At 37.8% G+C, this 72,089-nt stretch overlaps 2 pseudogenes; both read left to right on the top strand.

The window, feature by feature from the left end:
- Positions 1 to 23,844: 23,844 nt before the first annotated feature.
- Positions 23,845 to 25,091, top strand: LOC136322417 (histone-binding protein RBBP4 pseudogene; annotated as a pseudogene).
- Positions 25,092 to 30,331: 5,240 nt separating this feature from the next.
- Positions 30,332 to 57,660, top strand: LOC136322416 (T-complex protein 1 subunit delta pseudogene; annotated as a pseudogene).
- Positions 57,661 to 72,089: the final 14,429 nt, after the last annotated feature.

The raw sequence follows: 72,089 nt of genomic DNA, 5'->3' as shown, positions 1-72,089 counted from the left end.
TCCGAGACCACCAAGAGTCTTCTAGAGAATAGCTTGCTGAGCCTGCAGTACAGATCATGCCTCTTCTCTGTACCCCTGTTCTGTAACCAAACCAAAACATTACTCTAACAAAGTGGAATTTTCCAAATAATTTTTAAACTCAAATACAAACATAAGAATTCAAACACATGTTGTTAAAGCCTGTCCAGCAAGACAGCCCCAGAGGATTGCAACATATTTAAAACATATCAAAACTGTTTCCAATGGTCAGAACATGAAGCTTCTTTCCCTTTGCCAAGTGGAGTACATAAGGCCAAGAAGGTGAAGCTAAGAGGACCAGAAAAGAATGAGAAAAAATAATGAGTCACTTTTCTCCCTCTTCCAAGATCCCCAAACACTAGCAATCAGAGAGGAAGAAGGCAGACATTTCAGGTTTGATCAAAATAACTTTAGTCAGAAATGCTAGGAAAGCCAACAAGCTGGAAATCATTTTGATGGAGTCAGTAAAAAGAGTAGATTCCAAAACAGTTTTCTTTATAATATTTAATACAAGAAAATAACAAGACAAAGACTTAGATTAATTGCTTTTTTGGTGTAAAAGAGATCAAAGATGTCAGCCAGCAATGTGTAGGTACAACACGCTAATGAAACCTCATCCCCTGATTTGAAACTTTTCCTGATGTACATGAGATTCTTTCTCAATGTGCACAGTCACTAACTCACAGATGCAGCTCTGAGTTCTGGGTCAGGGGCCTGGAGCAGTTATGCACTTGTGTGTGTCCATGTGTGCATGTATGTAAAGATCTTTCTCTTGAGGCCCTGGCCGGTTGGCTCAGTGGTAGAGCATCGGCCTGGCGTGCGGAAGTCCCTGGTTTGATTCCGGCCAGGGCACACAGGAGAAGCGCCTATCTGCTTCTCCACCCCTCCCCTCTCCTTCCTCTCTGTCTCTCTCTTCCCCTCCCGCAGCTAAGGCTCCATTGGAGCAAAGATGGCCCGGGCGCTGGGGATGGCTCCTTGGCCTCTGCCTCAGGCACTAGACTGGCTCTGGTCTCGACAGAGCGACGCCCCAGATGGGCAGAGCATCACCCCCTGGTGGGCGTGCTGGGTGGATCCCAGTCAGGCACATGCAGGAGTCTGTCTGACTGCCTCCCCGTTTCCAGCTTCAGAAAAAGACAAAAAGAAAAAAAATAAAAGATCTTTCTCAGTCATCAACAGAATCACCTCAAAGCAAAAGGAAAATTAACCGTCATTGGGTTTCTTTGATCATTAAACACACTCAAACCAGACTTCCAGGCTCCAAACTGGATGCTTCTGGGATTCTTTATGAAGTTTTAGAAACACAATGATATAAATGATACAAAACAATGGTACAAAATTTGGTGGAACCCCAGGCTTTCTTTCTTGAACACATTGAATCTGAATGAAATAGCTTATTGCCTCATTATAACAGTTCCCCTCCACTGGAGGCTAAAGAACTGAGATTTAAGAAAAAACAACTTTTGGTTGTTGATCAATCTTTTTGACACCTAGGTTCAAGATGAGCTCAACATGATACTTTCTGCTGCTTCCTAATGAACAGTATTTAAAAAGTGTTCTATTTCATTTAGCTAAATATGATCCCTTAGTCCACAAAATGTCTTCATAGTAAATAACAGATTTTCAACAGGAAAACAAGCACTTTCTAAGTTCTTGTTATCACAAAATAATTGAATTTAAATGAACTTAATCACAATTGACATGCAAAGATAAATTTATCTTCAAAGCTTCAAAGTTACAGGTTTTCACTTAGAAACAATGGTGTTTTGAACCTTTACTTTGTTAATGTGATTCTGAATATAACCTGCTTTCAGTTAGGCATTTTATAAACATTTCTATTACAGAATTCCTCATTACCTACCACTTCCTAAACTTGTTTGCCCTGCTTACTCTGAATTCAGTAATAGTGTAAAAAATAAAAATAAAAAAAACATTTTCATACACTGGAGAAAAATGTTACATTTTCTTACTAAACTCGAGGAAAGAAAAAGGTGAGATTTAACATTTTGAACGATATAAATATGACCTAAAACAGATGTCTAAAATGTGCTTCCTAGATAAAAAGTTATGAAAGCTTGTTGCATTATGAAATATGTAAGTGGGATCTACGTGGTCTACGTGTGAATGTAAATCACTTCCAGTTAAGCACTTACTGAAATTGCTTTATATGATTTGGACTAAAAAATACTGCAAGTGACACAGACACAGGTTTAAAGTGAGCCAACCTCCATGTATATGTGGCCTTAAGGTTAGGTGCATGTATAAAATGAAGAGTGATAACTAGAGAACAAGCTTGATGTGGAAGCAGCACACATTCTCCTAATGGTAGAACTACATTTCTCCATTGTTTCACATTAGTACAATATTTCACATGGCATTATAGTTACTTAAGCTAAAAGGTTAACAGAAAAATTTCTAGAAGTGACACAATGCAATGTAATTCTCGGATATGAAGAACTATCTTCTGAGATATCAAATAACTATGGTGTGATTCCTTTTCATTATGAACGATCACAGAAATTTAAAGTAAAATTTTACAAAGAAACCTATATACCTAGCCTCAGGCACACTATTGTTCAATCAGAGATAATGTTATTGACCACTCAAGTAGTCCAACTAACTACAAGCAAATAAATATCTTTCAGATAAATCTGGGTAGCTAGCAAATTACTAGACCCATTCTGCAAGTCCTAAAAATCTTGGTTATGTTAACATTTCAATAAAATCAATTAGGTTTTGTTAGAAAGGTTAACAAAACTATAATATCATAATAGAAAAAGAGGAAGGAAGAAATACTCAATTATATTGAATAAATGTTGAATATATAATTTGGTAAAAGGCTAGCCTAATTAATAGCCATATGCAGAAAGCAATTTTTCATAAATTAGAATATTATTATTTAGAAACATCTCTGTAAATTATCTGGATACCCAAATAAATACACATTGATTAATAACAGCCAACCATTGTATAGCATTTAACAAGTTCTGAACACATATTTACATATTTTGCATATTTGAAATAATTTTATCTCAAATGATTTAAATATTTTAAATCATTTTATCTCAGAACAACACTACCAAGTAGAAGTTATTATTATTCCCATTTTATAGATAAAGAAACTGAGGCACACTGAGTTTAATATCTTGCTGAAAGTCAGTTAATATTTGGAGAAACAAAAATTCAAATTCAGGATATCTTTTTCCAGAATTCATGGCCTTAACCACAAAAATTTTAAAACAACAATTTATTTGCAATAGTACTCATTGACAGAAATAGATAAGATAATTCATCCCTCTGTATGAAAATTATTACTAGCCATAAAAATTAATATCATGAGACATTTCTATTTCTTATAATGTTGAGTATGGTAAATATATAGATATTGGAGAAATACTGGAGACTGGAGAAAAATAAGAGGGGCCAACTGACACAAACATTTCAGCTAAATATAGACATGGTTATGCATTCCCCCCCTTTTCTCAATATGTATGGAGTGCTTAAAAGTGCTTAATCCAGAGAATGTGCTCCTAGCACTTAGTGCTTTGACAAACATTGGATTTATGTAGCTATCAATTCATTTATAAAGTGTTTTCCCCTGGGATTTACTAGAAGTCAATCAATGCTAGCCACTGAAAAAGAACAAAAATATGGAAGGGGGAAATGGTTAATTAATTGGGCTGTCTGAGTTGCTGAATCTTCTGGCTTTTAGTGGAATCTTGACTACAACTCAAGAAGTTATGCTTCTTCTGTTCTGAAACACATCTATGCAAGGTATCTAAAACCTTAGTAATTTCTATATTTGAGTAACCCTAACATAGAAATGCATGAAGCACTTAAGTATTCTGCAACCATCAAATGCAGAGCAAATGCTGGTCAATCAGACAGCTCTGCTTACTGCATATTGACCCAGGCATTCATCCAGCTATTGTCTGCATATATTTGTCAGAAAACCGTATAACACCTGACAGTTCTCCTAGCAGATCTGCATACACGTTTCATAAGAAAAGACCATGTGAACACCGGGAAACTCCAGACTTGAAAATTCTTTGAATAGAATATAGATGGTGGAAAAGAGAACTCCAGGGGAAATGGCCACAAAAAGGCCTCACTGGAGATATGAACCAGGTAGATTTACCATAACCATGGTAAATTTGGTCACCAATCTCTCAAGGCCAGAAACTGGGACATGACACTATGACCAGAAATAACTGAGAAAATTACTTTAACCTCATTCTCACAAAATAGATGCATAATGAAGAATGCCAGCTTATTAATTCACAGTGGAGGGTGCCACTTCTTTTTTTTTTTTTTTTTTGTATTTTTCTGAAGCTGGAAACGGGGAGAGACAGTCAGACAGACTCCCGCATGCGCCCGACCGTCCGACTGGGATTCACCTGGCACGCCCACCAGGGGCGATGTTCTGCCCACCAGGGGGCGATGCTCTGCCGGGACCAGAGCCACTCTAGCACCTGGGGCAAAGGCCAAGGAGCCATCCCCAGCGCCCGGGCCATCTTTGCTCCAATGGAGCCTTGGCTGCAGGAGGGGAAGAGAGAGACAGAGAGGAAGGGGGGGGTGGAGAAGCAAATGGGCGCTTCTCCTATGTGCCCTGGCCGGAAATCGCACCCGGGTCCCCCCGCACGCCAGACCGACGCTCTACCGCTGAGCCAACCAGCCAGGGCCGGAGGGTGCCACTTCTAATGTCCACATTTGCTCTTATATTTACAGCCAGTCATTGAATCAGTAGGCTGATTGATGACAAAGAATTAAGGCAAAGCCCAAGGACTGACATAGGTCACACTAGACTCAAGCCATTATGAGGTCTAAAGAAATATTTCTGCCTACAGCAAAGAGCATACTTTGCTCATAAAAGAGATGAGTATCCCAAGGGATGAGTCATACCTTTCTTACTGGACAATTCTGGAGTGGAAAACCCAAATGTCTCTCTAAGAAGATATTCTCTGTACAGGCCGATTCATTTGTTCTTTAACTACATAAAAATGTAGTAAAATGTACATAAAAATGTAGACTAAGTAAGTCCACAAAATATGATTTCTATTCTCAATAGTTTTTGTTTTGTTTTAGTATCAAATGTGAATGTTTCTATTATCTCCAAGTTCTTTGGAGGCACCTTCTTAAAACCCTCATTGTTCATTCCCCCTTACATAATATGATTGGCATGGGAGGTTGGAGAAGTCAAGTTTTAAGTGAAGACAAGGTCAATTCACAGCAGATGAACACTTGGGCAACTACCATCAAAGTCTCCATGGAGGCTAGTCAGAGTCCATGTAGTTTTTTGAAATGCTTAACTCTCACCCTTAGTTTGTTTGTCTCTCTGGATTATATATGGGTTTGCAAAATAGGTTTATTGTTGTTCATATGGAAATACTACAAATAAATAATAATAGAAGAACAAACAACTGTAAACCTACTTTTGCCCACCCCTATATTTCTTCTGCTGATCTATAAAATCCATGAGTTTCCCCCACCATCATGTCACCATTTTCTTTTATCTTTCTCCTACTTTTTGGAGGATATGGAGATTTCCTCCAATAAAACTGCCACCACACCTGTAAAGATAATCTGTATTTCAAGCACTAACAGTTCACAGCATTTCAGAACAAGCTCTTCCGATAATTTAATGAGCTAGGGAAATATTGGCAAGCCACCAGCAAAATCAAACAGGAAATAATAGTATATTAGAAGGATTTATATATTTTCTAAGTATAAAATCCAAAGCATATAGAAAGGGCAGCAATCCTCAATTTACCACTGTCCCCTCTGAAGATTACAGGCCTTTTAAACTTGAGGGATTAATAAGTATACCACCCATTTAGTAAGAAAGTGATTGAAGTGTAAAGAGCGTAAGTCAGCCTGACCTGTGGTGGCTCAGTGGATAAAGCGTCAACCTGGAAACACTGAGGTTGCCGGTTCAAATCCCTGGCTTGCCTGGTCAAGGCACATATGGGAGTTGATGCTTCCTGCTCCTCCCCCTTCTCTCTCTCTCTCTCATCTCCCCCCTCCTCTCTAAAATGAATAAATAAATTAAAAAAAAAAAATTTTTTTAAGGCCTGACCTGTGGTGGCGCAGTGGATAAAGCGTCGATCTGGAAACGCTGAGGTCGCCGGTTCGAAACCCTGGGCTTGCCTGGTCAAGGCACATATGGGAGTTGATGCTTCCAGCTCCTCCCCCACTTCTCTCTCTCTGTCTCTCCTCTCTGTCTCTCCCTCTCCTCTCTAAAATGAATAAAAAAAAATAAAAAAATAAATAAAAATAAATTAAAAAAAAAAAAAAAAAAAGAGCGTAAGTCAATTGTCCAAAAGTCAAGAAGCTAATTACCCTTGCCTTCAAATGTTTCAAATCCTTTTAATCTTTGCATTTACCCTCAGATCCTAGAAGAGTGTTTTGAGACAGTGGATTCTAAAAAGATGCTCTCTTCCTAGAAATCTAGCTTTAAAAAAAAATAGTCTGGGAAATCAGAGGAAAAGGAGACATTTACTAACACTTTGTTCCTGTGAATTGAAGGGGCACAAGAGGGAACTGTGCATTGAGATAAGGAGCACAAAAGTGATTGGAACAAATAATTCAATTAAGATAACAGAGCCCTTTTTAGCACTATAATCCACGGGACATTTCCTCAGTTCTCCCAAGTTGTTAGAGTCATTAAGTACTGCTCCAATCATTAAATACTGCTCCAATTTCCTAGTCCTATCCCTACCTTTTTCTTTTCAATTCCAGACATTCACATATTGGATTCTTTAAAAAGTAATTACCATATTTTTCTCTCCATAGGACACACTTTTTCCCCCCAAAAGTGAAGGGGAAATGCCCGTGCGTCTTATAGAGCAAAAAATACAGTATTCTATTAAATATTTTAACACACCATTTGGTTCAGAATATTTTTTTTATTTTCCTCCTTAAAACCCTAGGTGTGCCCTGGCCGGTTGGCTCAGTGGTAGAGCGTCGGCCTGGCGTGCAGAAGCCCCAGGTTCGATTCCCAGCCAGGGCACACAGGAGAAGCGCCCATCTGCTTCTCTGCCCTTCCCTCTCTCCTTCCTCTCTGTCTCTCTCTTCCCCTCCGCAGCGAGGCTCCATTGGAGCAAAGATGGCCCAGGCGCTGGGGATGGCTCCTTGGCCTTTGCCCCAGGCGCTAGAGTGGCTCTGGTCGCAACAGAGCGATGCCCCAGAGGGGCAGAGCATCGCCTCCTGGTGGGCAGAGCGTCGCCCCCTGGTGGGCATGCCAGGTGGATCCCGGTCGGGCACATGCGGGAGTCTGTCTATCTCTCCCTGTTTCCAGCTTCAGAAAAATACAAACAAACAAATAAACAAACAAACAAAAAACCCTAGGTGTGTCTTATGGTCAGGTGTATCTTATGGAGCAAAAAATATGATAATAAACATCATTAAGAGAAAAAATACTACATATTACATAGAGCAAGAATTAAACTTAAAGCCTAAAATAGACATTGAAATTTCTTAGATGTTTTCAGCTACAAAACTTATTACCTTTATCTGCAATCACTGATGTTTTCTAAATGGGTTGATAAAATCTCAAGGTACCGGAATTTAGCTCCCAAGTTTCTTAGGATTCCATTGCACACAGCAAATCTTGGATGCAGCCAGGAGCTCATGGTCAGCTCTGTCTGGGATGAGCCATTAGATATCATATAGCCATTCCATTGGCTCTGGTTCTGCTCCCAGATTACTTGGGCTATGAACTTTCATGCCTCAAATTCCAATAATAAATTTCATACCACAAAACTCCACAACATTACCACCAAAGTAAAGGGAACTATATTGCTTTCACTAATAATTACCTTTTTTCTCATTTTCTTTTTTTAATCTTGTTTTTATTAATTTTAATGCAGTGACATTGATAAATCAGGGTACATATGCTCTGAGAAAACATCTCCAGATTATTTTGACATTTGATTATGCTGCATACCCCTAACCCAAAGTCAATTGTCTTCTGTCACCTTCTATCTGGTTTTTTTTTTCCTTTTCTTTTTGGCCATAGCATCAACTTCTTCTCCTGTAGGTTCTCCAATGGCCCTTCACCCTCCTCAGTCAGCCCTTTGTGGTTGACTCTCTTTATATTCTTTCCCCACATCCCAGCCTCACCATGCTTGTATTCTCCAGAGTATAGAAATTCCCACGTACACAATTGAACATCAGATGCAACTATGTTTATATAGTCATGCACAACAGAACAACAGAAATGCATTCTGAGAAATGTGTTGTTTGGCAATTTGGTCATTGTGTCAACATCATAGACTGCAGTTACACAAATCTAGATGTTACAACCCTCTACACACCTATATTATCTGTTACAGCCTATTGCTCTTATACTACAAGCCTGTATAGCATGTTACTGTACTGAATACTGAAGGAAATTTTAACACAATGGTAAGTATTTGTGTACCTAAATATATCCAAACACAGAAAGGTTTCAATAAAAATCTAGTATGAAGATAAAAATCGCACACCTCTATAGGGCAGTTACCATGAACGGAGCTTGTAAGACTAGAGTGGTCCTGGGTGAGTTAGTGAGTGAGCGGTGAATAAATGTGAAGGCCACAATATGACTGTACATTACTATAGACTTTATACACACTGTGCACTTAAATGACACTAAATTTATGGAACAACATGAGATTAAGTCAAGTGCAAGAGATGCAGCAAACAGGAGATGCATGAGGTTGCTGCCGGCATAAAATGGCATACTGAGTTTTCTTTCTTTATTTTTTTTACTTTTATTTTAAAAAAATTGTAATTGAATTTATTGGGGTGACATTGGTTAATATAAAATTATATATGTTTCAAGTGTAAAACTCTATACTATATCATCTGTATATGATATCGTGTGTTCACCACCCCAAGTCACATCTCTTTCCATCATTTTTTATCTTCCCCACAGCATACTGTTTTGCAGTAAACCTTTTTCATGAGTAGGAACAGTACACTGCAAAATAATGATAAAGAGTACCATATAGTAAAAACATAAATCAGGAACATAGTTGTTTATTAACAAATACCATGTGCTGCTGTACATATTTGTTTATACTGTACTTTTATACAAGTGGTAGCATAGCAGGTTTATGTACACCAGTGTCACCACAAACACAAATAATGTATTGCACTACATACAATACAAAAGCTACAACATCACTAAGTGACAGGAACTTTTCAGCTTCCTTATCATCATATATAGAACCACTATTGTATAAATAGTCTGTCCTTGACCAAAACATCACTATATGGCGCATGACTGTGGAGAGATAACTGTCAAATGACTGTTACAGTTTTATCTGGGCAAAAACACACACACAAATATACATACACAAATTCACATATTTACATGTAGGCTTGCAAACATGAGTGTGCACACGCGAGTGTGCACACACACACACACACACACTAGCTAAGATGTAGCATTATCTTCCATGAAACGTTAAAGGAAATACAATAAAATATTACTGAAACTATTTGTTAGCTTTTTCATTTCTACTACAGCTACATTTAAGTCCATTTTTGCCTATATCTGCAATTGAGAGTCCTGCTTAAAGAAATGAGGCATCAGCTCCTATTGATATATTCCTAGGTCTTGACTGAGAGCATTTCATCAGAGATGAGCTGCACCTAATGCAATCACCAGAATTAAAGCAGTTAAGAGAATGAAGCCTCCTGCCAAGAAAAATCAGCTGTATTGTGCTCTTGTTCACTTGCTATTCCAGAAAGTATATAACTAGTACTAATAAGTCACTGGCTGCAGTTCCAGAAAGAGCAGCAGGAGCAAAAATGCTGACCTCGGTACATTTGTCCTCACTTTACAATCCATGAAATTCTCACTGATTGATCTACAAGACAACACATCCATCCATTCCATTATGGTCCTTTGCAAGAGCCTTTTAGGGACTTGCAAAATCAATATAATTCTGTAAATAAAATGAATCTCCATCAATATGACTATAAATATGATAAAAGAAAAAGTTGTCATATTTTAACTGATAGTTATTTAAACCAAAATACATGGACGAGAGGGAAAGCGGATGAGAAATTCTATTATGATTCAATCTTACTTCAGGAAAATAATGTAATTATTATAAAAATAATAAGCTAAGGTATTATATTAATTAAAGTTTATTTAAAGCTCTTTAGGTTTCCATATTTTAAATTTAAGATGCATCAAATTATTTCTTTAAATTGGGTTTATATGAGACCAATTTCCATATACATACACACACAAAATAAATTAAATTAATGAGTACTTACCAGTATAAAAATGGAATAAGGGACACTTGTTTCAATTGATTATAATTCTGGAACTATTGTATAAATTTAAAAAGTTTTAAAAAGTGCACCTACACAGTATACAATTCTTTCTAAGTCATTTTTATACTGACGCTCAACTATTTTGGTCAAAGCACTGCAACTGTCCACAAAATCAAAGCTAATTACTCATTAATAACAGGAGTGAAATGCCAGATCTGTGGTGGCACAGTGGCTAGAGCATAGACCTGGAATGCTGAGGCTGCCCGTTCAAAACCCTAGGCTTATCCAGTCAAGGCACAGATAAGTAGCAATTATGAGTTGATCTTTCCCACCACTCCCTGCCATCTCTCTCTTCCTCTCTCTGTCTTCTCTCCAAAATAAAAAAATAAAATCTTTAAAAAAAATTAAAAAGAATAGGAGTGAATCCTAATTCCAAACCAAAATACTTTAATATTTTTATTCCTCTTCTCCCATGATGTTGGAGAATTGAGAGTTGGTTGTATTTGTGGATTAAAGCTAACCCACAAAGGAGATATGCTTTAAGGCAAAAATGGTAGTTTAGAAAGCCTTATTCATCCACTAATTTGTTTAACAAATATCCTTACTGAACGCCTGCTCTTTCTTGGGTGCTATACAAGGCCCCAGGAAGACAAAGTGAATGAGTTCTGCCTAGACTCACACAGTGTCTGCTCCTGTGTCAGTGAGAAATGACCTGCTCTAGCATAGCAGCATGATGTGCTATGACAGATGTCGGCAAGGCTGCTGTGACATCTCAGAGAAGATGGCAGGTTAGAAAAGACTCCCAAGAATGAAAACCTTGATGTAAGGGAAGACGCTGACTGTTAAGGGGAGATAAAAGGACAGACCTCAATAGGAACGCGATAACCTGTGAACTGAGAACGGAGGAAGATAACTAGATAAAGTGCTGGGCACTTTTTGTTTCCACAAGAGCAACTCTGTTTTTATCTGCTTTTTAAGTTTCATCTAAGAGTTATTTGAGTGAAGCTGCATACAAATAAAGAAGATCGAGAGCTTACAGTAAGGAGGAGCTTTAGGAGTCTGAAATAGCTGGAACTTGAGAGGGCATGTATAAAAATGGCAGAAAATTAAATTAACAGGGTTGTCAAAGGACAAACTGTAAACTTGACTAAATGGGAACCTAAGTGCAATAGGATGAAATGGAACTTTTAGAAAAGAATGAAAGACTAATCAGAACTGGCACCAACACATCTCAATAGAAAAAAATGAGACAGAGAGAAACATTCACTTACAATATGTATGGCTTCTCATAATGTAAGCATGGTTTGTGTGGGTCAAGAAAAAGCAAAATTTTCCTTAATCACAATAATGGTAAATCTATTGCTCCAAACAGAACAAAATCAAAGCCAGGCTAATTAAAAAAACAAACAAACACATATCTTTCTTATTTTAATTTTTTTTATTTGAATTTTCATCTTTATGTGGTATGTGTGCATCTTACATAATCTGATAAAGACTAATGCTCTGTAGTGGCAGACAGACCTGGAATTAAAGTCACTTTCCATTTCCTATAGACTGAATGTTTGTGTCCCCCCAAATTCATGAAATCTTAACCTTCAGTGTGATGTTATTATAAGGGAGTTATTGGGAGGTGATTAGGCCATGAGGGCAGAGCCTCATTAATGGGATTAGTGCTGTTATGACAGACACTTGAGTGTTCCCTTGTCCCTTCTAACATGTGAGGACACTGCAAAAAGATAGACATCCACAAGCCAGGAAGCAGGCCTTCACCGTACACCAAATCTGAGGGTGTTTGATCTTTGACTCCTCAGTCTCCATAACTATAAAGAATAAATTTCTGTTGTTTATAAGCCGCTCAATCTTGGGTATTTTTGATATAACAACTTGGAAGGACTAAGACACCATGCTACACCATTTATGGCTTGATCAGAGGAAAGGTCTATTAGCATTTGGCTGGATCTTAAAGTGTCATCTATATCTATAAGATTTATTACTTAATCTCCTCTTCTTGTGAGAGAACTAAAGAATCTTAAGGGAGGTTATAAGACTCCCAACAAGATGGATTTAAATAAATATCTGAAAAGAAAAGAATAAGTAAAAGACACTATATATCTCAGTCTGAAAAGGTTTTACTTTCATAATACAGAAGGCTACTAAGTCTATCCCATGTCTACCTTTGTTTCTTAGCTCATGTACTAATATTCTGAGAGTATTGTGGCCATTTACTTGCAGGGTCTGTATATTCTACATTGCAGTCCAGTGTGTTCAGTCTGAAGAAAATTTAAAAGGCAGGCTGGCCCAAGGAAGTGATGACAGACTTAGAAGCACAACGACAGAAGTGGGTGTCAGCTTCACCAAACTACCTCTATCTTTCTCTGGGTGGGGTATAGAATGAAGTCACCACTATTTATCAATAGCAGCCAAGAGATCAATATGCTAGAAGTGACAAGAATAGATCATCCAAGTATTAAAAAAAAGAAGTAAGTTCAGGAGAAGAAACACATGTACATCTGTATTACCAATAACACAAGTAACCTCATTGTGAAGGTGCTAGAGAACTACTGACAGATTTATGCAGCAGAACACAGATATGTATACATGTGAGTATCATATGTCCTCTCCCTTCCTATGAAATGTAGATCTTGCTTAGAAAGTTTATTCCCATTGCCAAAGCCAATTACTCAGTTGTATTTCTAGGTATAAATAGATTGATAGATGCACAGATAATTGACATCAATGATATAGTAGTAGATATAGATACATTCAAGAGCTATGAAGAGTCTGGGATTTTAACCTCCTGGTAAATGAATATATTCTGACACAGTGTCATTAATGCCTGAAGAAGACATCAGACTCTTGACTCAGAGACAGAAAACTTTATCACCCACAGCAGAGGAGGCAGTTTCCATTGGTGCAATGCCTAGTGAATGCTACACACAGAGCAGAAGAGTCATGAGCTCCTCCAATCTTGTAAACCTCCAATAGTATAAAGAAGACTGTAAGCAAAGTTGCCAAGTATTTGTATTGAAAGGCCATATATCTTCATTTTTCTGAACAGCAAATTTACCTATTATCAACCCAAGGAGACACTGGTTGCTACACAAACTTCCTATAAAGATTCTCTAGAATAAAAGCTAATGCAAAGTACACAGCAATAAATAAAGACATGTTGTGAATTATATATGTGTGCATGCATGTGTGTATGTGAATTTTCTCTGAATTACTTTGTAATTTTGAATGTTTAGTTCTTTAATTCACATGGATTTTAATTTTCTGTAATGTCTCATAAGACATTTTCTGTTACAAATAGTCAAAGCATCCTAAATGAAACAGAGCAGTGCACTATTCAAGTTATATAATTATGCATCTGTGTACACACAGGCATGAAAGGAGGCCAGAAACAATGAACTTGAAGTGGTTGGCAGTGGATGCCCACAGAAAGAGGAATAAGAAAGAATACATGATAAGGATTTTCATATTTTGCTTCAGTTGTCTTTATTGTTTGCCTTCTACACAAATAAAACTTTCATAGATCATTTAGGCATGTATTAGTCTGTTTTCCCTAGCTGATGCTGAGTTTACAAAGAATCCCAAATTTTCGGTACGTAACAACAATAAACTACTATCTCTAATCCAGTTGGGCAGGTTTATTATAGTTCTGTTCTACATTCCAGAATATAAGCTGAAAAATGTATAAGCTACCTATAGTATATGGTCCTCATGGCAAAGAAAAAAAAATCAGAAAACCAAAAACAGACCTTACATTTTCTGCATAACCCTGGCCTACATCCCTTTCTCATTCATACATGTCATTGGCCAAAGCGATGACCAGAAATAAAACCAGAGAGACAAAGTTGTGTACTCTATCTTCAGGGATGGTAAGAAACACAATTAGGAACAATAATAAAATAAAACCACATGTAACTTTTAAGAAACACAAAAGGTAATTCTTTTTTTAAATGATGGAAGAATAAAATAAAGAAAGAAGGGAATGAAGAAAAAGGGAAGGGAATGAGGGAAGGAGATTTGGCTGCTATGTTGGTACTAAGCTGCAGATGGACCAGAGACAGCGGCTACAACACGTCTGCTTGCTGCTGCCTACATAGTAAGTGACAAGAGACTGCTAAGAGGCATGTCCAGTCATGAGGTAGGGCCTGTGTTGCATTAGTTATTAGTAAAGAAACAACACCTAATATAATTTTAAAGGAAGATTAAATATTAAATATTTAAATTAAAGGATGGAAGTAACTAGCAAAATTGTTATTGAAGGTAAATTTTTCCCTGTGTAAAACTTAAATGTCTTTTTTCTTTTTTTGTGACAGAGACAGAGAGAGAAAGAGACAGAGAGAGGGATAGTTACAGACAGACAGACAGGAAGGGAGAGAGACACGAAGCATCAATTCTTCACTGCACCACCTAAGTTGTGCATTGACTGCTTTCTCATATGTTCCTTGATGGCAGGGCTACATCTGAGCCAATGACCCCTTGCTCAAGTCAATAACCTGGGGCTTAAGCCAGCAACCTTGGGCTTTAAGCCAGCGACCTTTGGACTCAAGCCAGTGACAGTGGGGTCATGTCTATGATCTCATGCTCAAGCCAGCAACTCCTTGCTCAAGGTGGTGAGCCCACACTCAAGCCTGAGACCTCAGGGTTTCGAACCTGGGTCCTCCGTGTCCCAGTCAATGCTCTATCCACTGCACCACTGCCTGGTCATGTGACACTTAAACTGTTTTCAAGTTTAACTTAAACAAGTCAGTAGAGTAGCACTCTCAACACTGTTATTTATAGTTACATAAATAAAAAAGGTTACACATTATAATGCATAACAAAGTTATAGGGATAAACTTATAGTGGAATGTTTCCAATTACTTGTGGTATTGTCTATCCAAGAAACAAATGTTTCTATCTCATTATATTAAGGTAATGGTGCAGAATGAATATCTGTGTCTGGAAAAAAATAATAAATTGAAGTCCCTGTCCCCAGCATGTTAATATTTGGAGATGGGGCCTTTGAAAGGTAGTTTTAAGTCAAAAGAGCAGGGCCCTGGACAGATGAGATTAGAACCCTTTCAAGAAGAGACTCAGAGAGCTTGCTCCATCACCTGAAAACACAACAAAGCAGGTGTGTGCAAGCCAAGAAAAGAGCTTGGACCATGCTGGCACTCCAATCAAATATTAACCTCAGAACTGTGGAAAATAAATTTTTTGTGTAAGCCACTCAGTCTCTGATATTTTGTTATGGCAGCTAGGGTTAACTAAGACAGATTTGTTAACAAAATAAATACAAGGCATACCAAAAAAAAAAAAAAAAAAAGCCCAACAACTTCAAAGTGTTTCAGTATTTGAAAGGATTCAGTAAGTGTGGAAATAGTTGCGATAAATAACACTCTTCTTTCGGAACCAAGCCATATTTGTCTATCCCAAAGAATTGAAAAAGCATTTGCAAAGCTGGAGTGTTTGAAAAATGTCATATATCTTTTTATAATTTGATCTTGTGCTTCCTTCAGTTAAATTGAAAACTAGATTTTTTTTTCAAACACATTGGTTAATGCATGGTATTATGGCTAATTCATTATGGCTCCTCATGCTACTGACCATTGAATAAATGAAAAATTGCATTTTGACTTGAATGTTGGCTGTTCAGTGCTCAAGAATCAGGCTTGTCAGCCCTCAGTCCCTGGACTTTCTATAATGATTTTCATTCTCATATACCCAGTCTATAACCTATTTAAAGTACAGAAACATGTCAGGCTATTATAATATCAATTTTACTAGTTAAGAACTGTTCTAGTTATAAACAAAGAGGGAGAGAAGATGGGATCAGTTTTACCAGCCACTATGTCATCCAGACTGTAAGTACTAATAATAATAATGAAAACAGTTACTAACATTTTTTAGCACTTTTATGTGCCAGAAATGGTAATAAGTATTTTATATAATTATCTAATCATTAAAATAACCCTCTGACACAATAGTGATTACTATCACTTTACAAATGAGGGAACTGAAGTTAAAATAAGAGGAGGAAACACTAAGGTACAAATACCAATTTACTCTCTATTCCATCTCTACTATAGTGAAAACCATTGAGCAGAAAGAAACTTCTTTGATTTCCAACATATGTTTGTTTAAGAATATCTCTGTCCTAGAGATATAGGCTCTATCAGGATTATGTGTGTATATGTGCACAAGTGCACACACAGAGAAAATATAGGGTTGCATTTATTATTTTTTGCTCTGCAACTGCCAGGCATTCATCAGCCACACTCCAGGAACATCACACCATTTCTGTACTATCGGAAACTTATCCCCATATGATTCCCCCAAGGAAAAGAATCCCATAAGGAGCATTTGATGAATGTCCTCCTACAGAGACTTTTAAATGGATTTTTACTTCTGCCTAAGCTGCTTCAGTTGAGGCAATGTTGAAGGAGGAGTAATGCCAGATGACCTGTTAGGGGCCCTTCCAAGTCTCAAGCTCTATTACAGAAATGCTAATATTCTGCAGAACACAAGAACCTTCAACATCTATTATTCAAATTCATGGAATTTCCTCTGGTGCTGTTGCATAACATTTCCCTTTTTAATCCATTAAATTATGCAATTTCCTTCCATTTTTTCCAGCCCACCCCACACCCCCCTTCTAATATGATGCATTTGGAATATATGCTGCCAGAATGAATAATTTTGAAAACTAATAAGGCTTGTCATAGAAAGTTTCAGCTTAGTATTTGAATAATAGAGCAATAAACCAGAGCATCATTCTATAAAGTAATAATGCAAAACTGAAAAAGAGTATATCTGTCCTCTGTCAGGTTTCTGGTGAGTGTTAATAAGAGATCTAGTCTTGAGATAAAATTATTTTTCTTACTGTGTTTTATAAGGTAGAATTTTATTCAAATAAACCCCTGTTGTTTTCTCTTGTTATCATTAAAACCTTTTTCATGAAAATTATTGCTGTGGAATATAGAGCATCTGATGTGAAGAAAATACAATCTGATACAAAACTAATTTGTTTATTAAATATATTTCGACTATCTTAGTACATATATCTTATGTGGCTAACCCTCCTCTAGGTGCACACTTCTCTACTATTAAAATCAACCCTGTGTTTTTAAAGTGTGTAATTAGGCCCCTTCAAAAATGGTAGACCCTGAGATCCCCTTGGTTTATCTGCACGCCATGGTCGACAAGGAACCAGCCTTTAATGACACAGTAGAAGGGACCTGAAGATGTCAGTGGAGTAGGCAGAGAGGCACAGACTCCCAGCTCAAACCACCAAACTGGATTACAAATTAATTTAGAAACAATCAGTGTGAAAAACCAACTCTGGACTACAAGAACAGTTATCAAAAACCAAGGAACAAAGGAGAAGACACACTGAGCCTAGTAGGGAGCACAGAGTAGTGGTAACTCTCTCCTGCTTATGGGAACAAAGGGGTTATGAGGCTGAGAGCCCAGAAGGTCTATTGTTCCAAGGAAAAGAATAGTAAATATCACTCACAGCCACTTGTCTGGGGACCCGGGAACGAGGTGTGTTGAAAGGGCTGGTTTATCTTCCAAAAGGAAAGAGGGGAGAGAGAGACAGTGACTGGCAGAGGAATGCATGGGATGACCTGAGAAGCTGACTCACCCATTGCTGGAGGTGGCCACAGCTGGGGGAGGAGTTGATCCTTCCACATAACACAAGACAAGTGGTTCCAGGTCACCCATCTCAAGATATCTCTCCAGCTCCAATCACCTCAAGAAGACACAGCTGAAAACAAGAAGTGGGGAGGTGGGGCAGTAACTCAGGTCTCCATGGAGATCCCTAATGAAGTGGAGACAGCACTCCACCCCCAGAGAGAGTAACTGGCAGATCAGGCCTTCAGAATCTCAGGTTACACCCACCACATTCCTGGATACAGTTTCAAATAAGCCCCCTGCTGAGATCAGTAAACAAGACTACCACCAAGATAATTCAGAAGGAAACAAACAAATCAAGACTTCAAAGTGGCTCTACTAGAAAAGCCAAATCTGACAGTGGATTACAAACAACAGCTGATGCCAACCCAAAAAGAACTAGAAATAACAAAACTGAAAATTGGGGGCAGACAACACCAAAATAGACTCAACCAGTCCTACAAACAACACACCCAAACACACAGACATAATGAAAAGACTGAGAAGTTCAATCCAAATCTCCAGAAAAGGAACTGAGTGATATGAAAATAACCAAACTGCCAGACACAGAGTTTAGAATAATGATTGTTAGGATTCTTAGGGATCTTAGAACATCAATTGATGATCATTACAAACACCTAAATAAAAAGATAGCAAGTATAAAAAAGGACATTGAGACATTAAAAAAGATTCCGTTGGAAGTGACAAATACAATATCAGAAATGAAGACCACAATCAAAAAAATTCAAAGTAGGATGGATAGAGCTGAGGATCGAATCAGCAAGTTGGAGAACAAGATGAACAAAGGCACAGAAGCAGGGCAGAAAAAAGAAAAGAGACTCAAAAAGTCTGAGGAAACTCTGAGAGAGCTCCGTGACAACATGAAGAGAAATAACATCTGCATCATAGGAGTTCCTGAAGAAGAAGAGAAAGAACAATGAATAGAAACTTTATTTAATCAAATCATAGCTGAAAACTTCCCTAAATTGATGCAAGGAAGGGTCTCACAAATTCAAGAAGCAAGGAGAACTCCATTAAAGAGAAACCCAAAAAACCTACACCAAGACACATCATAATTAAAATATCAAAGCTAAGCAATAAAGAGAAAATATTAAAAGCTACTAGAGAAAAGAAGGCTATCACCTACAAAGGAGCCCACATAAAGATGACATTTGACTTCTCAATGAAAACACTTGAGGCCAGAAGGGAATGGCAAGAAATATTGAAAGTAATGCAAAACAAGAGCCTACAACCAAGACTACTTTATCCAGCAAGCTATCATTTAAAATCAAAGAAAAAATAAAAAGCTTCCCAGACAATTAAAAGCTCAAGGAATCTATTACAACCAAACCAATGCTATAGGAAATGTTAAGGGGCCTGTTGTAAACAGATCAAAGTGGGAAAAGAATATAGTAAAAGAGAAATACAGCTTTAAAGAATAAAATGGCAATAAACAATTACATATCAATAATAACCTTAAATGTAAATGGTTAAATGATCCAATCAAAAGACATAGGATAGCTGCCTAGATAAGAATACAGGACCCGTACATATGCTGTCTACAAGAGACACACCTTAGAACAAAAGATGCACATAGCCTGAAGGTAAAAAGATGGAAAAAAATATTTCATGAAAATGGAAATGAAAAAAAAAGCTGGGGTAGCAATACTTATATCAGACAAAATGGAATTTAAAACAAAGGCTATAGTAAGATATAAAGAAGGTCACTATATAATGATAAAGGGAGCAATACAACAGAAAGATATAACCAACATAAATATCTACGCACCTAATATAGAAGCACCTAAATATAGAAAGCAGACTTTGATGGATATAAAGGGCACAATCCACAGCATTTCAATACCCCAGTAACATCACTAGATAGATCCTCAAGACAGAAAATTAACAGCCCTGGCTGGTTGGCTCAGCGGTAGAGCGTCGGCCTAGCGTGCGGAGGACCCGGGTTCGATTCCCGGCCAGGGCAGAGGAGAAGCGCCCATTTGCTTCTCCACCCCTCCGCCGCGCTTTCCTCTCTGTCTCTCTCTTCCCCTCCCGCAGCCAAGGCTCCATTGGAGCAAAGATGGCCTGGGCGCTGGGGATGGCTCTATGGCCTCTGCCTCAGGCACTAGAATGGCTCTGGTCACAACATGGCGACGCCCAGGATGGGCAGAGCACCCCCCCCTGGTGGGCAGAGCGTCTCCCCTGGTGGGCGTGCCGGGTGGATCCTGGTCGGGCGCATGCAGGAGTCTGTCTGACTGTCTCTCCCTGTTTCCAGCTTCAGAAAGATGAAAAAAAAAAAAAGACAGAAAATTAACAAAGAAACAGCAGATTTAAAGGACAAACTAGATCAACTTGATTTAATAGATATCTTTAGAACCTTTTACTCTAAGACAGCAGAATATACATTCTTTTCAAGTGCTTATGGTACATTCTATAAGATAGACCACTTATTAGACACAAAAGCAGTCTCAACAAATTTAAGAAAATATGAAATCATATCGAGCATTTTCTCTGATCCAATGGTATGAAACTAGAAATCAACCACAACAGAAAAACTGAAAAATACTCAAACACATGAAAACTAAATAGCACATTATTAAATAATGAATGGGTTAACAATGAAATCAAAGAAGAAATAAAAAATTCCTAGAAATAAATGATAATGAGCATACAACAACTCAAAATTTATAGGACACAGCAAAAGCAGTCCTGGGATGGAAGTTCACAGCACTTCATGCATCCCTTAAGAATCTTGAAAAAGCTCAAGTAAACAATTTAACCTTTCATCTAAAAAAACTAGAAAAAGAACAGCAAGCAAGGCCCAGAGGTAGTAGAAGGAAGGAAATAATAAAGATCATAGTGGAAATAAATGACATAGAAGCTAAAGAAACAATACGGAGGATCAATGAAACCAAGAACTGGTTCTTTGAAAGGGTAAACAAGATCGATGAACCTTTAACAAGACACACCAAGAAAAGAAGAGAGAGGACTTAAATAAAATTAGAAATGAGAGTGGAGAAATAAAAACTGACACAACAGAAATAAAATATATTGTAAGAAAATACTATAAAGAACTGTATGCCAAAAAATTAAACAACCTAGGTAAAATGGACAAATTCCTTGAAACATATAATCTTTTAAAAAGTCAATCTGGAAGAATCAGAAAACCTAAACAGACCAATTACAACAAAAGAAATTGAAATAGTTATTAAAAAGCTCCCAAAAAACAAAACTCCTGTGCCCAATGGCCTCACTGGTGAATTCTACCAAATATTCAAAGAAGAACTAACTCCTATCCTTCTCAAGCTATTTCAAAAAATTCAGGAAGAAGGAACACTTCCAAGTTCCATTTATGAGGCGAGCATAAATCTGATTCCAAAACCAGGCAAAGACAACACAAAGAAAGAAAATTATAGGCCAATATTCCTGATGAATTTAGATGCTAAAATCCTCAACAAAATATTAACACACCGGATCCAGTTATACATGACAAAAATCATTACCATCATGATCAAATGGGATTTATTCTGGGGAGTCAAGGATGTTACGACATTCGTAAATCAATTAATGTGATATACCACATAAACAAAAGGAAGGAGAAAAACCACATGATATTTCAATAGATGCAGAAAAAGCATTTGATAAAATCCAGCACCCATTTATGATCAGAACTCTGAGCAAAGTGGGAATACAGGGAACATACCTCAACATGATAAAGGCCATCTATGACAAACCCAAAGCCAACATCATACTCAATGGACAAAAATTAAAAGCAATTCCCCTAAAATAAGGAACAAGGCAGGGGTGCCCCCTTCCACCACTCTTATTCAACATAGTTCGGACGTCCTAGCTATAGCAATCAGACAAAAAGAAGAAATAAAAGGCATCCTAATTGGGAAAGAAGACGTAAAACTATCATTATTTGCAAGATGATATGATACCGTACATAGAAAACCCTAAAGTCTCAGTCAAAAAACTACTGGACCTAATAAACAAATTCAGCAAGGTGGCAGGATATAAAATTAATACACAGAAATCAGAGGCATTTTTATACACTAACAATGAACTGTCAGAAAGAGAAACTAAGGAAACAATCCCCTTCACTATTGCAACAACAACAAAAAAGTACTTAGGAGTAAATTTAACCAAGGAAGTTAAAGACTTGTACTCAGAAAATTATAAAACATTGATAAAAGAAATCAAGGAAGACACAAAAAAGTGGAAGCATATACCGTGCTCATGGGTAGGAAGAATAAATATCATTAAAATGTCTATACTACCCAAAGCGATTTATAAATTCAATGCAATACCAATTAAAATACCAATTGCATACTTCAAAGATATAGAACACATATTCCAAAAATTTATATGGAACCAAAAAATAACACGAATAGCCTCAGCAATTTTGAAAAAGAAGAATAAAGTGGGAGGTATCACACTTTCTGATATCAAGTTATACTACATGGCCGTTGTATTCAAAACAGCCTGGTATTGGCATAAGAACAGGCATATAGATCAATCAACAGAACAGAGAACACAGAAATAAACCCACATCTTTATGGACAATTGATACTTGACAAAGGAGATAAGAGCATACAGTGGAGTAAGACAGCCTCTTTAACAAATGGTGTTGGGAAAACTGGACAGCTACCTGCAAAAAAATGAAACTAGACCACCAACTTACATAATGCACAAAAATAAACTCAAAATGGATAAAGAACTTAAATGTAAATTGTGAAAACATAAGTATCCTAGGAGAAAACTTAGGCAGTAAGCTCACCGACATCTATCGCAGCAATATCTTTGCTGAATTATCTCCACAGGCAAATGAAATAAAAGACAGGATAAACAAATGGGACTATATCAAACTAAAAAGCTTTTGCACAGCTAAAGACAATAATAACAGAATAAAAAGACAAACCATACAATGGGAGAACATGTTTGACAATACATCTGATAAGGGATTAATAACCAAAATTTATAAAGAACTTGTAAAACTCAACACCAGGGAGACAAACAATCTAATCAAAAAATGGGCACAAGAAATGAATAGACACTTCTCCAAAGAGGACATACAGATGGCCAATAGACAAATGAAAAAATGTTCAATATCACTAATCATTAGAGAAATGCAAATTAAAACCACAGTGAGATACCACCTCACACCAGTCAGAATGGTGCTCATTAACAAAACAACACACAATAGGATAGGTGCTGGCAAGGATGTGGAGAAACAGGAACCCTCCTGCACGTTGGTGGGAATACAGACTGGTGTAACCACTGTGCAAAACAGTATGGAGATTCCTCAAAAATTTGAAATAGAACTGCCCTTTGACCCAGCCATCCCACTTATAGGAATATATCCCAAGGACATCATATCACCGACTGAAAAAGAGAATTGTACCTTCATATTTATGGCAGCATTGTTCACAATAGTGAAGATCTGGAAACAGCCCACGTGTCCGTCAGTTGATGAGTGGATTAAAAAGCTTTGGTACATATATACAATGGAATACTATAGGGCTATGAAAAACAAGGAAATATTACCTTTTGAAACAGTATGGAGGGACCTGGAAACTATTATGTTGAGTGAAATAAGCCAGGCAGAGAAAAAAATATATCATATGACCTCACTCATTTGAGGAATCCAAGGAATAATGAAAATTGAGGAATGGAATTGAGACAGAGGAGGGATCAAAGGGACCAGAGGAAAAGAGGACAGAGGGAAAGGGGATGATAGGATGGGATAAACCTGAAGGGAAGGGGGGAGGGCATTGTCGGGAGGAGGGCAAGGGCGATGTTAAGGGGAATAGGGGGAAGAGGGGATGCATTCGTGGTTACCTAGAATCTATGTAAACACAATTAATTAAATAAAAAAATAAAGGAAAAAATGACACAGTAGAAGAACAAGTGATCAATGAAGAGTACAAAATATGAAAAAAGAACACCCCTTTTCTTTATGATTTGGTGATGACCAGTTCTTTGGAGTGGCCCAGCTTACCTGCACAGTGGCTTCCAGATGTAACCAGACCAGAAGGGAAAGACTTCAACATTCATTGACTTGTCCTGGGTACAGACATGTTGGATATACAAAACCACCTTGTGATAGCCAGCATGCAGCTCCCTAAGATGATGCTCAGTTTGGTACTTCACACTACAACAGCGAAAAAGGAGAATTTGGAGATTTTGGCTCTGCTAGTGGAAAAAATGAAATAGAACTCAAGATCAATCACGAAAGAAAAGTAAACAAGGCACGTTATATGTACAGAACCCTTACATCATTGCAACAAAAACTCTATCCAGAGATGTTCTTGTTTTTGACTACGTAGAACATCCTGCTAAACCAGATCCTTCTGAGGAATGCATCCCAGACTTGCATCTCCATGGACATCAAAAGGAAGGCTATGAGATTTCTTGGAAACCAAATCTCAGTAGGCACTTAGTGTTTTAGATGACCATGCTATCTGCCTATGGGTCATTAGAGCTTTTCCAAAGGAAGGAAGGGTTGTGGATTCAAAGACCATCCTTACAGGGCGTATAGCAGTAGTAGAGAAAGTTTCCGGCTATCTACTCCATGAATCTCTGGGTCAGTTGATGAGGATCAGAAACATGATCTGGGATACCCATTCAAATAATACTTTCAAACCAAGCCATTCGGTTGATGCTCACACTGCTGATGTGAACTGACTTTCTCTCAGTCTTTATAGGAGTTCATTCTTGCCACAGGATCAGCTGAAAACACTTGTCTTGTGGGATCTGAGAGATATGAAGCTTAACTTTAACCCTTTGAATTACATAAAGACCAAATTTTTCAGGTTCAGTGGTTGCCTCCCAACAGGACTATTTTGGCTTCCACTGGTACTGATCATAAACTGAATGACTGGAATTTAAGTGAAATTGGAGCAGAATAATCTCTGGGAGATGCAGAACACTGGCCACCAGAGTGGTTTATTTATGGTGGTCACACTGCCAATATATCTGATTTCTTCTGGAATCCCAGTGAATCTTGAGTGATCTGTTCTGTGCCAGAAGACAATACTGTGCAATTGTGGTAAATGGCAGAGAATATTTATAATGATGAAGACCCCAAAGGAAGTGTCCTGAAGGACAGGCGTCTTAGATATTCAGTGTACTTCCTGTGATTTCAGACTCCTTTTTTTCCCCTCTCAACCCTGATGTAGATTCAACATTGGTTTTAAAACAAACTTCGGTCAGCTATCTCTCTGTAATATGTACCATCAACAATGCTATTAGTGTGAACTGAGGGGTGTTTTCTAAATATTAAGTGGTGGACTGAATTCAGCTAAGCGACAGACTTACACTTAAATTTTCTTCAAGAATTTTCTAGTAACCAAGTAAACTAGCCATCAAAAGAGGAGTATTGTGCGGTTATTTTATTTTTCTTCTGATGTTATATCTTTATTTATTTATTTATTTTTTTTTGTATTTTTCTGAAGCTGGAAACGAGGAGAGACAGTCAGACAGACTCCCGCATACATCCAACCGGGATCCACCCGGCACGCCCACCAGGGGGCGATGCTCTGCCCCTCCGGGGCGTCACTCTGTTGTGACCAGAGCCACTCCAGAGCCTGGGGCAGAGGCAAAGGAGCCATCCCCAGTGCCCCGGCCATCTTTGCTCCAATGGAGCCTCGCTGTGGGAGGGGAAGAGAGAGACAGGGAGGAAGGAGAGGGGGAGGGGTGGAAAAGCAGATGGGCGCTTCTCCTGTGTGCCCTGGCCAGGAATCAAACCCGGGACTTCTGCACGCCAGGCTGATGCTCTACCACTGAGCCAACCGGCCAGGGCCTGATGTTATATCTTTAAGTTTTTCAGAATCATTTAAATAAAGGCTAGAAGTAAGCAAGGAATAGAAACAAGTGAGGGTGGGTGTCTGGGCCACGAAGTGTAAGTATTGAGAGATATCATTTTTATTCAGGAATTAGAAGAGACTCAGGTCATATAAATTCCTACTCTAACTTCTTCACACCTGGCTTTCCAAGATGCATGTTTTCCAGTCTCCTCTCAGTTCCTGAGTTAAATCAGAACTATGTGTTCCTTCTTCCCCATATATTGTTGCTTGTTAGTATATTTCTTGAGCTGTTTTCATATTACTTCTTTCCTTTCTATAAAATGTTTTTTTTTTAAAAAACTTGGGACCATCAAGTTGTAAAGATGTATGTTTTTACGTAACAACTATACCACAGGCAGATTACCCAATACAGTTAAGAAGAGTGAATAGACAGTTTGTACTTTTCATTAACATAATCACTGGAAGGCAGCTGCTCCAGGAACACTCACCAAGCACCTGCTAAAGGGCCTCCCACCTCTGCCATGGCCAGGCTCTCTCGCAGATGCTACTGGGAGACCCGTAGCCACCCCAATGACATTTAATCAAAGCAGACTTATCCCAGTTGGCCCTGCATTAATCATGTGATTAAGATTTAAAAGAGGGGCTAGCCTATTCATAATAGCATCTAAACCAATAAAATATCTAGGGACAAACTTGACTACGAAAGTGAAAGATTAGTACAATGAAAACTACAAGACTTTGTTTAAAGAAATTGCAGCAGACACAAACAAGTGGAAAAACATTCTGTGTTCATGAATTGGAAGAGTTTATATTGTCTAAATGTCCATGCTTCCCAAAGCCACGGATTCAATGCCATCCCTATCAAAATTTTAATGGCATTTTCCACAGAATTAAAATAAACAAATTTCTATAGAATCACACACACACACACACACATACACATACACACAAAAAAAAATAGCCTCACAATCATGAAAAAGGAAAACAAGATGAAGGCACCATACTTCCTGATTTAAAACTGTACTACAAAGCTATAGTAATTGAAACAGCATGTACTGGTATAAAAATAAACACATAGGCCTGATCTGTGGGGGCACAATGGATAGAGCATCAACTTAGAATGTGGAGGTCACCGGTTTTAAACCCCAGGTTTGACTGGTCAAGGCACATATGAGAGTGTTGCTTCCTGCTCCTCCCCCTGTTCTCTCTCTCTCTCTTTCTTTTTCTCCCCTCTCTCTAAAAATGAATTTTAAAAAATCTAAAAAAAAAAAAAAGACACATAGACCAATGGAACAGAAAGCCCAGAATTAAACCCTTGCATATGCAGTAAACTAATTTTGATAAGGGAGCCAAGAACCTCCATTGGGGAAAGGAAAGTCTCTTCAACAATTGTTGGGAAAATTAAATAACCTCATGCAGAAAAATAAAATTGCATTCCTATCTTATACCACTCACAAAATTAAACTCAGATCAAAGACTTAAACATAATACCTCATACTGTAAAACTTTTAGGGAAGAAGCTTCTTAACATCGATCTTGGCAACAGTTTATTGAATATGATACCAAAAGCACAAACAACAAAAGAAAAACATCAACCATTGCAACTACATCAAACTTAAAAGTTTCTGAATGCAAAAAAAAATTTTTAATAAAAAAGAAAGCCTATGAAACAGGAGAGAATATTTGCAAACCATGTATTAAATAAAGGGTTAAAATTCAAAATTTATAAAGAACTCATATAACTCAAAACAAAAACAAAAAATTAGATTAAAAGATAAGCAGAGAAATTAAATAGACAAGTTTCCAAATAAGACATTCAAATAGCCATGAGGTATATGAAAAAGTATTCAATATCACTAATCATCAGGAAAATAAAAATCAAAACCACAATGATATATCACTTCAAACCCATAAGGATGGCTAGCATCAAGAAGACAAAAGATAATAAGTGTTAGTGAAGAAGTGGAGAAAAGACAATCTTTGTACACTATTGGTGGAATTGTATACATCCAGCCACTTTGGAGAACAGTGTGTAGGCTCTTCAAAAAAATTAAATATAGAACTACCATATGATCCAGCAATTCCACTTCTGGGTATATACCCAAAGGAAATAACAAATAATTGAGGAGATAGATGCACTCCCATGTTCACTGCAGCGCTAATTTACAGTAGGCACTATATTGAAACAATCTAAGTGTCTGTCCATGGGCAAATGGATAAAGTAAATTAATTAAATAAATAAAACACCATAAAGTTTACTGCTCATAATGATATTCAACCTTTTTAAAAAATAAATGCACCTTGAATTATTATAAGCCTTTGGTTAATTTCCATATTCTGGAAAAGTAGGTTCTGAGCATTTATGTCAGAGTTCTCATCGCTTTTATGGAATATGGGATTTAAGGAGGTGTTAGTCCACCATTCATTCTAGAAGTGCTTCTCCCTGGCTTCTTTTTGAGAATGATATTTATAGAATAATATGGCGCTGGAAATGTGCATTGTCATTGCTCTTTGGTCTTTTTTTCTATATTCTCTCTATGTCTAGAGCTAAGATATAAAAATCAATACAAATACTTCATAAGTTTAATACATTTTCTTCACATTTCAAGTTTAGAACTACAGGATTTTTACTTAACCTTATCGCCTTTGACCTATATTTAGTTTCTTCCATGATGAAAACCCTAGGTCTCAACAAAATCAATAAAATTTTTGTCTGCATTTCATTGGGATAAACTCCCAGAAGTTTATCCTTGTATCACTGTGTCAGAGGGTAAACTATATGTGGTTTTGCTAGATATTGCCAACTCCCCCTTGATAGAGGTTGTCCCAGTTTGCATTCCTACTGCAGACAAGAGCATGTCTGTATCCCACTGCCATACTAATATAATAAGTTGTCAAACATTTGTATTTTGTCAAAGCAATGATTGAGAAACCATGTCATAGTGTAGTTTTAATTTGAAATTCTCTTATTTAAAAAAAGTGTAACATATTTTTGTTAGGTTGAAAGCTATTAGAATTTTTTTTGTGAACTATCTGTTTTAAGTGCTAATTTGTTTTTTAATGAGGCTACTGGTTTTTTCCTTCTTTCTAAAGTTCTTTACATAAGTTGCATTTTTTTTAATTCTGTTGTTTTTTATTTTATTTTTGGTGCTCTTTTTCATGTGTAAAACCATTTTTAAATCATCAATTCATCAATATTTTCCTTCTAGGTATTAAGACATAGAAAAGTTTTTGCCACTTTTAGATTATAGTACTCATTTATGTTTTCTGCTAGTTATTGCATGATTTTATATTTTATATTTGACTGATTCGCTTGTAAATTTAGTGAATGGAATAGGAAGTGGATGAGGCAGAGTTCTTTTGTGGTTTTTTTTGCACTGATAGATTCCAAATATCCAGAAGAGTAGCTAGCACATAACAGAGACTCCAAAAATACTCCCTGAATGTGTCACTAAGTGAATTAAAAAAAAAGGTTATGACTAAACATGAATTGAATGACTAAAACATCACAGGTACTTAGATTATGTGGGTAAATCCTTATAACAACTCTCTAAGGTGCTTTTTGTTCACTGGATTTTAATTATTAAAGAGGACACAAGAGAGATCAAGCAGCTGTTTTAAGACTACACCACTAGAAAATGGTAGGGATGCAAATCATGTGGCATGCTTGATTTGTGTGGCCCCCAACACATGCATGAGCATAAAAATTCACTGCAGGGCAGGGTGCTTTCCAAGATTCTAGACCTGGATTTAGACAGACTTAAAGCCTGTACCCATATCTTTACCATTATCTAGCCCTAGCCAACTTATTTAACTCTCTGTGCCTTGGGATTCTGTTTTGTTTTGTTTTGTTTTAAATCTGAGATCACTGCACAAAAACAAGTTCATTGTAAAAACTAAATGTGAAAGTCTTAGATCATAGTACATGTAAGAGTTTAATAAATCTTAGTCATATTATTTATTCAGAAGATTACTTACTTTCTGTTTTCTACATTTCTTCTCATGGTTTGATCATCAAGGAACCAAAACATCCTCAAAGGGTTTAGTTATGTGCAAAGCAGGACATTTCTTCCCATGTGTGCTTGCAAGGGCATCAATTTTACATTGACTGTCTTTTTGATACTGTACATTTAAAATTCTCCCACTAAAATTCTTAATATTCTTCAAAAATCAAGCCCACTAAAAAGTTATAACTAAGGTAGCTCTCTTGTAGAAATTCAGTTAAAATACATTTGTGCATATGGAATTAGATTAGTCTATACTACTAGCTAGATTCCTTGTTTGACCCTCAAAGATAGACACAAGAAGGGCGTATTTCCAAGTACAAGGTTAGCAGTGACATAGCAAGATGTCCAAGGATGTTGGAAAGCATGATATTTGAAAAAGGTCAAAGAGAACAATGGGGTGGGGTCAAGGGAGCATCATCACCTGTTCTGAGCACTTTCTATTCACCCTTTTTATGAGGGAGTCCTGCCTCAGAGTAACAGGGATGGCTGAACACGTGACACCTGACACTGGAGAGTTGAGATAAAGAGAAGTTTATTAGACACAGCTCAGAGGGAAGAGGACACCGCATGCCATGGAGAGTCACAGAAGACTACACTCAGGAACAGATTGAAAAACCAGGGGTTGTGGGAGGTAGGTTCTGGAGTATCAAAAAAGCATGGTGCTTCCAGTCCTGGTGCGAGGATGTGACTGGCTTGTTTAAATAATTCTACAGGTGGGCAGGGAGCTGATGCCTTACTCACTGATAAGCAGGAACTTTGCCTGGTTTCCTTAATGAGGATATTCGCCTGGCTAGAGAACTTCATCCAACAAGAGCAGTGTAAGGTGGGAACTTGGAGTTAGGCCAGATGAGCCTTCCTGATGTCACCAAAGTTCAAGGCAGTACATAATGTTGGGCTTTAAGTTTAGGTCTTGAATCACATTATCTAGTGAGGGTGGGTGCCTAGTGGGAAAAGGATCCTTGAAAAAGCCCTGATGGAGAGCTTTAACTCACCCTTCTGCATAAGTCTGCCCTGTCTGTGATTATAGACACAGTCTGTGCATGAAAGAGTTTGGGCTTGGCCCTGGCCGGTCGGCTCAGTGGCAAGGCCTGTCATATGGAAGTCCCGGGTTTGATTTCCAGCTAGGGCACACAGGAGAAGCGTCCATCTGCTTCTCTACCCTTTCCTGTCTCCTTTCTCTCTGTCCCTCTCTTCCCCTCCTGCAGCGAAGGCTCCATTGGAGCAAATTTGGCCCAGGTGCTGAGGATGGCTCCATGGCCTCCACCTCAGGCATTAGAATGGCTCCGCAGCAAATAAACACACCAAACAGGCAAAGCATCGCCCCCTGGGGGTTATGCCGGGTGGATTCCAGTTGAGCGTATGCAGGAGTCTGTCTCTCTGCCTCCCTGCTTCTCACTTCAGGAAAATACAAAAAAAAAAAAAAAAAAAAGAGAGAGAGAGAGTTTGGACTTTTCCTCTATTGCTTAGTCAGATATCAGAGGTGTGGAGCCCAATATCTTCATCATGGAAAACCAACTGCTTATCTCAATAATCTCGTACATGAACCAAAATCATCCAAATAGAATTGTGTAAATTCATATATACATGCAATGATGATTAAATGCATATCTAGCTATGGGAGAGAATAGGTTGCTTTATATCAAATGGTAAATATAAATTAATGAAACCACATTAAGTTGACAGACACCTTAAAGAAGTTGGTAAATGAATAAGCCTCTAATGGAAGCTTCATTATTAGTACATTTATTTGATGAATGCTTTTAGTAACTATATAGCCATTAGCTTTAACAGTGTTGTATTTCTAATCTACATGTATCATCTCTCATGCAAACCACTGTTATTCTTAGGTAAGGTTATTTTCAATGTTTTATTCTTTGATGATATTACTTCTACATCTACATTAATAGCAGATTTCTATGGCATTGACAAAGCCTGTTAAAATACAAAAAAAGAAAAAGAAAAAGAAAAAGCAGAACTGTGTTAGTGGGTTGTATTTTTCTGTTCTGTTTTGTTTTTTTGATAATTATTGAGTTGCTAAACTTTGGCACAGACTTTTAATTATCCATTTGAGCTCACAGAGAATTTCTTTCAGAAAATGGAAAAACAGTATGTTAACTTTCTGTTTAAACTGCTCAAATTAGTTATCCTTCTTCAGTAAAAAAAAAAACTCTATATTTTACAAGCATATAATGTGGTATGTGGACTTTGTCTAGAAACTGTAAAAAAGTGTAAAATATTAATATATTAAAAGATTTTAAAAGAAATGTATGGACATTAATAATTTTGAATGCATTTAATCTTACATCTAATATTTTGTTTGTAGTTTTTTCAACAAAACAAATCAATGAAAATTTATCATTTAAATTGAAATAGTTTAGAAATTTATAACTTCATATTCTTCTATGAATCATAAAATTAAACTCTTAATCAATAGAGATTAAAACAAAGTAATCATTTTAGAAAATTTAAGATGATAGTTGCTCCTTAAATGTTATAAATCACCTGGGTTAACACACCTTTCATTTAATTAATAGGGGTAGATGATACACTGACAGACACACAGACAGACATACAGATATAGCATTTAATAAGTCTCTTACATTGATGATAAATATCTACATCCATGAAACTGATATTTTAAAAGATGGGAGAAAGGAAAAGTCAATGAGAAAAAATATTAACTAGTGACCAGTACTATGCAATTATTAAAATTAGATAATGCTAAAGAGTTCTCCACTTTAGATTGAGTGATCAGGAAGAGCACTTTGTAAAGTAATATGTTTAGCTTAGATCTAAATATAAAAAAAAAAGCATACAGATCAGGAAGAAGAGCATCCTAGTATGATGACTCTAAGACAGAAATCGGTTAAAACAATTAAGTCTAACATGGTTGAAGTATGATGTCCAATAGGGAAAGCAGTATGAAATTAGTCAAAGGTGTAAAGAATAGGCAGGATCTAGGTAAGCTTGATAATTCAGGGTAAGGAATAAATTTTAACTAAAAGAGTTGAAAACAAGTGTGACATGACCACTCTGGATCAACAAGGAGAAAGGATGGCTTGCAGGGCAGCAAGAGTCAAGCCAAGAAGCTGTGTCCAAAGGACCAGATACTGATAATGAGAGAAACAAAGGAATAAAAAATACCTTGATTTTTTTTTTACTTAAGTTATTTAAGAGAGAGATACACTACAGTATTTACTGAAATGAGGAGCAGGTTTGAGGGAACAGGAAAGTAAGAGATGAGAGTTTGGGCCAGATCAGGTTTGAGACACCTCTTTGACATTAGGTGCAAATGTTAAGTAACTGGTTGGGTTATATCAGTCTGGAATTCTTAATACAGTAGAAACTGAAACAATCTTCTTAAAGATGGTATTTAAAAACACAGAGATGGATGAAATCACCAAGAGAATATATAGAGAGAAGAGATGGATAGGTCCTGGACAGGGACCTGGGAAACTTCCCAAAGGAATCCCCAAAGACAAAAAAGAACAGCCAATAAATTAGAATAAAAAAATAGAAGAATTTGGGAAACTTGGAAAAGTTTAATGTTTCATAAATGTAATCCTTGCCTTATAATGAAAGGTAACTGGAAGACAATTGGCGATTTATTGTGTCATCTTCCCTGGGCTGGAAAGAAAGGAGATTTTCACTTTGTTTCCTTGGTGATAACTGTACTGGAGTATGAGTACATGCAGGAAAACAAATGCAATTGGAATACAGAAGTTTAGTTTTTCCTATGTATAATAGGACTAAAATGGATGAAGAGTTAAGAAAGAAGACCATTAGAGTTATATTACAAGGATGTTCACAGAGGCCTTTCTAATATTGATCAGACCAAAGTAAATAAATGTAATTACCTATGGACAGGGTAGGAAAACATTTAAGTGTGTGTGTGTGTGTGTGTGTGTGTGTGTATGATAGATGATAGATAGATAGATAGATAGATAGATAGATAGATAGATAGATAGACAGACAGACGATGGATAGGCATAAAGACATACAAACACACATACATACCCAAATACACATATTTTTAAACAAGATGGCACAAATAGGTTCATTTGGGTTTCCAATAAATGTTTCATATGAGTCAGTCTGACGTACTGTGAGGAAAGAGGACAAATCTAACCTGATGCAGGACAGGTAAAAGAAGTAGAATTGGTCCCCTCTACAGTTTCAGTTTGGAGATTTGTGAGTCTGATTAGAAATGCAAAGAATGTGGAGGACAAACAGCCACAGGAAAAAATGAACACAGCCAGTATTATCATTACTTTATTTCTCCCCCCCTAACCCCCATCACACACAGTAAGTCTGTCTCTGACACAAATGAGAAAAGAACCTTATACTGGACACGGCTTCATAATTTATAGTTAATAATACAATCAGCACCATGTAAAACAATTCTTGTTCTCAAAGGCCTACAAACACATATTTTTTTCCTTGCTCCTGTGGTGTTAGGACAACACAGGAACCACTAGAAAATATTTTCACATAGTCACAAAGGAAAAAGAATCTGCAACCACCAACTCAAAACATTCAAATTCTCGATCTCACTGCCAATGACAGCAGTTAATTTTAGCAGACCCTGATATATTTACTCATTATCTATAGCAATACTAATTATTCAAGAAAAAAATTCCTCTTGACGAGGCGGTGGCGCAGTGGATAAAGTGTCGGACTGTTATGCGGAAGACCCAGGTTCGATTGAGACCCTGAGGTCACCAGCTTGAGCACAGGCTCATCTGGTTTAAGCAAAGCTCACCAGCTTGGATCCAAGGTCACTGGCTCAAGCAAGGGGTCACTCAGTCTGCTGAAGGCCCACAATCATGGCACATATGAAAAAGCAATCAATGAACAACTAAGGTGTTGCAATGAAAAACTGATGATTGATGCTTCTCATCACTCTCTGTTCCTGTCTGTCTGTCCCTATCTCTCCCTCTTTCTGACTCTTTCTCTGTCTCTGTAAAAAAGGGGAAAAAAATTAAAAAAGAAAAAGAAAAAAATTCCTATAACTTCCGAACCAGGAGGGTTGGATCCTAGCTCCAGGTCTACCACAAGTGAACTGGGCCACCCTGAGTCTCTCATTTTCATGACCAAGAGCCTAAACAGCAAGAGGATTCTTGAGGTGCCTTCCAATATTCAAATGTAATTTCACAAGCTGAATAATTATCTATTTCTTTTTTTAAATTTCTACTTATTTCCATCACTCCTTTATGTTCCCTTTCCCCCACTATTACGTAGCCCTTCATAAACCCTTACCGTAAACTTGTGGCAGCTTTCATTGGGCAACTTCTTAATATAAAACAACCCTGTGTCATGCCCCAAAGCTGAGATCTGTGCTCCTCCTACCTGACCTACACATTCAGAAATCATCCCACTACCCCTTCGTATAGCTCTTAAGTCAACATCACCTTCTTTCTTACAGTATATGCTTTGAATGGGATTCTTCTCTCATTTTTGCATCTCTCCGAATATTGTAAACAGAGCTTTGAAAGAGCCTATGCTCAATAAATATTTATTGAATGGGTTAGGATAAAAACTCTCTTATCCAAAACAATTCATGTAGTTTTTCAATTAATAAAAAGTGTCAATGAAAGCAAATATTAATGATTGTCAATCATAAGGAACTCCAATGAGGTCCCTTATATTTTCTGTACAATTATAAACCACCATAACACACATCATACAATCTCAGGTTTCAGTTTCCTTAACATGAAGTGAAAACTTCAAGATTCCTGTGAAGCTAGCCAACTACAGAATTAGAATTTTCCTTAACTTGTAAGGATTCTTGCTTAAAGCCAATTTAACTATGATTTTTTTAAAAATTTACCCTCATCATATTTTCCAAATTCAATTTAATTTATAATAACAATGCTCTCCCTTTTACAATTCATATTTCATTATTTTATTAGATATTTAATTTGTCACAATTATAACAACTCATGTGTTTATTGTCTCCCCACCAAAATATAAGTTACATGAAGACACAAAATTTAAGCTCTTTCTGGGTATGGGGATTTCATTCACTCATTTTTGTGTGAATGAGTAAAATATAACTGGCATAAGCAGGACTGGATACAGACACAACTGACTATATCATGTACATTAAGCCAGCAGTCATGGTGGTGGGAGGGGCCTCTGAGCTGTAGGCCTTTGGTTTGTATCAGGCATCAGTCAATACATAATGAAGAAGGAACCAAGCTGTCACTTCATCTACTAGATGGTTAGAGGTTCCTTAAATCATAAAACTTCCCAATATTTATCTCATCATAATGCTAAGGAAAATGATACTGCTAGAAATGTTAGGATACATGATCCAATGCAACAGCCCCAAGAGCTTCAGCTGCCCAAACCTGTGCCCAACCAGCCCAAGAGCTGAGGGATTCAAAAACCCATCAGTGAACACTTGCTGATGCTGGGAAGCTCTAAATCTAAGCTTCTACTGTTATGACTCAGTAGCATCACCTACAGCACCACTGCTTTGCAGTTGATAGTTGCTTTATTGACAACCTAATGATAGGCTTCATCTAGAGCCTGACCAGGTTTTCATTCCCTTTGGCTTCTAGTATCCTGCTGTCTAACCCCTTCAGGGAACCACTGTCAGTGCTGCTATTCACTGGAGCTCTGGCTGTTACACAAACAGGAGCCCCATGGAGGCACCCGCAGGGCTTCCCTTGGTACTCCACTTTCCATTCATTTCCTTGCTCATTCGACAGGAACAGAGTGACTCCGTAACGTGCAGAGAAGGATGCTCCTTCTCTCACCATCACTGGAGGCGTAAAAAAGGCACAGCTTTCGTCTCCTAATTCAAAGACTAGTGGGATATGGAAGGTGAAACAGCTTGTGTTTGAGAGACAGACAAAAGGAGTGTTCTCACTGTAGAATCAGCCTTCTGCTGGTACAACAGAAGAAATATTCAATGAAGAACCAGGACCTGTCTGCTGGGGTGCCAGAATCCCTTCCACCACCAGCTCGCATGTGTTCTGGCAACTAGAGATTCTTGGACTCAAAAGCTGGGGACCCTGCCAGGCCTGAGGTGGCAGCCCTGTGCCAATGACCTGACTGCAGTGATGGCAGCCTCTCCAATTCTGGCCACCCCGAGTCCCCACTGGGGCCTGCCATGTGATTCCTACAGTGGGGCAGAGAAGCTAGAGGATGTCAAAATGCCCAAAATCACAAAAAAAAACCCACCTTCATGAAGGTAAGTTTTGCCTCACAAAGACAGGCATAACCTGGCACCAGGCTCAACCAGTGTGTCCCTAGTGAAGCAGGTGCCGCCTTGTGCCAAACACCAGGAAGCAAGGCCTTGCTAGACAGCTTGTGTTGCTTCCATTACTGTGAGGCTATTTCTGAGTTAGCTTATCAGTTCAACAAGGAGGAAGAGAGATTTATGAAGCAGATGCCTCAGAAAAGCCCAGCCTCAAGCAGATAATCCCTGGCTTACCCACTGTTACACGAGAAATAAAGGCATATGTTGTTTGTAGCCAGTCTAAGATGTGAAAGTCTCTTTCCACAAATGGAAATATTTTATGAGCTACTATTGAGAAACTCCAGAAACTCAGTTACGTCCTGTTACATCAATTCATTCACTTGGTATATATCTCACACGTGGAAAGCATAGGTGAGTGAAAGTCCAATATTGGCCCATAATTATACTTAAATACCCACCCAGCATAGCAGCTGTCCTAGCTTGAACCTAAACAAGATGCAGACCTTTGTTTCATGAGTGTGTCTGCAGAACTTGTGGGACAGAACAAGAGAACTTTATTCATAATATTATGGATGATCCTCTGGCTGAAAAACAAGTCCTGAAAGATGAAGGAGCCCAGCATAGTGAGTTCAATAAAGAAAAACTATGAAACTAAAACCCTTGGCCACTGGGAGAGGGAGAATCCTGAGCACACAGAGGTCCATTGCTTGAATGTGCTCCATGTCCAGTGTGCCACTACTCATGACTTAGACTTACAAAGTGAGAGATTTTAAGTTATTCTAAATACTGGTGAGCAAATAACAGAGTTTTCCTCACCTCCATTTTAAAGTATGTTACAAGAAAAACACCTTGTTTTATAGTTCTTGTGTTAGGAAGCCCCAGTCTTGAGTGATGTTTCCTGGCACAGCTCAGCTCTCACTATTGGCTGGGATTAGTGGGAGAGCTGGGTCCCACTCTCTCCAAATGACTTTTTCGAAGCACAACAGCTGGGTCCCAAAAAGAAGTATTCCAAGAGATAAAAGCAGAAATTGTAGATCTCTTTATGTCCAGCCTCAGACACTATACCACATCACTTCTGCTGCATTCTGGTGTTGAAAACAAGTCACAGAGCCAACTCAGAATCAAGGAGAAGAGGAAAAGAGAGCCTCTCAGTGGAAAACGTGCCAAAGAGTTTACGTTCATCTTCACTTTACCACAATGGGAGACACTCCCAGACGCATTTGATAATACTTCAAGAGAATTTTATATAAGGTCAATGCTTTACCTTAGTAAAATAAAGCAAAAGTCAGTGGAATTAGATTATCAGTATGATTGTAAACTTACCTATAACTAGTAAAGCCAGGGAAAATTGAAATAATAACAAAGCCACTTCCAATACACCTTAACTGTCTCTTGCTTTACCTAAATAAAGTATGCATAGCATCCCCAGTGCTATATCTTTGCCCATCCTCACAGCATACTCTCAGCCCAGAACCTGTCAAAACACATAGCACCTTACATTTTCCCCTTGCCAGCCTTGCAGATACCTAGGTTCTCTCCCTCCCACTTTTCATGCAGCACCTTAAGAAAGTATATTAACTCCAGCCTTCCCGGTCAAGTGAAAAAACTAACTTGTGTGTAAAATATGCTGTGTTCCTCTAGCCTTTTATTTCTTGGATTCAGAGTCCTTTCTAGTTATTGCACCTTTGCTTCCTAGAAAATAAATGCTCATTCACCTCTCTCCTTCCTGCCTTGCATGCAACAGAAGAGAAATAAAGCTCTTGCTGACTTAAACATAATTTTTTAATTATTTAAAGCATATGTTGCAACCCGGAACACCTAGAAAGATTTCCTGAACTTTAGAAAGGTGGTGGGGGGGAGACAGTAATGAAAGACATGAAACAGCAACCAGAACTGTAGCTGAAGTCATGTCAAAAAGAGAGTTTGGTGTAAACTTCATGCCAACTTGGACACCTCCTGCCATTCCTGGACCACTGTCACAGCTGCCCCTCAAAACTTGGTTTTGTTGCTACTGCTGCTACAGCTCATTGCTACCAAAATGGAGTCTTTATTGCCTTTGTATGCTTGAGTCATTAATTAATTACAGTCTCATGGTGACTATGTCACAGGTTCCCGTTCTAGCTGAAAGAAAGATTAGGACACCAAGTATCTGGTCCCTAGATTCTGTAAACAGAGGAAATGATCTCTGCCTTCTTCCATGACTCATGAGGTAGGCAATTCCCAAATATAAGAAAAAAGGGTTGGAGGGGCGGCGAGATGGCAAGGGAGTAGGCGGATGTACCAACTTCCACCTCCAAGAACCAAAGTGGATTACAACTTAATTTTAAGAACCATCATCTAAAAAAACCAACTTTGCATTAAACTAAGAGGACTCTTTAAACAAAGAACACTGAAGAAGCCACAATGAGACTAGTAGGGAAGGCAGAAATACGGAGAGAGCTGCCCAGCTCCCCGGAGCGAACAGTAGCCAGGAGGGACTTGCATGGCAGGAAGCAAGTTTAGTGGAGAGGGGAGGGTCCTGGGCCCCAGGAACAAAGCCCCAGCCTGCAGCCCCAGAGACTAGAAGAGGCATATGGACAGTATTTAGCTGTAAAACAAGTCAGGATACTGTTTGTGAGAAAGAGACAGATTTCTCAGACCCAAGATTTTTTTTAAAGAAACCATGCAGAAAACTTCTTTCACAACCACTTACCCGGGGCTCTGGTAGACAGAAAGAGATGAGAGGACTGGACTAGCAGAAAGAGAGTGTAATCTATGAGACACAGGGTGAAGCACTTTGAGAGACATCCACCCTAACTAACCCCTGGGCTGAGTCACTCCCCAAATATGAAGTGAATATTTCCCCTGGAATCCAGCAATACCAGCAAAGGGAAGCAGGACACCAGCAAAACAAGCTCTCCCATGGCACTCAGAGCAGAGTTCCCTAGAAGGTGGGAGCCTTAAGGAAAACAGTATTGAGTGCTAGGGTCTGAGCTGCGACACCACCACCCACACTGCTGAGGGTTCACCAGAGGGCGGGAGGCAGCAGGATGCCAAAGTGTGATCCTGTTAGTGGGGGAAGAAGCTGGGCTAGCCATGACAGAAGCCCGGCATGAGCTCAGTTTCGCCTGGTGGGGGCAGAAAGGGTACACAAAAGCGGTCTGGCCAGTGGAGGGCCTGCCTGCGGTCCTCCCTGCAGAGGAAAGGTGAAAGCCTGGGAACTTCAGGGACCCATGGCTGAGCACCGGAACCCAGCCTCACCCAGCCTGCAGAGATGGGGCTTGTAGTCCAATGTGTGAGCAGAGCTCCACCCACGGGAGTGGGGCAAAAGCCCAAGAATAGATGCAGACCCACAGTTGAGCAAAGGTGCTCAACCCAGCCTGCCAAGGCAAGGCTTGTGGCCCTGGGCACATGAACACAGCCCCTCCAGTGAAGGAGAGGCAAAAACTGCAGCTACAGTTGGAGCCAGCTGGTGCCAGCAACACCCATACCTGAACACCCAAGGCAGTGGCAGAGGGAGGCGGGCATGCAGAAAGACCACACCTAGAGAACACACCCATTGGAATCCAGTGGCCACACCCTTCTTATACGCAGACAAAATGGGAAGGCAGAGAAAGGCAACACAAATAAATCAAGAGAAATCCCCAGAAAGAACCTGAATGAGTTAGATATAACCAAATTATTGAATGCAGAGTTTAAAATAATGATTTTTAGGATGCTCAATGATCACAGAACAACAATAGATGGTCATGATGAACAACTAAATAAAGAGATGGTAAGTATAAAAAAGGACATTGAAATAATAAAAAAGAATCAGTCAGAAATGACAAATACAATATTAGAAATGAAAACGACAATGGAAGGAATTAAAATCAGGAGGGTTGAGCTGAGGATCCAATCAGCGAGTTAGAGGACAAGATAAATGAAGGCATGGAATCAGAGCATCAAAAAGAAAAAAGAGTCATAAAGTCTGAGGAAACTCTAAGAGAGCTCTGTGACAACATGAAGAGAAATAACATCCACATCATAGGGGTTCCTGAAGGAGAAGAGAAAGAACAAGGGATAGAACTTTGTACAATCATATCATAGTAGCTGAAATCTTCCCTAAATTGATGCAGAAAAAAGTCACACAAGTTCAAGAAGCACAGAGAATTCCATTAAAGAGAAACCTAAAGAAATCTACACCAAGACACATATAATTAAAATATCAAACCTAAGTAATAAAGAGAAAATATTAAAAGCTGCTAGAGGCCTGACCTGTGGTGGTGCAGTGGATAAAGCATCGACCTGGAATGCTGAGGTTGCCAGTTAAAAACCTTGGGCTTGCCCAGTCAAGGCACATATGGGAGTTGAAGCTTCCTGCTTCTCTCTCTCTCTCTCTCTCTCTCTCTCTCTCCTCTAAAATGAATAAATAAATAAAAATAATTTTAAAAGCTGCTAGAGAAAAAAAAAGCTATCAATTACAAAGGAGACCCCATAAGAATGACATCCAACTTCTCAACAGAAACACTTGAGGCCAGAAGGGAATGACAAAAAATATTAAAAGTAATGCAGAACAAGAGCCTACAACCAAGACTACTTTATCCAGCAAGCTATCATTTAAAATCAAAGAAAAAATTTTAAAAAAGCTTCCCAGACAGAAAAAAAAAGTAATTCATTACAAACAAACCAATGCTGTAACAAACTATAGAAATGATCCCTGAAAGTATAGTCTTAACCAATGCTGTAAGAAATGTTAAGGGGCCTGTTGTAAACAGATCAAAAGGGGGAAATAATGTAGCAAAAGAGAAATACAGCTTTAAGAATAAAATGGGAATAAACAACTACATATCAATAATAACCTTAAATGTAAAAGGATTAAATGACCAAATCAAAAAAGATAGGGTAGCAGCATGGATAATAAAACAGGACCCATACATATGCTGTCTACAAGAGACACACCATGAAACAAAAGGCACATAAACTGAAGGTAAAAGGATGGAAAAAAATATTTCATGCAAATGGAAATGAAAAAAAAAGACGGGGTAGCAATACTTATATCAGACAAAATGGAATTTAAAACAAAGTGAAGAGATAAAGAAAGCCACTACATAATGATAAAGGGAGCAATCCAACAGGAAGATATAACCATTATATATATCTACACACCTAATATAGGAGAACCTAAATATATAAAGCAGACTTTGATAGATATAAAAGGGGGAGATCAACAGCAATACTGTAATAGTAGGGGATTTCAATACCCCACTAACATCACTAGATAGATCCTCAAGAAAGATAATTAACAAACAAACAGCAGACTTACAGGACACACTAGATCAACTCGATTTAATAGATATCTTCAGAACCTTTCAACATAAGGTAGCAGAATATACATTTTTTTTTCAGGTGCTCATGGTACATTCTCTAGGATAGACCACATGTTAGGGCACAAAAGCGGTATCATCAAATTTAAGAAGATTAAAACCATATTGAGCATTTTCTCTGATCACAATGGCATGATACTAGAAATCAACCACAACAGAAAAACTGAAAAATACTAAAACACTTGGAAAATAATAGCACGTTATTAAATAACGAATGGGTTAACAATGAAATCAAGGAAGAAATAAAAAATTCCTAGAAACAAATGATAATGAGCATACAACAACTCAAAATTTATGAGACACAGCAAAAGCTATAATGAGAAGGAAGTTCATAGAATTACCATTTCTTAGGAAACTAGGAAAAGCTCGAGGAGACCTGAAGATGGCAGTGGAGTAGGCGGATGCACAGACTCCCAGCTCTCACCATCAAACTGGAATACAAATCAATTTAGGAAAAATCAGTGTGAAAAACTAACTCTGGACTACAAGAACAGCTCTCAAAAACCAAGGAGCAAAGAAGAAGCCCGAACAAACCTGGTAGGGAGTGCCTGAATCTACCCTGCTTACAGGAATGGGGGGGTGAGGCTGAGAGCCCAGAGGGGATCTTACACCAGGGAAAAGAGCAGAAAATACTGCTCACAGCCACTGGCCTGGTGAGCAGGGAGCAAGGTGTGTTGAAAAGACCAACTTATCTCCCAAGTGGAAAGGAGAGAGAGAGGGACAGACTGTGAGGGGCTAAAGAATGCAGGAGATGACCTAAAAAAGCTGAGTCATCCGTAATGGAGGTGGCCATAGCTGGGGGAAGGACTGATTTTTCCACAAAACAGTACTGAATTGCTTCTGGATCAGAGATCTATAGACATCTCTCCAGCTTCAATCAGTGCAACAAGACACAGCTGAAAACAAGAAGTGGGGAGGAGGGGCAGTAACTCAGGTCTCCATGGAGATCTGAGATACACCTCCCTCTACTGAAGCTGAGAAAGCACCCTGCTCCCAGAGAGATTAGTTGGTGGTAAAGGCCTTCAGAATCTCAGGTTACACCCATCGCATTCCTGGATACAGTTTCAAAAAAGCCTCCTGCTGAGATCAGTAAACAAGACTATCACCTGTTAAGAAAACAAACAAATCAAGACTTCAAAGTTGCCCAAAGCCGAAAGTGGATTACAAATAATAGCTGATACCAACCAAAGGAGACCTAGAAATAACACAATTGAAAACAGGAGGCAGACAACACCGAGCCTAGACTCAACCAACGCTACAAACAAAACACCCAAACACAGATAATCAGACGACAAAAAAAATGCAATCCAAATGAAACCACAAGAGAAACCATCAGGAGATGAACTGAGTGATATAGAAATAATCAAACTTCCAGATGCGGAGTTCAAAATAATGATTGTAAGGATGCTCAGGGATCTTAGAACGAAAATGTTTGTTCATTATGAACACCTAAATAAAGAAATAGCAAGTATAAAAAAGGATATTGAAATATTAAAAAAGAATCAGTCGGAGATGACAAATACAATATCAGAAATAAAGACCACAATGGAAGGAATTAAAAACAGGATGGAGAGAGCTGAGGATCGAATCAGAGAGTTGGAGGACAACTTGAATGAAGGCAAGAAAGCAGAGAAGAAAAAAGAAAAGAGACTCAAAAAGTCTGAGGAAACCCTTAGAGAGCTCTGTGACAAGATGAAGAGAAATAACATCCGCATCGTAGAGGTTCCTGAAGAAGAAGAAAAAGAACAAGGGATAGAGACTTTGTTCAGTCATATCATAGCTGAAAACTTCCCTAAATTAATGCAGGAGAAACTCTCAAAAGTTCAAAAAGCACAGAGGACTCCATTAAAGAGAAACCCAAAGAAACCTACACCAAGACACATCATAATTAAAATATCAAAGCTAAGTGATAAAGAGAAAATATTAAAAGCTGCAAGAGAAAAAAAAGCTATCACCTGCAAAGGAGCCCCCATAAGGATGACATCTGACTTCTCAACAGAAACACTTGAGGTCAGAAAGGAATGGCAAGAAATAGTCAAAGTAATGCAGAACAAAAACCTACAACCAAGACTACTTTATCCAGCAAGGCTATCATTTAAAATCAAAGGAGAAATAAAAAGCTTCCCAGACAAAAAACAACTCAAGGAATTCATTACAACCAAACCAATGCTGCAGGAAATGTTAAGTGGCCTGCTGTAAACAGATCAAAGTGGGAAAAGAATATAGCAAAAAAAGGAATACAGCTTTAAAGAATAAAATGGCAATAAACTACTACATATCAATAATAACCTTAAATGTAAATGGTTAAATGATCCAATCAAAAGACATAGGGTAGTTGCATGGAAAACAGGACCTGTACATATGCTGTCTACAAGAGACATACCTTAGATCAAAAGATACAAATACATTGAAGGTAAAAGGATGGAAAAAAATATTTCATGCAAATGGAAATGAAAAAAAAAGATGGGATAGCAATACTTATATCAGACAAATTGGACTTTAAAACAAAGGATATAGTAAGAGATAAAGAAGGTCACTACATAATGATAAAGGGAGTAATCCAACAGGAAGATATAACTATTATAAATATCTATGCACCTAATATAGGAGCACCTAAATATATAAAGCAGACTTTGATGGACTTAAAGGACGAGATCCACAGCAATACTATAATAGTAGGGGATTTCAATACCCCACTAACATCACTAGATAGATCCTCAAGAAAGAAAATTAACAAACAAACAGCAGACTTATTGGACACACTAGATCAGCGGTTCTCAATCTGTGAGTCGTGACCCAGCAGGGGTCGAACGACAAAACACAGGGGTCGCCTAAAGCCATCGAAAAATACATATTTATTATACAATACATTTTTAAATAAAATATGTATTTCTGATGGCTTTAGGCGACCCCTGTGTTTTGGTCGTTCGACCCCCACCAGGGTCGCGATTCACAAGTTGAGAACCACTGCACTAGATCTACTCGATTTAATAGATATCTTCAGAACCTTCCACCCTAAAGCAGCAGAATATACATTCTTTTCAAGTGCTCATGGTACATTCTCTAGGATAGACCACATGTTAGGTCATAAAAGTGTTCTAAACAAATTTAAGAAGATTGAAATCGTATCAAGTACTTTCTCCAATCACAACGGAATTAAACTAGAAATGAACCACAACAGAAAAGCTCAAAAATTCTCAAACACACGGAAACTAAATAGCAGGTTGTTAAATAAGGAATGGATTAAGAATGAGATCAAAAAATAAAAAAAAAAATTCTAGAAACAAATGACAATAAGCATATAACAACTCAAAATTTATGAGACACAGCAAAAGCAGTACTGAGAGGGAAGTTCATAGCACTACAGGCACACTTTCAGAAGCTAGAAAAAGCTCAAATAAACAACTTAACCCTGCATCTAAAAGAACTAGAAAAAGAACAGCAAGTAAAGCCCAAACGTAGTAGAAGGAAGGAGATAATAAAGATCAGAGCAGAAATAAATGACATAGAGGCTAAAGAAACAATACAGAGAATCAATGAAACTAGGAGCAGGTTCTTTGAAAAGGTAAACAAGATCGATGAACCTTTAATTAGACTCACCAAGAAAAAGAGAGAGAGGACTCAAATAAATAAAATTAGAAATGAGAGTGGAGAAATAACAACTGACACAACAGAAATACAAAATATTATAAGAAAATACTATGAAGAACTGTATGCCAAAAAACTAGACAACCTAGATGAAATAGACAAATTCCTTGAAACATACAATCTTCCAAATATCAATCTGGAAGAATCAGATAACCTAAACAGACCTATTAAACCAAATGAGATAGAAACAGTTATCAAAAAACTCCCAACAATAAAAAGTCCAGGGCCTGATGGCTTCACAACTGATTTCTACCAAATATTCAAAGAAGAAATAACTCCTATCCTTCTCAAGCTATTTCAAAAAATTCAAGAGGAAGGAAGACTTCCAAGCTCCTTTTATGAGGTGAGCATAATTCGGATTCCAAAACCAGGCAAAGACAATACAAAGAAAGAAAATTATAGGCCAATATCTCTGATGAATATAGATGCTAAAGTCCTCAACAAAATATTAGCAAATCCGATCCAACAATATATGGAAAAAATCATACAACATGATGAAGTGGGATTTATTCTGGGGAGGGAAGGCTGGTATAATATTTGTAAGTCAATCAATATGATTCATCACATAAATAAAAAGGAGAAAAACCACATGGTAATTTCAATAGATACTGAAAAAGCACTTGATAAAATCCAGCACCCATTCATGAGCAAAACTCTCAGCAAAGTGGGAATACAGGGAACATACCTCAACATGATCAAAGCCATTTATGAAAAACCCACAGCCAACATCAAACTCAATGGGTAAAAATTAAAATCAATCCCCTTAAGATCAAGAACAAGGCAGGGGTGCCCCTTTCACCACTCTTATTTAACATAGTCCTGGAAGTCTTAGCCATAGCAATCAGACAAGAAGAAGAAAAAAAGGCATTCAAGTTGGAAAAGAAGAAGTAAAACTATCATTATTTGCAGATGATATGATATTGTATATAGAAAACCCTAAAGTCTCAATAAAAAAGCTACTGGACCTGATAAATGAATTCAGCAAAGTAGCAGGATATAAAATCAATACTCAGAAGTCAGAGGCATTTTTATATGCCAACAATGAACAGTCAGAAAAAGAAATTAAGGAAACAATCCACTTCACTATTACAACCAAAAAAATAAAGTACCTAGGGGTAAACTTAACCAAGGAGACTAAAGACTTGTACTCAGAAAATTACAAAGCATTGATAAAAGAAATCAAGGAAGATACAAAGAAGTGGAAGCATACACTGTGCTCATGGTTAGGAAGAATAAACATCATTAAAATGTCTATATTACCCAAAGCAATCTATAAATTCAATGCAATACCAATTAAAATACCAATGACATACTCCAAAGATATAGAACACATATTCCAAAAATTTATATGGAACCAAAAAAGAACGCGAATAATCTCAGCAATCTTAAAAAAGAAGAATAAAGAGGGAGGTATCACACTTCCTGATATCAAGTTATACTACAAGGCCATTGTACTAAAAACAGCGTGGTACAGGCATAAGAACAGGCATATAGATCAATGGCACATAACAGAGAACCCAGAAATAAACCCACAGCTCTATGGACAACTGATATTTGACAAATGGTGTTTGGAAAATTGGACAGCTACCTGCAAAAACATGAAACTAGATCACCAGCTTACACCAGTAACAAAAATAAACTCAAAATGGATAAAAGATTTAAATGTAAGCTGTGAAACCATAAGCATCTTAGAAGAAAACATAGGCAGTAAGCTCTCCGACATCTCTTGGAGCAATATATTTGCTGATTTATCTCCACAGGGAAGTGAAATAAAACACAGGATAAACAAATGGGACTATATCAAACTAAAAAACTTTTGCAGAGCTTAAGACAATAAGAACAGAATAAAAAGACAAACTACACAATCGGAGAACATATTCGACAATACGTCTGACAAGGGCTTAATTACCAAAATTTATAAAGAACTTGTAAATCTCAACACCAGGAAGACAAACAATCCAATCAAAAAATGGGAAAAAGAAATGAATAGACACTTCTCCAAAGAGGACATACAGATGGCCAATAGGCATATGAGAAAATGCTGAGCATCACTAATTATTAGAGAAGTGCAAGTTAAAACCACCATGAGATATCACCTCACACCAGCCAGAATGGCGCTCATGAACAAAACAACACAGAGTAAGTGCTGGCGAGGATGTGGAGAAAAAGGAACCCTCCTGCACTGCTGGTGGGAATGCAGATTGGTGCAGCCACTGTGGAAAACAGTATGAAGATTCCTCAAAAAATTGAAAATCGAACTGCCTTTTGACCCAGCTATCCCACTTTTAGGAATATACCCCAAGAACACCATAGAACAGCTCCAAAAGGAGAAATGCACCCGCATGTTTGTGGCCACATTGTTGACAATATCGAAGATCTGGAAACAGCCCAAATATCCGTCAGAGGACGAGTAGATTAAAAAGATTTGGTACATATATACTATGAAATACTACTCAGCCATAAGAAATGATGACATCGGATCATTTACAATAACATGGATGGACCTTGATAACATTATACAGACTGAAATAAGTAAATCAGAAAAAACTAAGAAGTATATGAATCCATACATAGAAGGGACATAAAAATGAGACTCAGAGACATGAACAAGAATGTGGGGGGTGGGCGAGGGGGGGATGGGGCGAGGAAGGAGAGAGGGGGTGGGGGAGGGGAGGGGCACAAAGAAAACCAGATAGAAGGTGACAGAAGACAATTTGACTTTGGGTGAGGGGTATACAGCATAATCAAATGTCAAAATAATCTGGAGATGTTTTCTCTGAACATATGTACCCTGATTTATCAATGTCACTGCATTAAATTTAATTTTAAAAAATGGGGAAAAAAAAAGCCCTGGCCGGTTGGTTCAGCGGTAGAGCATCGGCCTGGCATGCGGGGGACCCGGGTTCAATTCCCGGCCAGGGCACATAGGAGAAGCGCCCATTTGCTTCTCCATCCCCCTCTACTTCCTCTCTGTCTCTCTCTTCCCCTTCCGCAGCCAAGGCTCCATTGGAGCAAAGATGGCCCGGGAGCTGGGGATGGCTCCTTGGCCTCTACCCCAGGTGCTAGAGTGGCTCTGGTAGCGGCAGAGCGACGCCCCAGAGGGGCAGAGCATCGCCCCCTGGTGGGCAGTGCGTCACCCCTGGTGGGCATGCCGGGTGGATCCCGGTCGGGCACATGCGGGAGTCTGTCTGACTGTCTCTCCTCATTTCCAGCTTCAGAAAAATACAAAAAAAAAATAGAAAAAAAAGAAACTAGAAAAAGCTCAAGTAAACAACTTAATCCTGCATCTAAAAGAACTAGAAAAAGAACAGCAAACCCTGAGGTAGTAGAAGGACGGAAATAATAAAGATCAGAATGGAAATAAGTGACATAGAGTGTAAAGAAACAATACAGAAGATCAATGAACCAAGGAGCTGGTTCTATGTAAAAGTAATCAAGATCAATGAACCTTTAAGCAGACTCACCAAGAAACAAAGAGAGAAGACTCAAATAAATAAAATTAGAAATGAGAGTAAAGAAATAACAACTGACACAACAGAAACACAAAATATTGTAAGAAAATACTGTGAAGAACTGTATGCCAACAAACTAGGCAACCTAGATGAAATGGACAAATTCCTGAAAAATATAATCTTCCAAAAATCAATCTGGAAGAATCAGAAAACCTAAACAGACCAATTACACCAAATGCGATCGAAACAGTTATCAAAGAACTCCCAACAAACAAAAGCCCTGGGCCCAATGGCTTCACAAGTGAATTCTACCAAATACTCAAAGAAGAACTAACTCCTATTCTTCTCAAGCTATTTTTAAAAATTCAAGAGGAAGAAAGACTTTCAAGCTCCTTTTGTGAGGCGAGCATAATTCTGATTTCAAAACCAGGCAAAAAAAAACACAAAAAAAGAAAATTGTAGGCCAATATCCATAATGAATTTAGATGCTAAAATCCTCAACAAAAATTAGCCAACTGGATCCAGCAATATATGAAAAAATATCATAAACCATGATCACATGGGATTTATTCTGGGGAGGTAAGGCTGGTACAATATTCTCAAATCAATCAATATGATTCATCGCATAGGCAAAAGATAGGAGAAAAACCACATAATAATTTCAATAGATGAAGAAAAAGCATTTGATAAAATCCAGCACCTCTTCATGATCAAAATTCTCAGTGAAGTGGGAATACAGGGAACATACCTCAACATGATAAAGGCCATCTATGACAAACCCACAGCCAACATCATTCTCAATGGGCAAAAATTAAAAGCAATCCATGTAAGATCAGGAACAAGGCAGAGGTGCCCCCTTTCACCACTCTTATTTAACATCATCCTGGAAGCCCTAGCCACAGCAATCAGACAAGAAGAAGAAATAAAAGGCATCCAAATTGGAAAAGAAGAAGTAAAACTATCATTATTTGCAGATGATATGATATTGCATACAGAAAACCCTAAAGTCTCAGTCAAAAAACAACTAGACCTGATAAATGAATTCATCAAGATGGTAGGATATAAAGGTAATACTCAGAAATCAGAAGCATTTATATACACCAACAATAAACTGTCAGAAAGAGAAATGAAGGGAAAAATCTCGTTCACTATTGCAACCAGGAAAATAAAGTACCGAGTAGTAAATTTAACCAAGGAGCTTAAAGACTTGTACTCAGAAAATTATAAAACATTGATAAAAGAAATCAAGGAAGATACAAACAAGTGGAAGCATACACTGTGCTCATGGTTAGAAAGAATAAACATCATTAAAATGTCTATATTACCCAAAGCAATCTATAAATTCAATGCAATACCAATTAAAATACCAATGACATACTCCAAAGATATAGAACACATATTCCAAAAATTTATATGGAACCAAAAAAGAATGCAAATAGCCTCAGCAATCCTGAAAAGAAAGAATAAAGGAGTTATCACACTTCCTGATATCAAGTTATAGTACAAGGCCATTGTACTAAAACCAGCTTGGTACTGGCATAAGAACAGGCATATAGATCAATGGAACATAACAGAGAACCCAGAAATAAACCCACACCTTTATGGACAACTGATATTTGACAAAGGAGGTAAAAGCATACCGTTGAGTAAAGACAGCCTCTTCAACAAATGGTGTTGGGAAAATTGGACAGCTACCTGCAAAAACATTAAACTAGACCACCAACTTACACCACTCACAAAAATAAACTCAAAATGGAAAAAAGACTTAAATGTAAGCCATGAAACCATAATCATCCTAGAAGAAAACATAGGTAGTAAGCTCTCCAACATCCCTTGCAGCAATATATTTGCTGATTTATCTTCATGGGCAAGTGAAATAAAAGACAGGATAAACAAATGGGACTATATCAAACTAAAAAGCTTTTGCACAGCTAAATACAATAAGAACAGAATAAAAAAAAAACTACACAATTGAAGAACATATATGACAATACATCTGATAAGGGGTTAATAACCAAAATTTATAAAGAACTTGTAAAACTGAACACCAGGAAGATAAACAATCCAATCATGCTAGGCCCACCTTTCCTAGCAACTCCTAAAGATGTAAGTTTAGGGAAGGATGGCATTGTGGCAAAATAGGCATATCTAGGCCCCGGCATGATTTTTGTCTTCAAGTCCTGCTGTGGCTAGCATCGTTAGCATCAAGTTGTAAGTCCCTTTATTTTTATGGGGCTTGCCTTTCCCACCTGTCATGCATGTGCCTTTCAAGGTGAAAACAGAAGGCATCTGATAGTGCCTGCTTTTAGAGTAGATACAAAAGGTTTAGCCAGACTGAGAGCTGCATCCCAGGAGCTAGGTTTCTCCCATTCCAGAAACCACATCTGGAAACTGCAGCTGCTATAGGAGCAACCATCTGATTTAGCTTCCTGCAATGCACTCTCATACTCAAAGTTATATCCAACCTCTGTAATAAGCAGGCTGGCTGATTAGAAGGAAATGGGAAGAACTTATTCCTATTTCTTTCAAGACTGATAATGGCACTGATGTTAGTGTTTCCCTTGGACGTACTACTTATCAGGAAGAGGGAGCTCCAGGGGTTTCCACTTGGTCCTTTTTATCATAATAGCTCTTGCTCCCTAGGCCAAGAAATAATAAGAGTAGATTCTGCCAGTAGCTAACAATATCCTTCCCTTCTATACACTCAAGTGCCCTATAGGACCTGGCAGATGGCAGATAAACCAAGACTTCATTTGTGTTCTGATTCCCAGCATATAGTGAGTCCCCAGGAATTACACAGATTAATAACAACAACAATAAAACACCTTTAAAAAATCTTTGTATTTTATTATTCTCTGTGCCAACCCAGGGTCTTTGAGCTACCTATAACTGATCAAGGACCTTAGAGGAAGGCTAGGAGTTATAGCCTCAGTTGGTACTTGTTATATTATCACAGGCTCCATCCACAACAGTACTATCCATGTTTTATTCAAGGGCTAGGGGTGTGTGAACTAAGGCCTGGAAATAAAAAATAGATTAATGGCTATCAAAAGATAAATCAAGTCAGACTTCTGTTCGCCAGACTTGGAAACTTTCCATTTATACAAAGGAAATAAGAGCTATGTAGACATCTCATCCAATTTAGTCCTAGAAACCCATGATTAATTTAGCAATACCAAAGATCCCAACTAGACCAATCACTGTGATTATCAGGTTTGACCTGCAAACTATGGCAATAATAGTGCCTTCCTTTGATTCTAGAAGTATTTCTAGTTGGCAACTGCTACCTGTTATCTTTGTTGAAGTTAGAGAGCCTACTTTAATGGCAATGTTTCCATTATTTATAGTTTGGAGAGAACAGCTACAAAAGCAACTTTCAAGTATGCTTGGTAAACAAGTATATTCTAGGACTCTTAGACGACATAATTTGGGGATGGGTGTGAATGAAGGTTGCACATAATTAATTTATTTCAACATGCCCATCAGTCATTGAATTTCTCCCATGTATTAATTCTCACATTAGAATCACCTAAAGATCATTTTTTCAATGTTATCAATACTAGGATCCTACCCCTGGATATTCAATGTGTTTGATCTGGGTTGGCATAGGCACTGCTATTTTCCAAACATTCTAAGGGATTCTGATGTAGATGCTGAATCGAGAACCACTGCTACCATTCCACTGTGGATCTGTGACTTGCAAAATATCTGGACAATTAAGTAGCATAATGATCAGGATTCTTAATTCAAGAAACAAAATCCAGCTGTGACTTAAGGAATGATACACAGTGAAATGATGTTGAGGATGTTGAAAATTGCTAGGAACACTGGAGAACCTGGCTTGGGGAAAGGCACACAAATAAAAAGGTAGGCATCAGTCAGAGTAAAATTTTGCAACAAAACAAATCTGGTGGACACATTTCAGCTTGCTCTACTACAGCTGGACATGAATACTAGAGGCTGCTCCTGCACACAACCATGCAGCTGTGACCACTGGTCTCTAGAATGTATATAATTTTCCAAGGCCCCGCTTCTTTATATCACTAGATCATGATTCTTCATATGAAACAGCCATGACTAATTAAGCCTAGGTCATGGGTTTACCCCTAGTTTCCAAGAAAGTGGAGAGAAAGGATATTTGCCCTTTTCAACTTCTTGTTAGGAAGTACTCTCTGAGTCTCACCAGGATTCAAGGTAAAGATCTTCAAAAACATAGAAAGAGGGTTCAGCTGCTAGGCAGTCTAAACCTGACAGATATTCCTTGTATCATGTCATAGCATCACACTGAAACACATCAGTTATAAAGCAGCATTAGAAGGTAAAAAATACTCTGTGAGTAGGAAATCTCAAACTTAGCTACTTTACACATTTAAGGTTAACCATATGGTTAGAAGTCTTTCTCAAGTATACTATACATCATCTTACACTTAAAGGAGACACAAAACAAAACTTAAATTTGTGTTACCAGAATCATTAGAAACAGTAATTGGTGACTTAGGATATAAATCAATAGTTACTGGGATGCTTACAGCCTTCTATTATCCCATTAAAATGTCCCAGAATGCTAGAGTTCTAAAGTCCTGTACTTCACACATTTTTCCCCCTTAACTTCCAAGTTTTTCAATTATGTCTCTTTTTAGCAGTTTACCTCTCTTCTTATTTTTTCTTCCCAATTTGCTGTAGGCTAGAAAAACAAATAACCATGAGAATTGGCCTACACTAAATTAAAGAGCCCACATGGTCTGAGCTTCAAGTATCTTCTGTGATTAAAATACAAAAACTCATTTGACCCCCTATCTTGAATGCTCAGGGGGCAGCTGTGCTTACTTCAGTGTTTCCCAGGTATCCTAGTGACATTGAGAAATATGATCTCCAGATGTAAGAAGAAAAAAGAAGATAATTTTCATTCATAATGATCTATGAGAGACACTTAAAAAGACATTTGTCTCATTGGACCTTCGCAAGAATTCTTTGGGGGTAGGTTGTACAAAAGGGGAAAGAGGAAGCTCTGAGGTATTGTGATAAATTAAGAGGTGGTGTCTAATCCCCTTCTTTCATTAATTTTGGCTGGATTTTGTGTCTCCCTGGATGGAAAGAATGTTACAGGCCGGATGTTCGGAATCTTCTAAGGCTAGGCCACACAAAACCTTGCAGCTCCTGCGTGGGTCCACTGGGATGTCTACTCTGGGAAAAGTCAGCTTGCCTAGAAGCAGATGAGCTTCCCTGACACTGACATGCTAGAGTGATGGCCATTGGCATAGTATTGACAAACTCCACAAATTCTGTTGGCCAGATCAGAGCAGTGCACCCCCCACCTGAACACCATGGAAAGACAGCCTGTGCCAGGTGGAGCTGGAGGAGCATCAGCTGTACCCACTCAAATTCCTGACCCACAAAGTCATGAGCCACTCGGTTTCTGTGTGGTTTTTCACACAACAAAAGATAAAAGAGATATTAAATGGAATGACTGGTTCATTGAATCAATTTGTATGCAAAAGAAGGCTCAAACTCAGATTGTTTTAACATCCAGGCCTATCATCATCCCTTGATTTCATAGGGCCTCCAGTGACAGTCAAGGATATTTACACTTTGAAACCATTTTTTAAATAGATAAAATGTTAGTCTATTTTTTATTTGATTATCTGATTTTGTTTAAAAAATTATAGCTTTAGAATATTTTATACTTTTTGACCAAGCATTGGCGCAGTGGATAGTGTTGGACTGGGATGTGGAGAACCCGGGTTTGAGACCCCAAGGTCACCAGCTTGAGCACGAGCGCATCTGGTTTGGGCAGGGCTCACCAGCTTGAGCCCAAAGTTGCTGTCTCGAGCAAGGGGTCACTTGGTCTGCTGTAGCCCCCTGGTCAAGGCACATATGAGAAATCAGTCAATGAACAACTAAGGAACCGCAATGAAGAATTGATATTTCTCATCTCTCTCCCTTTCTGTCTCTCTGTCCCTATCTGTCCCTCTCTCTGGCTCTCTCTATCTCTCCCACAGGAAAAAGAAATATTTCACACTTTCTCACTTCTTTAATTCTTACAAACATCCATTAAAATAAATATGATTTATATATTCTAAAAGAAGAAGCTACAAATAAAACTGTGCCTCTGGCCCTGCCCCAGCCAGTTGGCTAAGCGGTAGAGTGTTGGCCCAGCGTGTGGAAGTCCTGGGTTTGATTTCTGGCCAGGGTACACAGGAGAAGCACGTATCTGCTTCGCTACCTTTCCCCCTCTCCTTTCTCTCTGTCTCTCTCTTCCCCTCCCACAGCCAAGGCTCTATTGGAGCAAAGTTGGTCCTGGCACTGAAGATGGCTCCATGGCCTCTATCTCAGGTGCTAGAATGGCTCCAGCCTCAACAGAGACACGCCCAAGAGGGGCAGAGCATTGCCCCCTGGTGGGCATGCCACCCCCACAGTCACCCCTATAGCCACTTCTCACTTTGGAAAACTACAAAAAAACAAACAAAAACAAAAAAAGAGAAACTGTGTCTCCAGTCTAGGTTCTCTGACTCTAAAAAGGACATTCTTACCATTAAATTAAAATGCTTTTTCAGCTTCTCTGTCTCTTCCTCTTCCTCCAAGAGCCCACACTTCTTCCAAGAAAGTTAGTGAAGGCTCCATTCTTCCTTACCCAGCGGACCCAGCTCAGTTAGCCATACCCAAGAATGTGGGACCCCTGACCGCGAAGCACCCTCCCTCTGGGGCTGCCAGCAGCCGCAACAAAAGCACCTATCAGACGCGATAAACCAGCTCAGATCCGCTTCAGCGACATCTCCACTGTTGCTGATGCTCGGAGAACAAGCCCCGAACCACAAGGAATGGAGAATGATTCCAGATGAGAAAGGCCATGTGAACGTTACAAGTGACGATGTGACGATGCCACCATTCTGAAACAAATGTCAGTGTCACATCTAGCAGCTGGAATGCTGAGGGAGTTAACATACAGAAGCAGAAGATGGCACCACGTCCGTGGTCATCATTACTGGCTCTCTTAGATTCCTATACCAACCTTCTTCAGAAAGGAGTCTATCCAACTATCACTTCTGAGTCATTCCAGAAGGTTTTGGAAAGGGTATTTAAATCTTGACTGGCATGTCCTGACCTGTAGAACTGAGTGACAGAGAAACTCTGCTAAACAGCGTGACCACATTGAACTCAAAGGTTGTCTCTCAATAATCAAGTCTGGTTTTTCCAGTGACAGTAAATGCAGTGGTGAAAGTGGTTGCCCCAGCCACAGCCACTAGTGTAGGTCTTAGAGATATTAAAACTTGGTGGGACAATCAATGAATGACTCTGAGTTAGTGGGAGGGCTGGTTCTCATTCAAAAAATGGCAAATTCTGGTATAACTGGAGTCAAAAAGGCTAAGATTGGACTTACTCAGTTTGCTTGTCTGTTCCCAAAACAGATATGGATAATCAGATAGCACTTTCTATGTCCAGATGGACCAAGTGCTGGAAAGGAGAGATCCTATGTTCTAAACTTAGTGAAGCAAATGAAAAAACAGGATGTAATGTCCTTCTCAAATAGAAGTCTGTTCTAAGCAATGCTTTTAGTGATCTTGCATTACATTTCCTGAACAAATGAAGATTATGACAGTTAGGATTAATGGAAGAGCAGATATTAAATTCATTTGTAGGACACTGGAACAAAGCCAGTGGCTCATACAGACCAGTTCACTGCTGACATACTGGGACTGGTGGAGTTAGTTTAGGAGGTCAGTTTAAGTGGTTCTGGCAAACTGCTCAAGATTATAGGCTGCACAGCCCTGCAAAAACAGTCACAAGTCACATTCTGTTAGATACAGTTGTTACTGTATCTAACAGAATGGTTACTGAAGAAGCTGAGCACTCCATTCCTGGTGCCCTACATGTCATTTGCTGTTCAATGAAGAAGAGAGCTCTTCTGGCAGCAGGCAGTGCTCCAGAAATTGAGTTGGCCCCACAATTAAGTGAATTATCATGAAACTGAGTGGTATGTGGAATCCTACTGTGTTCATGTTTCTGCAGATGGAAGTCACTCCATCTACACTAACAAAAAATGTGGTTCTGATTCCCATTTCTACAGGAACAGAGCTAAGAAATCAGATGCCCAAGGAGAAAAAATCTACAGGAATTAATGTCCAAAAGGGTGGTATTTCCAATATTTCAGAGAAACAGCCTGTCTAGCCTTGGTTAGTTTTCGTTACTGCACTGACTCTCAGGACTGAAAGTGCCCAGCACATCTTGAAAATTGATGTGTGATAACCTAGAGGAAATGGACCAACTGGCACATCAGAGCACCAGGAGTGCAGCTGGCATGGAAGGAAGATCACCGGTGTTTCTTGTTGGGAGTATTGTTTCTTCTCTGGACTCCTGGGCTTGGTCTTCCAGTTTGCATTAACATGAAATTGTATTGACACTGTTTAATGAAAATATTAAACATTTGGTTTCAAAAATAAAAAATAAAATACTTCTTCATCGATTCTATACTTAGGTCCACTATAATAAAATTTTTAGAGAGCAAATAATCTATCTTCGGTTTGAATTCCAGGGGAAGGCTTAGTGTTATTGCTATCTTCATGCCAAAATAAAACTTCAGGATGAGAAAAAAAAGGAGTTTATGCCAAGGAAATTAATATTGTTACTTTCAATTCCAATTTTTAAAGTTTTAAAGTATCCCCTTTACCAAAGTTGCTCTTCTCTGCACTACATCGTCTGTCTTGCTATTCAGCAGAGAAATCCAGAAAGCATTTCTATCAGCAAAAGGTTCATTAGCTCCCTCAAATGTTAAAGTGATGTGGCTGATGGTGGTGGGCATTGATATTAACATTAAGTTCCATCCTTTCCAATTAAAACATTAGGCTTCTCTTTCTAGTAATTCTTTTAGACTCTAGCTGTTCTCTCACGTTCATTTTTTATAACCAGCGGTACTTATCTAAAAACTACATAATCAATAAATGATTTAGACAATTGTGAAGAACACCAGCTAATTCGTTAGAGTTTCACACCACACCTTTCAATCTTTTCAGTGATTTTTTAAACAACTGTTGTTAAAGATATCATTAATTGTTTTAAAACTTTCTTCAAAATTGAGCAAAAGAATATATATACTTTAAATAAACCAGAATAAAAATAGGCTTTCATTTACACTTTTTCTCATACAGATGATGAAACAGATATTGCTGATTGTCCCCTCAAGTCCTGCCTCATGATACTGATGTAACTAAGAAGTATATTTAGTCTCCTTGTGCAGTTAAAATCCAGCCAAAGCTTATGAACGCTCATTGTTCAGACCTCTGTTGTAATTTCCTATGATGAGCAGACTTAGAAAATGTTTAGGTAGAGGGACATAAGGCAGAATTCTGAAATGGAAAAAGGAAGTGTTAAGCCTTACTTATGTGATTGACAGGGATGAAAACTCAGAAGTTGTAAAGAATAATCTCCCTAGAATAGAAAGGTCTATTTGACTGAAATGAAATTCTACCCTAAGAGCAGACAAGGGAGATGAGGGCAGATATAAAATGCAAGTTGCATAGAGCTGTGTACTGTGACGTTGAGCTTGCACTCAAACACCTTTTTATTCTGGCAATATTTGTTGAATTATATAACATTCATGAGTATCAATTCATGGACCTGAGTAATCAACAGTTATTCATCTTCAATTATAAATTTTCTCTTTCAATTTTGCCTTTTTTATCCTTATTTAGTTTTGGGCCACTTTATTTGTCTCAATTAAATATATACTTTTCAAAATCAATTTGAATCATAACCAAAAAAATACAGATTTCATTATGGAAACGAAGTGTAAATTTCTTTCATTTTTCAAAGTGCTACACAGTAATTTCATTAATGTTACTTATCCTGGATGAGAAACTTTCTTATATACTCTCAAGTACAGACATAAGGAAAAAAATTGTGGTAAGTGGAAATAGACAAAGTTGAAAATATAGCTACTGGCTTCATTTCTTATGTTTCTGTTTTTCAGTATTGATATATTTTCAATTGTTATGATGATGTATTTCAAAGGCAGGTTAGACATCATTTTTTCACTATAAAATATTCAAATATCTCTCTTCCAGCTATCTGGATATTAAAAGGAAATTTCTACATATTTAGTACTGATAATCCTAAAGTGACTAAGACATAGAAATGAGAAAATAGAAAAATAATAAATAGAGGTTGAAAATTAAGATACCATATAGAGGTTCTAACTAAGAAAAGCAAACACTCTCTTAAAACTACACACACATAAAAATATATATACAGTATATAGTCATCCCTGGTCTAGTGCCTCAATTTACTACCGAGTAAAGCTAGGTCTTAAACACTTACTGACTTGAATGAGGCTACAAAATAAGAGTAAAAACCTTTAAACCACTGTTTCTGTATCTGATGGAATTCCCAAGACAAAAGGAGTTTCTCAAATACCACATACAGGTACTCTCAGAGATTATTTATATGTACACATACTCAGCAAGTTTCGGCAAAATCTTAATATAAAGTGCTGGTTGACTCCTTTCAGTTTGTTCCATTTTACTTTTTTGTGCTTATCAAAGCAATATATGCACAAGATTTATGATGTAGATCCACTCCTATCCATCCAACTCCATTCCTCCAAAGACTCAACACAAACTGTTTCTATTAGCAGTTGATCAGGTATCCTTGTATCTTTAAATAATATACTAACATTTATTTATCAACATTGGGCATTGTATACTGAATTCCTACTACACAAGAAAATATTTTAGCTCTTTTACAAACCAAACACCCACCCTCCTCTTCTTTCCATGTCTGATGTCAATCTTCTGGTATAATTATGTTTCTACTTTTAGTTCCTCTATTACATTTATGTCCCTCTTTTTCATTTACTGCACCAACCACATGTAGTCTATCCTAGTTCTATACTTATGATATTATCACTCCTGCCCCCATATCCTCACTTCTGTTTGCCTTCCACATTCAACTTCTATTAGCTGCAACTTTACTTTTTAAAGTTGTAAGGTTGATTATGTGTCCTTCCACACTTTATCTATAGTTCATTCAATATGTTGGACATGAAAAAAACAGCCATTATGTTATTCAGACTACATAAATATTTTCATTTAAATTTACATAGTATGTTATTATTAGTGCCCTTTCTTATAATTTTTTTTTTTTTACTTTTCTTAAAATCTGTAATTGTGGCCCTGGCTGGTTGGCTCAGTGCTAAAGTGTTGGCTCGGTGTGTGGATATCCTGGGTTTGATTCCCAGTCAGAGCACACAGGAAAAAATGACCATCTGCTTCTCCACCCCTCCTACTCTCCTTTCTCTCTATCTCCCTCTTCCCCTCCTGCAGCCATGGCTGGGGTGGACCAAGTTGGCCCTGGGCACTGAAGATAGCTCCATGGCCCTGCCTCAGGCATTAAAATAGCTCAACTGCTGAGCAACAAAGCAATGGCCCCAGATGGGCAGAGCATCACCTGGCAAGTGAATCTCAGTTGCTGCACATGCAGGAGTCTGTCTCTCTGCCTCCCCACTTCTCACTAAAGGGGAAAAAAAATTATAAAAAGGAATCTGTAATTGTTATTGTTTTCTTTCATACTCTGCCTTTCTCGTGTCCTTAGGTTTCTCTATTCTATACTATAAAATTTTACTATGCAAAACACATTATTTAGCTATCTCCTGTAGTTCATCCTTCTCCTGTCCCAATCAATTAAATCTATTTTAGTTTGCTTCACTGAAATCATCTGGGGATTCCATGCCACTGCTCTTCACAGTTGGATCTGAATTGAAGTCCTAGATCATATGCATCCTTTCATAGTTCACTCTTTCTCTTTATTTAAGCACATCTCCAAGCAACTATCAAAGTAGTGGTGTGAAAAAGGTTTCTGAATTAAATAAAATATATGCACATTGAAGCCTACTACAGACAATGGGGCAATATAGCCTATGCTTCACTTCTGCTTCCAAAGTCTCACACTGATGTCTCCTAGTGGTGACACTGAAAGTTAAATCTTGCTGGTAAAGGATTCTGGAAAGTAAAATCCCTAGACTTCTAAGCCTATTGCCCAAAAGAATATAGGAATGAATGCTTGCCTAAATATATACATGCATACATGTATGTACATATACATATATAGTTTTAACAGTAATTATTTATAATAAACATATATATGTATGTATATACAAATATATACATATATATATATGTAGTTATATAACACAGGAAGTGAGTAAGCAGAGTAAATGTTTCACTACCCATTGAAAAAAAATTGGCCTGACATAAGAGTAAAAGTCATGTAGGAAGGTAAGTTGAGTGATGTTGATTTGGGGTGGGGGATCTGCTCATTTAGCTCACTGGCAATGAACAGTCATTTTGACTAACTGACTTTTGCCCAAGTTCCCACAGATAATATTGGGATGCAAGCTAAAGACAGGTGTGCCTGACATTATAGTTTGGGTTAGGGTCCTAGTGGCTTATAGGGTAAACATAAGGAGAGGGATTTCTTGGAATTTGTTTTGAAATTAGTGGAACAACCCTTCTGATTTATACTCTCTAGAATTACTATACTGTAACATTTTTGCCCAGTATTACAGAAATGAATACTGTGGTTTTCTCAGAGGTTGGTGAAGCATCACTCAGTATAACTTGGAAGTGGTATCTACCCAGGTAATGGGAGCATGGAGAGAAGAGCATGCCCTCTGTCCTAGGGCTGGGAACTCCTGATTCTCTGTGAAGACAGTATTTGTCTTAGTCTGCTGGAGCTCCTAAAATATTTACCACAGGCTGGGTTGCTTATAAACTATAGCAATGCATTTCTTACAGTTCTGGAGGCTGGGAAGTCCAAGATCAAGGGCTATCAGATTTGGTATTGATGAGAGCCAGGTTCCTAGTAGATAGACAGCTGTCTCTTTGCTGTGTCGTTACATGATGAGAAGGGTAAGGGAGATCTTTAATAATGGTCTCTTTAGTAAAGGCAGCAATCCCATTCACGAGTGCTCTACCTTCATGACTAAATCACCTCTCCAAGGCTCCACACCCGAATGTCATCACATTAGAGATTAGGTTTTAACATATGAATTTTGGGATGACACAAACATTCAGTTTATGGTAGTGGAGAGTCTCATTTTGAATTGGAAGCTCATTCACATACTCATATTTAGGCAAAAAATACTGCTTAATTTTTCAAATTCAATCAATTTAGTGCCCACTTTTCTTTGGGGTTACATCTAAGTTTGAGGAACTGGTTTCCGAATATTCCATTAGTAGTCATATCTCTACGTCTCAAATTTGCCCCCTCACCCTTGGCACAGACATCTTCCATCACATCTGTTTCTCAGTCCTTGGTCCTTGCAGATGCATAAACTCTCCATTCTTTCTATAAGATGCTTCAAGTCTCTCTCCTCCTCTTCACCCCCTCCACAGTCAACAACAGCCTTTTACATCTAGACTTTGAATAATTCTTTCTGTGAATCACCATGGAAACTCATATTCTTGCTTTGGCCAGGAGTAGCTTTGTATCTCTCTGCATTTTTGTTTTTCTTTAAAAACTCTGATAATAGAATGTGAGGAGGAAAAGAGGGAAGAAGGAAATTTCAGGGAAATTGTGAGTAGTATTTCAAAAAGTACAATCTACCACAAGTTAGGCATCTTCTTCTTTTTCTTCTCAAGTGCTTGAATCAATTAGTCAAGTGAAAAATTAAAAATAAAATTTTGAGTACAGGGCAAAATACAGAAAATTTATTATCTTCATCTTATCTACTAATGAATAAATACGCAATGTCTTAATATGTACATATTTTCTTGTACACATTCCTAATTTATATTAAGAAGAAACTTACATAAAGGCTACATAACATTCCTCAGGATAGTAAACACCAGCACATCATAACAATATAACTTAGAAATTGTGAAAGAGTGCTCCAATTTTAAAATGATCACTGCTTAAAATGTTATTAATTTTTATTCATGTGGTTAGTGACTTGTTTCTATGTCAGTAGTTAGTTAGCAATTATATTTCATTATTCTAACAGCCAGTTAAGATTTCTTTCTAGAGATGACTATATAAAGGTTGACTGGCATATGAGAGCTTTTTCATCACTAAATCATTTGGAGAGAGTGGCTATTTTCTATATAATCAATTCCATAAGCCATTATACTGGTCAATAGCTTAGCAATTCATTCAGCAGTAAGACATTAGATTCATTTGTCTCAGGCATGAAAATAAAGTACTCTTTTCAACATTTAAGTGCACATACGAGATAAATTCCATGTCTAAGTAATACAAAATTAAAATCTTTTCATAAGAAAAAAGCCTCTAATTACTAAATATTATGAAATTTATTTTAACTCCTTTTATTTTAAAAATAGAAGTTATCACTTGGCTTGTGGTGGCACAGTGGATAGAGTGTCAACATGGAATGGTGAGGTGGCTGGTTCAAAACCCTGGGCTTGCCTGGTCAAGGCACATGTGACAAGCAACAAGCAAACAATGAACGACTAAACTGAAGCAACTATGAGTTGATACTTCTCACTGCCTCCTCCTTTCTCTGTAAAAATCAATAAATAAAATCTTTAAATAAATAAATAAATAAAAATAAAGGTTATCACTTTAATGAATTCCACCAAGATAAATACAATCTGCAAATAATATAGTCTTTGATGTACTATGTGAGTGAATGGAATATAAGTGAATTGAACAAAAATAACAATTCAAAATAAACATATTTGGGGGATGCCTGAGTTTAGGAGGTAAACCAAGTAAACTATCTCCTCAGGAAAAGAGATTTTTTTCAACCTTAGCCATTTTTTGTTCCCTAAATACTGTATTTAGAAAGAAATGAATTAAAATATTGCCTGACCAGGCAGTGGTGCAGTGGTTAGAGCATCAGACTTGGACGCAGAGGACCGAGGTTCGAGACCCTGAGGTCTCCAGCTTGAGCATGGGCTCATCTGGTTTGAGCAAAGCTCGCCAGCTTGAACCCAAGGTTGCTGGCTCGAGCAAGGGGTTACTCAGTCTGCTATAGCCCCCCCCCGGTCAAGACACATATGAGAAAGCAATCAATGAACAACTAAGGTGTCGCAACAAGAAACTGATTATTGATGCTTCTCATCTCTCTCCGTTCCTGTGTCAGTCCCTATCTATCCCTCTCTCTGATTCTCTGTCAAAAAAAATCCACAAAAAAAAGATCTTACTTTGAGAATTACACTTCTAAATTCAGGTAAATAATGCTGCTTGAATAATCATTAGAACACATGCAGTAAAAAGAGCAAATGAAAATATTCTTTATGGTTTAAGGTGAATACTTTAATCATAGACCTTACTGAAAGTTTACATCAATTTAATATAATCACTGGAAATACAAAAAGGCTTCATTCTTTGCCATATATTATTCATGCAAGAGATGGATGATGATTAAAGATAATCACTCAAGAAGACTGCAATTAATACATTTATTAAGGTAAAACTGCAATCTGAAACATTCCAAATGCAACCAATTTCACCCACTCCTGAAACTTTTATTCATTTTATGGGTGTCATTTTTAAAATTGATTGATTGGCATTAGTCTTAAATGTTCACTTTACTTTTACTTTAAAAACCTTTACATGAAGGATCTGCTGCGGCTTCTCCCGCCCCACGTGCATTTGGCCAGGAGTACCCGTGTGAGCTGCTGGTGCTGCTGTGGGTGCGGGTTGTCTTGGCGCAGAGTGTAGAGGCCCTGGGGGCACGAAGACATCATCATGGTTTTTTATAAGGTTGCAATAAAAGTATAATCTAAGATGGCAGCAGAGTAGGCGGATGCACAGACGCCCAGCTCTCAACACCAAACTGGAATACAAATCAATTTAGGAAAAATCAGCATGAAAAACCAACACTGAACTGCAAGAACAGCTCTCAAAAACCAAGGAGCAAAGAGGAAGCCACAATAATCCTGGTAAGGAGTGCCTGAATCTCCTCTGCTTACAGGAACGGCGGGGGGGGGGGGGTGAGGCTGAGAGCCCAGAGAGGATTTCACAGAGGAAAAAGAGCAAAAACTACTGCTCACAGCCACTTACCTGGCGACCAGACCAGCTTATCTCCCAAGTGGAAAGGACAAGGAGAGGGACAGACAGTGAGGGGCTAAGGTATGCAAGAAACGAAATAAAAAAGCTGACTCATTCATGCTGGAGGTGGCCATAGCTGGGGGAGGGACTGAACCTTTCACAAAACAGAGCAGAAGTGCTTCTGGATCAGAGATCTCTGGACATCTATCCAGTTCCAATCAGCGCAACAAGACACAGCTGAAAACAAGAAGTGGGGAGGAGGGGCAGTAACTCAGGTCTCCATGGAGATCTGAGATACACCTCCCCCTACTGAAGCTGAGAAAAAACCCTGCCCCCAGTGAGATTAGTTGGTGGAAGAGACCTTCAGCATCTCAGGTTACGCCCACAGCATTCCTGGTTACAGTTTCAAGGAAGCCCCCTGCTGAGATCAGTTAACAAGACTATCACCTGTTAAGAAAACAAACAAATCAAGACTTCAAAGCTGCCCAAATCTGAAAGTGGATTACAAATAATAGCCGATACCAACCCAAGAAGACTTAGAAATAACACAACTGAAAACTGGAGGCAGACAACACCAAGCCTAGACACAACCAACTCTACAAATAAAACACCATTATAAGAAGACAAAGGAGTGCAACCCAAATGAAACCACAAGAGACACCTTTGAGAGATGAGCTGAGTGATATGGAAATAATCAAACTTCCAGATGCAGAGTTCAAAATAAAGATTGTAAGGATGCTTAGGGATCTTAGAACAACAATGGAGGGGCAGTTTGAAACCCTAAATAAAGAAATAGCAAGTATAAAAAAGGATATTGAAATATTAAAAAGAATCAGTCAGTCAAAGATGACAAATACAATATCAGAAATGAAGACCACAATGGAAGGAATTAAAAACAGGATGGATACAGCTGAGGATCAAATCAGCGAGTTGGAGGACAACTGGAATGAAGGCATGAAAGCAGAGAAGAAAAGAGAAAAGAGACTCAAAAAGTCAGAGGAAACACTTAGAAAGCTCTGTGACAACATGAAGAGAAATAACATCCACATCATAGGGGTTCCTGAAGAAGAAGAAAAAAAACAAGAGATAGAGACTTTGTTCAATCATATCATAACTGAAAACTTTCCTAAATTAATGCAAGAGAAACTCTCACAAGTCCAAGAAGCACAGAGAACTCCATTAAAGAGAAAACCAAAGAAACCTACACCAAGACATATCATAATTAAAATACCAAAGCTAAGCGATAAAGAGAAAATATTAAAAGCTGCAAGAGAAAAAAAAGTTATCACCTACAAAGGAGCCCCCATAAGGATGACATCCGACTTCTCAACAGAAACACTTGAGGCCAGAAGGGAATGGCAAGAAATATTCAAAGTAATGCAGAACAAGAACCTACAACCAAGACTACTTTATCCAGCAAGGCTATTGTTTAAAATCAAAGGAGAAATAAAAAGCTTCCCAGACAAAAAACAACTCAAGGAATTCATTACAACCAAACCAACGCTGCAAGAAATGTTAAGGGGCCTGTTGTAAACAGATCAAAGTTGGAAAAGAATATAGCAAAAAAAGGAATACACCTTTAAAGAAGAAAATGGCAATAAACAACTACATATCAATAATAACCTTAAATGTAAATGGATTAAATGATCCAATTAAAAGACATAGGGTAGCTGCGTGGATAAGAAAACAGGACCCATACATATGTTGTCTACAAGAGACACACCTTAGAACAAAAGACACACATAGATTGAAGGTAAAAGGATCAAAAAAAACATTTCATGCAAACAAAAATGAAAAAAAAAGCTGGGTAGCAATACTTATATCAGACAAATTGGACTTTAAAACAAAGAATATAGTAAGAGATAAAGAAGGCCACTACATAATGATAAAGGGAGTAATCCAACAGGAAGATATAACTATTATAAATATCTATGCACCTAATATAGGAGCACCCAAATATATAAAACAGACTTTGATGGTTTTAAAGGGTGACATCAACAGCAATACTATAATAGTAGGGGATTTCAATACCCCACTAACATCACTAGATAGATCCTCAAGAAAGAAAATTAACAAAGAAACAGCAGACTTATTGGAAACACTAGATCAACTCGATTTAATAGATATCTTTAGATCCTTTCACCCTAAAGCAGCAGAATATACATTCTTTTCAAGCGCTCATGGTACATTCTCTAGGATAGACCACATGTTAGGGCACAAAAGTGCTCTCAACAAATTTAAGAAGACTGAAATCATATCAAGCACTTTCTCCGATCACAACGGCATGAAACTAGAAATGAATCACAGCAGAAAAGCTCAAAAATTCTCAAACACATGGAAACTAAATAGCAGGGTGTTAAATAATGAATGGATTAAGAATGAGATCAAAGAAGAAATAAAGAAATTCCTAGAAACGAATGACAATGAGCATACAACAACTCAAAATTTATGGGACACAGCGAAAGCAGTGCTGAGAGGGAAGTTCATAGCACTACAGGCACACTTTCAGAAGCTAGAAAAAGCTCAAATAAACAACTTAACCCTGCATCTAAAAGAATTAGAAAAAGAACAGCAAGTAAAGCCCAAATGTAGTAGAAGGAAAGAAATAATAAAGATCAGAGCAGAAATAAATGATATAGAGGCTAAAGAAACAATACAGAGGATCAATGAAACTAGGAGCTGGTTCTTTGAAAAGGTAAACAAGATTGATGAACCTTTAAGTAGACTCACCAAGAAAAAGAGAGAGAGGACTCAAATAAATAAAATTAGAAATGAGAGAGGAGAAATAACAACTGACACAACAGAAATACAAAATATTGTAAGAAAATACTATGAAGAACTGTATGCCAAAAAACTAGACAACCTAGATGAAATGGACAAATTCCTTGAAACATAAAATCTTCCAAAAATCAATCTGGAAGAATCAGAAAACCTAAACAGACCGATTACACCAAATGAGATCGAAACAGTTATCAAAAGACTCCCAACAAAGAAAAGTCCAGGGCCCGATGGCTTCACAACGGAATTCTACCAAATATTCAAAGAAGAAATAACTCCTATCCTTCTCAAACTATTTCAAAAAATTCAAGAGGAAGGAAGACTTCCAAGCTCCTTTTATGAGGCGAGCATAATTCTGATTCCAAAACCAGGCAAAGACAATACAAAGAAAGAAAATTATAGGCCAATATCTCTGATGAATATAGATGCTAAAATCCTCAACAAAATATTAGCAAACCGGATCCAACACTATATGGAAAAAATCATACACCATGATCAAGTGGGATTTATTCTGGGGAGGCAAGGATGGTACAATATTCATAAATCAATCAATGCGATTCATCACATAAACAAAAAGGAGAAAAACCATATGATAATTTCAATAGATGCAGAAAAAGCATTTGATAAAATCCAGCACCCATTCATGATCAAAACTCTCAGCAAAGTGGGAATACAGGGAACATACCTCAACATGATAAAAGCCATCTATGACAAACCCACAGCCAACATCATACTCAATGGGCAAAAATTAAAAGCAATACCCTTAAGATCAGGAACAAGGCAGGGGTGCCCCCTTTCACCACTCTTATTTAACATAGTCCTGGAAGTCCTAGCCTCAGCAATCAGACAAGAAGAAGAAATAGAAGGCATTAAAGTTGGAAAAGAAGAAGTAAAACTATCATTATTTGCAGATGATATGATATTGTATATAGAAAACCCTAAAGTCTCAGTCAAAAAACTACTGGACCTGATAAATAAATTCAGCAAAGTGGCAGGATATAAAATCAATACTCAGAAATCAGAAGCATTTTTATACACCAACAATGAACAGTCAGAAAGAGAAATTAAGGAAACAATCCCCTTCACAATTACAACCAAAAAAATAAAGTACCTAGGAGTAAACTTAACCAAGGAGACTAAAGACTTGTACTTGGAAAATTACAAAGCATTAATAAAAGAAATCAAGGAAGATACAAACAAGTGGAAGCATATACCTTGCTCATGGTTAGGAAGAATAAACATCATTAAAAAGTCTATATTACCCAAAGCAATCTATAAATTCAATGCAATACCAATTAAAATACCAATGACATACTTCAAAGATATAGAACACATATTCCAAAAATTTATATAGAACCAAAAGAGGACACGAATAGCCTCAGCAATCTTAAAAAAGAAGAATAAAGTGGGAGATATCACACTTCCTGATATCAAGTTATACTACAAGGCCGTTGTACTCAAAACAGCCTGGTACTGGCATAAGAACAGGCATATAGATCAATGGAACAGAACAGAGAACCCAGAAATAAACCCACAGTTCTATGAACAACTGATATTTGACAAAGGAGGTAAGGAAATACAATGGAGTAAAGACAGCCTCTTTAACAAATGGTGTTGGGAAAATTGGACAGCTACCTGCAAAAAAATGAAACTAGATCACCAGCTTACACCGCTCACAAAAATAAACTCAAAATGGATAAAAGACTTAAATGTAGGCCGTGAAACCATAAGCATCTTAGAAGAAAACATAGGCAGTAAGCTCTCCGACATCTCTCGGAGCAATATATTTGCTGATTTATCTCCATGGGGAAGTGAAATATAAGACAGGATAAACAAATTGGACTATATCAAACTAAAAAGCTTTTGCACAGCTAAAGACAACAAGAACAGAATAAAAAGACGAACTACACAATGGGAGAACATATTTGACAATACGTCTGATAAGGGGTTAATAACCAAAATTTATAAAGAACTTGTAAAACTCAACACCAGTAAGACAAACAACCCAATCCAAAAATGGGCAAAAGAGATGAATAGACACTTCTCCAAAGAGGACATACAGATTGCCAATAGGCATATGAAAAAATGCTCAACATCACTAATCATTAGAGAAATGCAAATTAAAACCACAATGAGATATCACCTCACAACAGTCAGAATGGCGCTTATCAACAAAACAACACAGAATAAGTGCTGGCGAGGATGTGGAGAAAAGGGAATCCTCCTGCACTGCTGGTGGGAATGCAGACTGGTGCAGCCACTGTGGAAAACAGTATGGAGATTCCTCAAAAATCTGAAAATCGAACTGCCTTTTGACCCAGCTATCCCACTTTTAGGAATATACCCCAGGGACACCATAGAACGGCTCGAAAAGGAGAAATGCACCCGCATGTTTGTGGCAGCATTGTTCACAATAGCGAAGATCTGGAAACAGCCCAAGTGTCCGTCAGAGGACGAGTGGATTAAAAAGCTTTGGTACATATATACTATGGAATACTACTCAGCCATAAGAAATGATGACATCGGATCATTTACAATAACATGGATGGACCTTGACAACATTATACTGAGTGAAATAAGTAAATCAGAAAAAAAAAAAAAAACTAAGATGAATCCATACATAGAAGGGACATAAAAATGAGACTCAGAGACATGATCAAGAATGTGATGGCAACAGGGGCGGGAGGTTGGGGGAGGGGGGAGGGAGTGAAGAAGGAGAGAAGGGTTAGGGGAGGGGAGGGGCACAAAGAAAACCAGATAGAAGGTGACAGAAGACAATTTAACTTTGGGGGAGGGGTATACAGAACAATGAAATGTCAAAATAATCTAGAGATATTTTCTCTCAACATATGTACCCTGATTTATCAATGCCACTGCATTAAATTTAATAAAAAAAAAACCTTTACATGAATACAACCTTGGATTCCAGATCAAAGTCACCAATATTTCATCTATTTCAAAAAGTTTTCCAATGTAGTGGCATTAATAATAGCTACTTCATTATCAACAGAGACCACAGACAGTCACATTGAGATGTGTCATAAGGCTGCATTGCGATGGTTTGTAATAGTTCCTGTCCCCAAAGTAATCCTTTATCTAATGTTATTGATACTGAAGAGGCTATATATTCATAAAAAGTCTTCCTAAGGCTTAGACTTTATATTTCAATACATAATCTTTAATCATGAGACATCAAAATACATAGAGATATCAATATTTTTTTCCAAATACTTTCCAGGCAACATCTTGTTTTTGCTAATTTACTATCAATATTTTGAGAAGTAGAAACTTTAATGTCTGCCAGCAGCTGAATACACAGTCATATAGTTCTGTAACTCAAATACTTTTAAAATCATTTGTATAAACAGGTTAATATTTTTTTCTATGAAAGAAATGAACTTTATTCATAAAACACATAAAGTTTTTACCATGTGTTGACCAATGGAGTAAAAACATGAATTGAGACAAAGTAAACTTTTTTATTTGAAGAGGGTTGTGACATATGTAATATATATTGTCAAAAACAAAACTTATTTTGGCTGTTAAATATTATATAAAATACAGGAATGTAAGATTTATACTAAATAAGATACAAATGTATATTGCAAAGATAAGTTCTCTGCCTACTCTTTACTTAGCTGGAAATCCATCCACACCTGAGTTTAGGGAACAGGAAAAAAGGCACTAAGAATCACTGATACAGGGAGTTACCTAAGAGTTTTGAGCCAGAAAGGAAACATACATTTTTAGGAAGATCACCCAGGCAACCACATAAAGGGTAGAACTGACGTAGTGATTACAGATGCTGACAGACCAATTATAAGGAGCTGTGGTTGGAGTCCAGAGTAGGATGCTCAGGGCTTGAATTAAAATAGAGAACTAAATAA

The sequence above is a fragment of the Saccopteryx bilineata genome, chromosome 2, assembly GCF_036850765.1.
Source record: "Saccopteryx bilineata isolate mSacBil1 chromosome 2, mSacBil1_pri_phased_curated, whole genome shotgun sequence".
NCBI classification, from domain to species: domain Eukaryota; kingdom Metazoa; phylum Chordata; class Mammalia; order Chiroptera; family Emballonuridae; genus Saccopteryx; species Saccopteryx bilineata.
The sequence above is the reverse complement of the archived record's forward strand: the minus strand, read 5'-3'. Positions and strand labels throughout refer to the sequence as shown.